The sequence below is a fragment of the Polypterus senegalus genome, chromosome 8 (genome assembly GCF_016835505.1).
Source record: "Polypterus senegalus isolate Bchr_013 chromosome 8, ASM1683550v1, whole genome shotgun sequence".
Classification (NCBI taxonomy): domain Eukaryota; kingdom Metazoa; phylum Chordata; class Cladistia; order Polypteriformes; family Polypteridae; genus Polypterus; species Polypterus senegalus.
Window position 1 is genome coordinate 12,571,339 of NC_053161.1, and position 72,089 is coordinate 12,643,427.

General features: G+C 37.2%; 2 protein-coding genes across 3 annotated transcripts; one reads left to right on the forward strand and one right to left on the reverse strand.

Annotated features, from left to right (window-relative positions):
- Window positions 1-3,882: 3,882 nt before the first annotated feature.
- Window positions 3,883-26,074, forward strand: LOC120533795 (bcl2-associated agonist of cell death-like). Its single transcript, XM_039760756.1, has 4 exons — window positions 3,883-4,020; window positions 14,397-14,546; window positions 16,588-16,763; window positions 25,043-26,074. Exons 2-4 carry the CDS (start codon window positions 14,405-14,407, stop codon window positions 25,154-25,156), a joined length of 432 nt encoding a protein of 143 aa, XP_039616690.1. The 5' UTR covers window positions 3,883-4,020; window positions 14,397-14,404; the 3' UTR covers window positions 25,157-26,074.
- Window positions 26,075-30,655: 4,581 nt separating this feature from the next.
- On the reverse strand, window positions 30,656-37,265 carry LOC120533794 (glyoxal reductase-like). Of its 2 annotated transcripts, none has more exons than XM_039760754.1 (2): window positions 37,169-37,265; window positions 30,656-31,721 (listed from the first exon to the last, which is right to left on the reverse strand). In XM_039760754.1, exons 1-2 carry the CDS (start codon window positions 37,259-37,261, stop codon window positions 30,852-30,854), a joined length of 963 nt encoding a protein of 320 aa, XP_039616688.1. In that variant the 5' UTR covers window positions 37,262-37,265; the 3' UTR covers window positions 30,656-30,851. The 2 variants fall into 2 exon arrangements, with proteins under 2 accessions (XP_039616688.1, XP_039616689.1); XM_039760755.1 differs by lacking the exon at window positions 37,169-37,265 and adding an exon at window positions 34,457-34,564.
- Window positions 37,266-72,089: the final 34,824 nt, after the last annotated feature.

Here is a 72,089-nt window from a genome sequence, read left to right on the forward strand (position 1 = left end):
TAAAATGTATAAAAAAATGCTTCACTTCAGAACACAATTGTATGTGTCTAATATGTACTATGATTGTGAAGAAATAACTTTGACTTGAAAAAGTACATAACATATCCTTTAAGATAGGTAAAGGAAAATACGGTTTACAAAGAAAGTACAATTGTCCTGTTTCCTTCATTTTAAGCAACTCACTTGTGAAGATCCTGTTACCTAAATTATTTATGATGTGACAAATGCACATGGAAAAAAAACAGAAAAAACAAAAACTCACACTGCTTGTTTTCCACATGTTAGTTATCCAGGCAGTTGTATAGTCACATTATAAAGAGGATACCTGAAGTCTTGTGGAAATTAATTTTTGAACTGAAGACAGAACTCTTAACCAAATAATTGGGGGGTGGGGTACATCTTCAGTTCAAAAAGTCATAACCATATTGTAAGGCTTTAGGGCTTTAAGTTTCTTGTTTATGATGTGTGCTGAAAATTCCAGAAGTACACAGTATACAGTATTTAACAATATTTTAGCAAAAAAAGCACACATTTGGCACGTTTTGAGCATACAACTGGAAAACAAACGTGAATTATATCAAGCAAGTAACATGAGATTTTTAATTCTTTTTTCCATGGACGCTTTTCATTTTAGTTATTATTGTACAGCATTGATGATTATTGGCTCCTATTATATTATAAATATTCAAAGATGAGATTAAAATTGCTTCATGGCCATTACTACAAACAACATGGAGTAACATATTAAAAACATATCATTTTTAAGTGGAGAGTTCCTTTAAGCAGCTGCCAGTTAACAACAGGCTATGGGTGCTTCAGTGTCTTCTTTAAATATTCAATTTGCATTTATAAGAAAATGGCAGAAAATTGTGCAGGTTATGGCAAAACTGTTAATTGCAAAGGACATTCTCTGCCATATGATAGACATTTTTGTGTATAATGTGAAAATCCTGAGAAACAGTTGTCTAGCTGTCATAGTAATATAACGTTTTTGAAATGCATTATGTGTTCAGTTTAAATTTAAAAGAAATTGGAACAGCAAAAACTTATCAGATTAGCACTGACATTACCAGAGCACTTGATATACAGTGTGAAAAACTATTTGCCCCCTTCCTGATTTCTTATTTATTTTGCATGTTTGTAACACAAAATGTTTCTGATCATCAAGCACATTTAACCATTAGTCAAATATAACACAAGTAAACACAAAATGCAGTTATTAAATGATGGTTTTTATTATTTAGGGAGAAAAAAAAAATCCAAACCTACATGGCCCTGTGTAATTGCCCCCTGAACCTAACAACTGGTTGGGCCACCCTTAGCAGCAATAAGTGCAATCAAGCGCTTGCGATAACTTGCAATGAGTCTTTTACAGCTCTGGAGGAATTTTGGCCCACTCATCTTTGCAGAATTGTTGTAATTCAGCTTTATTTGAGGGTTTTCTAGCATGAACCGCCTTTTTAAGGTCATGCCATAGCATCTCAATTGGATTCAGGTCAGGACTTTGACTAGGCCACTCCAAAGTCTTCATTTTGTTTTTCTTCAGCCATTCAGAGGTGGATCTGCTGGTGTGTTTTGGGTCATTGTCCTTTTGCAGCACCCAAGATCGCTTCAGCTTGAGTTGACGAACAGATGGCCGGACATTCTCATTCAGGATTTTTTGATAGACAATAGAATTCATGGTTCCATCTATCACAGCAAGCCTTCCAGGTCCTGAAGCAGCAAAACACCCCAGACCATCACACTACCACCACCATATTTTACTGTTCTGATGTTCTTTTTCTGAAATGCTGTGTTCCTTTTACGCCAGATGTAACGGGACATTTGCCTTCCAAAAAGTTCAACTTTTGTCTCATCAGTCCACAAGGTATTTTCCCAAAAGTCTTGGCAATCATTGAGATGTTTCTTAGCAAAATTGAGACGAGCCCTAATGTTCTTTTTGCTTAACAGTGGTTTCGCGTCTTGGAAATCTGCCATGCAGGCCGTTTTGCCCAGTCTCTTTCTTATGGTGGAGTCGTGAACACTGACCTTAATTGAGGCAAGTGAGGCCTGCAGTTCTTTAGACGTTGTCCTGGGGTCTTTTGTGACCTCTCGGATGAGTCGTCTCTGCGCTCTTGGGGTAATTTTGGTCAGCCGGCCACTCCTGGGAAGGTTCACCACTGTTCCATGTTTTTGCCATTTGTGGATAATGGCTCTCACTGTGGTTCGCTGGAGTCCCTAAGCTTTAGAAATGGCATTATAACCTTTACCAGACTGATAGATCTCAATTACTTCTGTTCTCATTTGTTCCTGAATTTCTTGGGGTCTTGGCATGATGTCTAGCTTTTGAGGTGATTTTGGTCTACTTCTCTGTGTCAGGCAGCTCCTATTTAAGTGATTTCTTGATTGAAACAGGTGTGGCAGTAATCAGGCCTGGGGGTGGCTACGGAAATTGAACTCAGGTGTGATACACCACAGTTAGGTTATTTTTTAACAAGGGGGCAATTACTTTTTCACACAGGGCCATGTAGGTTTGGATTTTTTTCTCCCTAAATAATAAAAACCATCATTTAAAAACTGCATTTTGTGTTTACTTGTGTTATATTTGACTAATGGTTAAATGTGTTTGATGATCAGAAACATTTTGTGTGACAAACATGCAAAAGAATAAGAAATCAGGAAGGGGGCAAATAGTTTTTCACACCACTGTATTATTAGAAATTTTGGGCATTATGGGTCTTCAAATGAACTGAAGGGCTTCATTTGTATATAAAAGAAAATGTTACAGTAAAATATTTCACAAAATTTAACTGGTAATACAAAGGACTGATCATTCCAAATAATATCAGACATTTTATTGGCATTATAGGAAAATTCACAGCAACAGCTCCCCAGAATTAGCCTATACTCTACTGTCATAGTTGTATAATTATTATTATATTGAAACTCTTTAGGGATTTAGATTGAATAGATTAAGAAAATTAATTACTTTAAAATAATTTAATAGACTGGCAAATTTTCACAAGCAATAATCAAATACTCAGTCTTTCTGATGGTATCAGGCGTTTTGGGGCATTACAGTGCAGTAACAATGATTTGTAGGAATTACAGCCCAACACGTCGTCACTTACTTTGTAGTAGACTTTGCAATGCTATATAGGCACATTCTAAGAAACACCACTGAAAGGTGTAGATGCACATAAGGACTTTTTAAAGTTTTTTAAACTTTTTTTTTAGACTTTTTAAAGGTCGTAGGAATTTAGGTATACAGTTTAAACCCGTTTATTTTACTTACTTGTTTGTTCCCAGTTCATGCAAAGTAACTTTGAACAAATTGCTCTTGACGTCAAAAGTAAGTCTGCACGATCGTGTACCTTAAATATAGTACAAACGCGCAATACAATTTCAAGTGCGGCTGTTTTGACTTCAAGCATTGATAACCTGACTGCAGTCTTCCATAAGAGTCTTTTGGCGATGATAAACAGACTTAAAACTAAGAGCAGTGTCACGAGCCTCGTAAATATTTCCAAACATAATCCTGAAATCAAATCGATAAAGCGTTGTAAAAGCAACAAAGAGTTTTTTCCCCAACTGTTTCAATTTTAAGAGTTTACAAAAGCAAAATATTATTTAAAAGTTGGGACAGGAAGAAAGACACTGTGATAGACATAAAACCACATCATTTATAAGTTGTCGTAAAGTTACTCCCATTTTAGGTGAACGATTTCCAAAGAGGATATTTTGCAAAATGTACAAATCGTGAATGCACATACACTGAAACAATTTCCAGCTTAATCGGACGCATCTGAAGTGCACCGCTATTAATTGTTAACGACTCTGAAAGTAAACAAGAATTGTGGACGGTATCGCCCCACCCAAGCAGCTATTGGATTGGACGTTCGTGTTACTATCACCAAGTGATTGGTTCGTATGGGACAGGGCAGCGGCTCTGTGATTGGATAATCAAAGTGAAACCAAATGTTGGACTGACAACAGTGAGAACGACCGAGGGTGCGGAGTTGGCTTGTTTAGGAATTTCAGGTAAGCGATACTTGGGGGATATAAGCAATATTAACGGTTGTTTTTTTCCCATCACATATTAGTAAGTTAAGTGGCAAGGTAAAGAGAAGAATTCGTATGACTCGCAGTTTTTACAGTAGCACAAAAGAGTGCTGCCTGCGAGCGTTTGACTGCTGATGAAAGACGTATTGCTTTCAAATTAACCTTCTTTTGTTATTAACTAAAAACATAATGCGCTGACATAGCGTCACTTTTCGTAATAACCTTGAAACTTGCTTTGTTGTTTGGTGTAAAACTGTCTGTTGCTAGGCTAAATTGATTTCCCTTTCCTTCACGACCAATTAGAACTGCTGTCGTAGAATAAGTACGTGTTAAGTAACGTAGCCTTACAAAAGGGCGAATCGCTGCTCTCGACTTTTAATGGGGCTTGTAGTGTGCGAGTGCAGGTTGAATTGCAGTGTATCTGTTTGTAATTGAACTTAAGAACGTGAACAAGTGTAAATGAGTTTTCAACAAAGACGAATTGCAGCGCAACACAGTGAAACTGCTCTTGCCAACACGTTACATTATTTTGGGATTAGTGACGAAGTGTGTTCGTGGCTTGATTTCGGGAGTGAAAATTATTGTTCTCGGACTTGCCTTGTGTCGTAATTTAGCCTAAGTCTATTTAGCAGGCAACATTACATCTGATGACTGATTTCTTCGTTTTTTTTTTGTTTTGGAGTTAAATCTCTGGAAATTCAGGAAGCAGTAAGGTCTCCGAAGTACAGCTTGTGGTTATTTTTTTTTGTTGTTTTCTGAAATCGGAAACGAATTTCTCAGTGTGTATTTATCGGAATAGCAAAGTACTCAGCTTGTTGTGTAATTTTACATCACACAAGACCTTCGCTTGTACAGTAGAATGACAATTACGTATCCCGCGATGTGTAAGGTACAAGTGGCTGTGTTACGGCGATACGAATTGAAGATATTAAATATGCTGGCATCATAATACCCTTTTTGTAAAACTGCCAAACTATTAAAAATCCAGTGGTATTAGTTTAGGATCACTTGAGAGAAGGGATAGAAAACCTAAAGTGTACAGCTTATTTCACTTCCGCTTTCTTGCATTAGTGGCCAAATCTTATAAAGTCACCCTATCACTAGCATGTCTATATGTTTGGTTTGAAAAGCCTGAGGGCGTCTCTTTTGCTAAATAAGAGATCAGTGGTAACGTGGTGGTTTAAGCCAGTTTGTCTACCACATTCAGATCTGACTTTAAGGGGTGCGCTGTTGGATAACTAAACTGTATTCTTTGAGCCCCTTAATATGAATAATTGACCAAAGTCAATGCAAATGTTTATCCAATGAGAAACTCTAGAATATTAAAAATACTGTTGGAGCCTTGTATAATGCACGCTGTGAAAGCAATATATGAACTGTGTACTAGTTAATGGATAAGGTGTCACTTCAACACTGTATGCAGAACCTCATAGAACTGAAACTTAGAGCTGTTACGTTTGCAACTGGATAGATACACCACACAGTCCAATTTATTTTTTTTTACCAGTTTTTAAAATGTTGGTAAGTCCCGATTTCAGACTGGGGAAAGGAAGTTGGATATACTAGATGGGTGATTATTATGTGTTAATGAATTAAGAGTTTCTGTTGATGCAGAGATGGAGAAAAAACACGGCAAATGTAACTTACAAATGAATATTACAATGGTGAATTCATTTGCAATAGAGCTTTGTAGTTCTACAAGACTGTGATTCTGCCCACTACCTTCCACCATTTTCATGATCAAATATTGTAATGTAGACTGTGTATGTTAGGTTAACTGCCATTCATATGTTTGCCTGTTGTGAAAGTTTGGGCAAGCAGGTGTTAATATGCCCTGCAGTGAACTTGCACTAAGTTGAGGGTTGGTTCCTATTCACATTTTAAGATAAGGGGCTTCCTGCTACCCTAAAATTGGGTTCAGTGGGTATTACAAATTGACGGATGGATAGATGGATTTTAGATGGATAGATGAAAGATAACATGTCATTGACTTGTAACTGACTACAAAATGAATGTCTTCAACCTATCCATCCATATTCTGCATCCAGTTGCCTAATTGAGGTCTGCAGGTCTATCCGAAGAGCTTCGGCCATAAGGGAGGACCAAATGTTTCAGTAAACTTTAGATGGCTTATACATACATCCATCCATTCATTCATTATCCAACCCGATATATCCTAACTACTGGGTCACGGGGGTCTGCTGGAGCCAATCTCAGCCAACACAGGGCACAAGGCAGGAAACAAACCCTGGGCAGGGTGCACACACAAACACAATAGGGACAATTTAGAATCTCCAAAGCACCTAACCTGCATGTCTTTGGACTGTGGGAGGAAACCGGAGTACCCGGAGGAAACCTACGCAGACACGGGGAGAACATGCAAAATCCATGCAGGGAGGACCTGGGAAGCGAACCCAGGTTTCCTAACTGCGAGGCAGTTGCACTACCCACTGTGTCACTATGGCTTATATAGTAGCAGTGTTTATTGGTAATTAACGAATAAAGGGTGTATAATGACACAACTCAAAGTTTCTGAAGTGCCTTGAAAGAAGTCTATGAAAGTGCAGGTAAAAAGTTGTTAAACACTTAGTTGACAAGCTGTTAATGCCGTTTGCTTCTTGAAAATTGATGAAAGTGTGAGTTTACTGTTTTTTTTTTGATACACTGATGAAATGTCTCATGTTCTTCTTTTCTTTGTGGTATTCTACATTTGTTTTGTTTATTACTGTGGTGGTGGACAGTGTATTGTGCCTCTGGTGTTATATAAAGCTGGTCGTATACTTCTATAGAAGGCCTTGTGCTTCACATTCTGCTGATTGTTTAATCTTTTTTCTAGACTTGCTCTATCTTGTACAGAGTTATATGACCTGGTACCCGTACTGAACCAGTTTTACACGCAGAAGCAATTTTACAATATATTTAAAATGTTAACATCAGTTATTTAGGTGGTATTGAAGTAGAAGAGATGTCTATCTGGTGTACAAAATCTTGCAATAAGCTGCATCCAATTACTAAGCTGATGTTTAGGTATACTGTGTCAGTCCCTAAATATGTTGTCCATCTAGTACTTTGAATGCAATTATCTTGATTATATACAAAATCTGTAGCTTCACATGGTAGCTGTCTAGATGGAAACCATCATCATCGTGTTGTGACCTTAAACAGGCCCAAGGAGTATTTCTCTGAACATTAGTCTGTCTTCACCTGCTGTTTTCATCTGTATCTACAGTACATTCTTCCTTGTTGAGTACCATAAAACACTGTCATTCTTTTACTTCCTGATGATCTTCCCACAAAGAATCTTTCCTAGATCAGTTCCTTCTAATCCAGCTTTTCTTCCTCTGTACCTGACTTAGTACCTTTTCATTTAAGTTATTTTTATCAGTCTTCACCAGACCTTTTGTAAAGCTTCCAGTCTTATTACATCCTTCGCTGTTAACATTTTCTACATCTCAGGCATAGGTAGCCACAATCCAAACATAAGATTTTTTTTCTTTTCTTTAAGCTTTTAAGTGCTTTGTTAATTGTTCATTTTTTTTAAATGCTTATTTGGCAGTTTAAATTTTGGTTTTGATTTCTTTGGAATGCCATCTGTCTGACTTGATAAGGATACAGAAGTAGTGAATATATTCCACCACTTCAGACATTCTGCTTTTCACAGTAATATTTAATTATCTGCCTTCTTCTTTTGATCCTGTTATTGCTTTAGTCAATTTCATATTTATTTTGAATCCAAAACATTTTCTACTTTGTTATTAAAACTTGTAGTCCTTCTTTCACACTAGAGAGTGTTGTCCTGTCATCAGCAAATCTGCAAGATCTCATTGTTTGTCCTGCAGTGAATACACCTTCAGTTAGATTTGTCCCTTGCTTTTTTAATGATTGCTTCAATGTAGACAATGAAAAATAGTTGGTGGCAGTGTGCATATTACTTAACATTGCCTATTAGTCTAATGCTTTTTATGACCCATTTATAAAACTAGAAAACTTTGTCTTTCAAACCATTTCCAATTAAGCACAGTGAATATAGTATTCAAATTTACTCTGTAAAACTACAAAGCTGTAGATGGTTTTTTTGGTATTGTTATCGGCACTGATTTCTTGATGTCTGCATTTTTCTGTCTTTTTCCTGTTTGTTGTGCTTGGGTGGTATTTATTGGATTAACTATTGATTTTCTTGTGATCTGTTTCAGTTTTATAAAGTAAGTTCTATCTAGTTTATCTTCCTTGCTTGTTTGATTTTTCAATTTTTAGTTCAGTGACCTTTTTTCCTATATTGTATTTTTTCCATTCTCCATGTTGACATTTGTACATTTTTAAATGTTTTTATTGTTATCTATAGTGAAGTCTCCTTTGTAGAAATTTATTTTTGTTGTAAGCATTGGTTCCTCAATTTGCTGTGGTAGTGCCACTTCATTCTGTACTTTTAGAGAGTCAAGATTCCATGTTTTTAAGATTTTGGTTGCTTAAATTTCTCCAGTTTCAACTTTGAACTTCACCTCATGCAGTTACTATCAGTCTGCATCTGACTATGGTATAATGAACTATGGATGCTATCTTCCACTGTTTTCTGCTTTTTTTTATGTATATGTCTACTTTTTTTTAATGTTGAAACCAGGGGCCTCATGTATAAACGGTGCGTATGCACAGAAATGTTGCGTACGAATGTTTCCACATTCAAATCGCGATGTATAAAACCTACACTTGGCATAAAGCTATGCACATTTCCATGGTACCTCGTACCCTGGCGTATGCAAGTTCTCCGCTCGGTTTTGCAGACTGGTGGCACCCAGCGTCAAAGCAGTGCTACTGTTCCAGTGTGGTTACCCTTTCTTTTTCAGATCCACATTACTGACACGGCTTTATAAATACACTGAAATTAACCACATATTTTTTATTAGTTTAATGCATCTGATTGTAATTAACCTGGAACAATATGATGGTCCACAGAATGGTCAAACTATTCCAAATACCATAGCTTCTTTAGCATTGTTACTCTCACTGCACCTTCTTTTTCTTCTTATAGCTGCTCCTGTTAGGGGTTGCCACAGCGGATCATCTTTTTCCATATTACTCTCACTACACCACTCAGAGTATTTATATTCCTGTATCTGATCTCTAAGCTGATCGGAAAGAGAAGTATCAGTATACAGCATCAAGCATATGCTGCCTCAGCCATGCTTCCCATTTGAACTGCTTCTCACATGGCAAACTCTTCAAAACCTTTCCTGTACGGACCTCACGGTTCAGAAACGGTTTCATCCCAAGAGCTCTAAACGCAATCAATCAGTCCATCAAGTGCTCTTTGTAGAACTGTTTGTACTTATAAGTACAATCGCCTCACTGTAAACTTGCGATACAGTTATAATATTGCAAAACCTGAACCACTTTATAAAGCGCATATTTACATATGATGACAATATCATTTTTAAGATGAAATGCAGCAAAATATGTTTATTATATTATACAGATAAAACTTTAGCTTCATTTGAATAATCTATATTGTTCATAATTAAAGGACATGGTGTTGCTACTGTATGCTAGCAAGGATCTGGCGCTCAGTTTACAGATTGTTCCTGCCTCACACTATATACTTCACAGGGACTGGTGTGAAGGATAGAGTAATTAAACATGTACTACAAAGATATTTCAATGTTCCTTAAAATTTTTGAAGAATCGGCGTTACAGTATAAGCTTACAGATGGCTTAACTTCTGTTACAGAGCTGATTGTGTGGTGATTGGGTATTTGGTGAAAGAAAAGGAAGGACAGGAATTGGGTGTTAATACGTTTGAAAGAGACAGTACTGCTGCAATAAATTATTTCATCGAAGGTTGCACACAATCACTGCGCCACAGTGTTCCCATGTTTAATAACATGCTTTAACTCCTATCATCATGAAAATTATATCAAGTATACATCTCAGTATTTGAATTATTCAGAGAGCTGTAATATTATGAATGTAATGGATTCTGTGTCCTGTTAGAGGAAGACAAACATGAAAGCACGTAGTGATTCACATACACAGAGCACATAGGAAATCAAATACAAAATGAAGCATTTAACATGCTACTTTAGTTCTGATGGGGTTTGAGAAACTAGTAAATCAAATGATTTTAAGATAAAGTTTATGATCTACTTTAATGACCAAATAAACTACGTGATTAAAGTGGAAATTTCGAGAATAAAGTTGACATTTCGTGCTTTTTTTCCCCACTGTGTGCCTATTTTGTTTTTTCTTCTGTACCCTAATAAGCTTTTGTATGAAACTTAAGATGGTGGGCTATGATTTGGCTTTTCACGGCGAATTTGATATCTGACAAATTCTTTTTTTATTTCGGGCACTGTGCGACTTTGTGAACTTGAGCTTTCGAGTTTCTCTGACAACCTATGTCACTCGATCAACTTCCTTTTCTTGTTCATACCACTGTTTAAACCAACAAATAGTACGTTTTTCCTTGTCTCCACTTGGTATTTGCTGAGAATTGTTCTATTTTTCCTCGTGCTTTTGCCATTGTCTTTTCACAGAATGCTGAGCCTAAGGGCTATTTATATTGATTTGCATATTCAAAGAGGCGTAATTCTGGGAGGAGTTGGGGTGGTTCAGCAGGCACGTGTGTTACTTTTCACACTGATCGGGAGTTGTATACAGTGAAGAAAAGTCTTTTCAAGATCTTCTGTAAATGTCATTCTACAAAAATGCCTATTCTAACTGAGGAAAAGATAGGACACCCTCACATGTATTCCCTCTTAAATTGGCTCAGATCTCACACAGGTATATCACACCAGGTGCACATAATTAGTAGATCGTTACTCTGCATGTTGAATGAGGCTTGCCCTATTTAAACCTCAGACATTTAGTTTGGTGTGCTCCTGACTGTTGAAGTGAGAGTGAGCACCATGGTGAGAACAAAGAGCTGTCAGAGGACTTCAGAAAAAGATTGTAGCAGCCTATGAGTCTGGGAAGGGATTTAAAAGATCTCAAAAGATTTTGAAATCAGCCATTCCACTGTCCGGAAGATAGTCTACAAGTGGAGGGCTTTCAAAACAACTGCCAACATGCCCAGGACTGGTCGCCCCAGCAAGTTCACCCCAAGAGCAGACCGCAAGATGCTAAAAGAGGTCTCCAAAACCCTAAAGTGTCATCTCGAGAACTACAGCAGGCTCTGGCTACTGTTGATGTAGAAGTACATGCCTCTACAATCAGAAAGAGACTGTACAAGTTTAACTTGCATGGGAGGTGTGCAAGGAGGAAACCTTTGCTTTCCAAGAGAAACATCGAGGCCAGACTGACATTTGCCAGAGATAAAGTTGACAAAGACCAGGACTTCTGGAATAATGTTCTTTGGACAGATGAGTCCAAAATTGAATTATTTGGACACAACAGCAGAGGACATGTTTGGTGTAAACCAAACACAGCATTCCAAGAAAAGAACCTCATACCAACTGTGAAGCATGGAGGTGGAAGTGTCATGGTTTGGGGCTGCTTTGCTGCAGCAGGACCTGGTCAGCTCACCATCATAGAATCCACGATGAATTCTACTGTGTATCAGAAGGTGCTTGAAGAACATGTGAGACCATCAGTTAGAAAATTAAAGCTGAAGCGGAACTGGACCATGCAACATGACAATGACCCAAAACATACTAGTAAATCAACCAAAGATTGGCTGAAAATGAAGAAATGGAGAGACCTGGAATGGCCAAGTCAAAGTCCAGATTTGAATCCCATTGAGATGCTGTGGGGTGACTTGAAAAGGGCTGTATGCGTGCAAGAAACCCCTCAAACATCTCACAGCTGAAAAAGTTCTGCATTGAGGAGTGGGGTAAAATTTCCTCAGACCGATGTCGAAGACTGGTAGATGGCTACAAGAACCGTCTCACTGCAGTTATTTCAGCCAAAGGAGGTAACACTCGCTATTAGGGGCAAGGGTGTCCTATCTTTTTCCTCAGTTAGAATAGGCATTTTTGTAGAATGACATTTACAGAAGATCTTGAAAAGACTTTTCCTCAGTTTTCTTTGTTTAGTTGGATTACTTTAATCTCTGTATTGTTGAAACGGAGATGAAATAACCATTTATTAAAAATGTTACAAAAACCACATGCTTTCAAAGGGTGTCCTAATGTTTTCACATGACTGTAACAGAAGAACGTGGAAGTTTGCGTACGCACAGACTCCTGCATCTGGATTTTTCTGTGCATACGCACAATTAAGCATTCTCTTGTTTTTCCTCCATGATGCAGCTTTTCAATATGCTTAACCACATTACTTTTTTTCATGATCAGATGTTGGCATGTAGACCTGAATGATGATGGTATCCACTGATTGGGCGTTTAGTTTCAACAATCTGTCACAGTATTTTAATGAAATTATTTGCTGTCTTTATATTGTTAATTTTGTATTACTGTTTAATCACATTTGTGCTAAACGTTTGTAATTGATGGCACTTAGTGGTGAGTGGCCCTGGCTGAATCTACCTGCTGCAATTAAGGACAGTCAAAGTTATGATAAAAGGAAGTCCCCTTACCCTCTGTTCACAGGTTTTCTCACATTGATGTCTTAGACAGTCGGGCTGCACATGCTTGTTAGAGTTGAGGTAGAGTTCAGTTTTTGGCTTTGCGGTGGTGTTCATTGATTAAGCTCTACATGACACAAGTGCAAAACAAACTTTTATTTGAACGCTGGTCACAAGAGATAATGAGGGACTATTACAATTTTAAGCATTACTACATGTTTCATTAAAGGATGAAGACAGAATTGCTACTTATACAGCACAGCATTTTCTACATGTGCAGTTTTGTTTATAAGATTTCACAAGTTGTATTTCTCATTTACCCTTGATAAATTCTTGCTAATTACTAACGGTTGAATATAAATATTTACATAAACTTTAAATATGATTTTCATTTTAGTATAGTGAAATAACCTTATTTGTTTTGGATAGTGTTTTTATTTTTATTTTTTTTTTATTTTTTAAATGTTAGTGATTGAAAAGTTCACATTTCTTTTTATAGATGGACTGGTAATGCTTTAGGCAGGGCTGCCATGTCACAGCCTGCATTCATGACTGGAATGTTTATAGCATTCATTATCTTCTGTTTTTATTGCCCATAGTCCAAAGACTTGCAGCCAGGTTGATTGTCAAAGGTTGTTTGGCCTGTGTGTGTGTGTGAGTGTGAGAGTGAGTGAGTATTAATGAACCCATGCAACCCTGTACAGGATGCACAGGTTTAGAATATTACTCTAGGAAAGTTTCTGTTTATGTCAAGTAGGTAACACCTACCATCCCCCCGTTTTTCTTGTGCTTTTTTGTAAACCTGTGTCTCCTCATACAGGACCATATTTAACATGTAATTACAGTAATTTATCAAGTTTCAAGATTCAAGTTTTATAAAGGGTACAAATGTACATATAGCAGGTTTTATATATCTTTATTTTTTTTGGATATACATATTTTGCTTTTGGCGTATACATATTTTCATGCTTGAATTCCTGCAAAGTTTTATAAATGAGCTAGGTCCTTTAAAAGTTTGAGGGTTAAATCAGGGGAGAGTTCATGCATGTTTCACTCATATTAACAAACTTTCCTTTATACCTTTTTTGTGTTATTTGGCAGTGTAAGCAACTTTTTTTAATATAAGCATCCCATCCTTCACTCGCCTTCAAGGCCTGGTGTGAGTCTGAATGAACAGAGCCATTAGAACAGTTTTGATGAGAAAATAACAGACCTTTCAGCCCAACAAAACTTGACAATCCAATTTGTATAATTTTTCCAAAATTACATCAAGTTTCGGGACTTACAAAACTCAAGTACCACTCCCTACCATATTATAATACTTGGTAATGTATTCCAGATGTCTGTGGATCTCTGTGTGAAGAAAAACTTTCTAATATTTGTGCGAAAAATGTAGCAGATATTTGCTCAAACAAATCAATGATCCATGACAACTAGAACAACTTCACTCCCTCCTCCTCTAGAATAAGACTTTTGAAATTGCCATGCAGTAGTTATGGTAGTGACACTTGGATGGACTTTTAATTATCTCACAAATGCAATGAGAGTACAGTTTAACTGCTGAGCAGAAAGTACATTCACAGCTGTATTTACCAGTAACCAGATCTGTGCAGTGATCACAATAATAGGAGATGCAGTTAATAACCGAATAGACATGCGCAGTGAGTTTAATTAGTTAAGCAGAACTGCAAATATCAGAAATAAACTTTCTGCAAATAACAAAAGACAGATTTTTGATAACAGAATTTATTAGTACAGTTTGATAAAAATGCAGTGTTGGGGGATATACAGTATATACAAATCCAATGTATCACTTCACAGTAATTGTCTTCTGTTTTAACAGATGCAGTGATGGCAAAGATGTTCAGTCTTTCAGATTCTGAATCCGATATTTCTGATGATGTCATTCAAGATGGTGACTCAAGTGGAAGAGAAGTACGAAATGCAAGTTCAGTGAAGCAAAGCAGAACAATGCCTTCAATCAAGATGTTGGGTATGAAATGGCAGAATTTACTACAGTGTTAAATAAGAGAAAAAGATTTGACATCTAATTCATTGAATGAGTTTTGTCCTAATTAAGCTATTTCATTTCATTGTCTTTATATTCTTGAATTTTTCCAGAACTAGGGTTTATTATAGGCTATTGTGTTATTCTAGAACTTTAAGATAGCAGATACAGAGTCTAGGTTTCATTATTAGTAAACTGGTATATTCATCTTCATAAACATTTTTTTGTTTGTCTTTTTGTTTTTCTTTCACTAGTTTGTGTCAGTCCTGGCTAGAAAGTTTGATAAAGCTAGTGGTAAGCTAATAAAAAAACTCAATCATCCTAAGCACTTTTATTTTTAGGTTTATTTACTGTACTGTTAAGATTTTTTTGTGTTTGTACTCAGTTGCTGTAAATGCATACATCACTGTCAAAAACTCTGAATTCCCATGACATTGCTGTATTTATCCTCTCATTATTGCTTGAATGAATGCACACATCATCAGAACTGTTGGAATGAATACCACTGTTCAAATTAAATTCAAATGTGTTTTTTTAAAAAAAAAAAAAGCCTAATATGATTACAAAAAATGCCAATTGAATGTAAAAAGGAGTTGCATTACCTGAATTTTTGGCATTGTATAATATTTAAGTATTTTACAGATCTTCTTTCACTACATCAATTCTAGGAGCAGCTTGTTCATATTTTTGAATAGTGGCTTTGTATCAATCAGTGTTAAATAAACAGCCCACTGCTCTGCTCTTGAATGTACTACGGAGATTCTTTACTTGCTACTATATTGTGCTTACACTTTTAAGCATCCAATGTAGCAAGTAAAAGTTACATTAGGTTCCTTTCACAGCAAAATACAATTGAAAATAACTGTCATATTTATAATGGCTTTAAAATATTTTAAATGTGCTTCTACCTTAGACAACCGTCAGTTTCACACGCACTATGCATATTTAATTAGCTGCTAACTTGACACTATACCTAACACAATAAAATGTAAAAAAAAAAATAAGTTCATTGTGTTTTTTGTTGCAAGTGTAAGAAAAACTAAACTTAGTTTAATTTCATACTTTATTCCTTGACAGCCTGTTAACACCTGCAGCACCCAACTGGCCTCCAGTGCACCCTACCTGTCATCCACTAGCTGCATTTTTTAAAATGAGATCTCCTTCCCCATGTGTTCTACTTTAAAAGTTTGTTCATTTTTGTTTAATTTAGTGGTTTACTGACAAGCCCTCAGACTCATTTTACAGATAAAGTGAGTAAATAACTCTGAATAAAAAACCCACTAAATCCGGGTACTCCAGTTTCCTCTCACAGTCCAAAGACATGCAGGTTAGTGTGTGCTTGGTGTCTGTGTGTGTGTGTGTGTGCCCTGCAGTGGGCTGGCACCCTGTCCGGGATTTGTTTCCTGCCTTGCGCCCTGTGTTGGCTGGGATTGGCTCCAGCAGACCCCCGTGACACTGTAGTTCGGATATAGCGGGTTGGATAATGGAAGGATTTATAGAACAGGCAGGTAGATAAACACTATGTGTGACCTGTGATGCTTTCTGTTATATCTGAAATGTGTATGAAATTACTCATCTGTAAATTGCTAGTTTTCAAATGCGCACACAGTCTCGGGAACAGAAGTGTCCCTATATTAACTTTTATTAAAACTAAGTATTCATGTAGGCATTAATGTAGATCTTATGTTTTTTTTTTTTTTTTAAAATGACCATCATTTCATTTTGACTTTTTACATGTTCCCCACAGTTCCCACATTCAATGCTAGTGTCTGCTGCAACCTGTTGCTTTAGATTTTTTTCACCATTGTAACTTGCTAACTATATTTTAGGGAATTAGAAAATGTGTAATTTTGGCAATAAGTGTTAAGTTAGCCTCTTAATTAAAAGTTAATTAAGAGATTTACTCAGTTATAAAATTTGAAATGTACCTGTGAACTAGTCTGTTTATTTACTTTTAAACTATTCTTTCTATTAAGCCTTAACCTATTGAATATTTTCACTGTTTCTGCTTTTCTCTTTAAATTAGATGCGGAAGGGCGAACTAGGGGGGCTTCAGAATCCCAGGCATCAGATGCAGAGATGGATGATGAATTAACCTCTTTCCGAAATCGGTCACATTCAGCACCACCAGCATTGTGGGCAGCTCGTCGGTATGGACGTGAATTGCGCAGAATGAGTGATGAATTTGGAATTTCTCATGGGGTGAGAATATTTTTTGTAACACTGCTTTTTAAAATAACTTTAAAACTCATGACCATTGTTCCTCATTTGTGGAGTAATATCTGTCACACAGTTATTAATGTATTGAAAATATTTTGGAAAATGAAAGGGTATCAATATAAATGACTTCTAACTGAAATTTTAATTTTTCTAGAAAAGCTTACAAACTGCCATTCTGACACATGTGTCCTTTAGCACATAAGTACAGAAAGTGTTAGTCAGAGTAGGCAATTGTTTTTCCAGTCAGTGATTTATGGTTAATTTCAAAATTCATCCTTGACCTGGTACTAAGCCAAAAGCTTTAGATGCAATCCAAAATGTACCAAACTGCATTTGTAACAACTGCAGAGATCTGGAAGGGTCGCACACCAAACATTTTGAGACAGACAAAGTAAGAATTGCGTTTAGAGCTGTTAGGTCAGCACATAGCTAAGTTAATTACAAGGGCATGTCAGTTCTCCTTTCATGCTCTTGTCTCTTTCTAAAGTTCAAGTCAAGTCTGGCTTTTACTTCATTTTGGGGTGGTTGCACTACGTGCATAGCTCCTTTGGCTCTGATAACATGTATTGTTTGAGTAGCAGTAGCTAATTTATTTAGCTATCCTAGGCTGGTCAAATAAAGTTTAAATGTGGAAAAGCTGTTTGGTGTAAGCGTGGTTTTGGAGCAGGTTATATACATACACGAGTTTCTGTTGGGTTTGGGGGTCTGAGGAAGGTAATATTTTGTATGTTCCTTCTACACATGTAAAATAGGAAAATTATTAATAGGTATTCTATGGCAACGCGACTCCAGAGTCTGTTGTTTACTAATGTAAAAGCAGAATTAGGATCTTTATGGGTTAGGTATACAGCATGCATTCAGATTCCAAATAATACTATCAAAACAAAAAATAAAACATTAAACGAAGAGAGATTTGCAAAAATGTCAGTTATTCTTTGATACACACTATTATTAACAGAAAAACACCTAAATATTAAAAGAAATTTATTCAGATAGGGCTCTTTTATCTGAGCAAATTATTATGTACAAGATGTGGATAAAATAATGAAAATGCAAAAAAAAAAGGAGTTTAACTTTGAAGTAACTAAATCAAAAATAACCTGCAGCTACAAAAGTAAGTCATATTAGGATAATTGTAAATCAGCAGTATGTGTTTGCCATATACGAGTTCCTACAATTGGAACATTGACATTTGAGTTCTCAATGAGAAATTAGGTGACAAATAGATGTTTTAAGAGGCCAAATAGTCATTGTCCAAATTGCAGCTGCATCAGCCACAATAACTGCAGAATAACTCCTCATTTCAAGGGAAGAGTCTCAAAAATAATGACCGTATAAGCAAACCATTGAAGAGAATGGGGCAGCGAAATAGATTTCATCCCTCAAACAACTGATTTTTTTTTTCTTCTTCTTGAAGGATGGTGCAGTATCCCAAAGCAAATGGTTTAGGACTAGTCCATCCATTATCCAACCCATCCATCATCCAACCCGCTATATCCTAACTACAGGGTCACAGGAGTCTGCAGGAGCAAATCCCAGCCAACACAGGGCGCAAGACAGGAAACAGGGCAGGGCACCAGCCCGCCTCAGGGCACACACACACACAAACACGCCAAGCACATACTAGGGACAATTTAGAATCGCCTGTCGTCCAGTCTTCTTTAGATTGTGGGAGGAAACCCACGCAGACACGCGAAGAACATGCAAACTCCACACAGGGAGAACTTGTATGATGGCATTTCAAAAAGCTGATCTGAAGAGAAAGAATGGCTGAAATCCTTTTGAAGCCCTTGATATTAATATATTGCTAGCAGTTTCCTTTATTTTGCCCAATCCAGTTTTATTCCCATTAATGAAATCTAAATTGAAATGTATTGTTAATGAGGGAAAAAATTATTTTGTAAACTTAAACAAAAAAACTGTCTGAAAACTAGAATCAAGCACAGTGAGTGTCTTGATGGACTTTGCATGTTCTCCCTATGTGTATGTGGACTGAGTATGTGTGTAACTACAGATATTTTTTAATAGCTGTAGATCAAAAATATGTCATTAAGCACTCTTAATTGCCAAAATCTGTTTATTCCTACATTTGTTGTTAAATTACATCCTCCCAGTTTAGGTTCACAGGGTGCTCCATGGGTTTTGCATGTTGCTTATTAAGACATGCAGGTTAGGTGTATTGGCGATTCTAAATTGTCCCTAGTGTGTGTGCGCACGCGCGTGTGTGTGCCCTGTGATGGGCTGGCGCCCTGCCCGGAGTTTCTTCCTGCCTTGCGCCCTGTACTGGCTGGGATTGGCTTCAGCAGACCCCTGTGACCCAGTAGTTAGGATATAGCGGGTTGGATAATGGATGGATGGATTGCAGATGTTGCTATAACAGGTGTTCAGTATTAAGAAGGAGGAGGTATCTTTGTAGAAATGCACTTTATACATGGGGGGGAAAAAAGTTCATCTCTTTTTCTGCTAATTTTTTTTTTTTAATACAGTTCATCTAGTGACTTCAATGATATTTTAAAAGATATGCTTTGAAATAGGTACATAACATATGGACAGCATCCTAAGATGTCAAATATAAATTTAAAATAAAGAGTATATGCATATATGGTGATCTTACTGCTTGGAAAGAGAATCTAAAAATTTGCTTAAACTTGTTGCAGGATAACGTAACAAATGATATCAGAGCACACTTTTTGAATTCTTATCTTTTTTTTATAATGCTAGATCTTTTGAACTGTCATTATCCGGAGAAAATTGAGCTCTATCACAGACTGTAATATTGTATGTGTTAGGTTTATATTTACAAATGAATGATGTATTTGATAACTATTAAGAAACTTGTGTTTTTCTCACTTGCAAAACTGTGTCTTTGTGGTAATACAAACTAATACATTTGCTGAAGGGTTAAAATGAGAAAAAAAAAAGAAAAAGAAAAACTAAATACTGGTATAAAAAACAAGGGGGGCAGGGAATAAACTAAAACTGAATAAAAACAAAAATTAGAAAAAGGTGAAAAACTCCTCCTCCTTCTTCTTATGGCTGCTCCCGTTAGGGGTCGCCACAGCGGATCATCTTATCCATATCTTTCTGTCCTCTGCATCTTGTTCTGTTACATCCATCACCTGCATGTCCTTTCTCACCACATCCATAAAACTTCACTTTGGCCTTCCTCTTTCTTTTGCCTGGCATCTCTATCTTTAGCGTCCTTCTCCCAATATACTCGGCATCTCTCCTCTGCACATGTCCAAACCAACGCAATCTCGCCTCTCTGAGTTTGTCTCCCAACCGTCCATCTTGAGCTGACCCTCTAATGTACTCCTTTCTAATCCTGTCCATCCTCATCACCCCATTTGGGGCAGGGCAATATGGCCAAAAATATTTATCACAATATATATTTGAACATTTGCAATAACGATATAACTGACAATATGATTGACGCGAGACAAAATACAACTCCACAACTTTATTAGTGCAAAAAAACCCCTTCAATTTATTTTCACTTAAACAAGCAGCTGTTTTTATGTGCATTAAAGCTATATAAAAATTTAACAGTGCAAATGCAAATTCCTTGCTGACAGTTTAACCAAAAGGCATTTCCAGTGGAAATGGGCTGACCTTTCCTGAGCATAACCATGTATAATATCCACAAAACTTAAAAAGAGTTGCTTTGTAACATAAAACATAACATAAAATTTAAGCCTAGAGTGTCCATAGTCTCAATCGGTGTGTTGGTTATAGTCTCCGTTATGGAGTCAATCATATTGCGGGTTGATACAAAACTAACTCTGACCTCTTTAGTGACCTGGCAAACATATTTAATGTAAATAATTGTTTTACATCTGAGATATCTGTGATTTCATCACACAGAATACTGAAAAACTTTTCTGTGTGTATATTTTTCAGTATGTTAGATTTTATTTCTGATGCTAAGACATCCAGCAGCTCTTGTATTATTCTTTCAGAGGTGTAATGTGCATTTTTACCAACATTAAGACTTTTAAGTGGTAAAGGGAGAGCCTGTTGGATATTCAATTCACACTTGCACTATGGCAGGTACGCATTCTTGACATTTCCACTTTAATCTCGAGACTTATGTCGAGAATAAAGTCGACATTTCCACTTTATTCTCGACATTTCTACATTATTCTCGCCGTTTATCTTGAGATTAAATTCGACATGTTGACTTTATTCTTGTAGTTTGTCATTAAAGTAGAACATTATAAACTAAACTTTATCTTAAAATGAATGTTGAATTTACTAGATTTTCTCAACCCCCCGTCATAAGTTATGTAGCAACATGTCGACTTTATTCTCGTCCTAAGCGTCAAGATTAAAGTGGAAAGCAATTCAGTGACAAAACTTTTTGCTCAGGACACCGAGTGTGCTACAAGGGTTTCTGCACACTTTTTACAATATGGACGCAGGTCCAAATATGAGCAAGTATAAGAACGGCAGATGGGGTCACTTTAAACAGGAACCACAGTGAGTGCTACAAGGATTTTTGCACACAGAACACACCTAATGCTTAAACAACTGTATGTGTATATATTGGTTTGCTATGTACTTTACAAGAAGAGAGCTGCTGTACGCTCAGCCGCACTATACAGACTGCGCTGACGCTGAGAACGGAGATAATCACTTCCTGACGCCTTTTTTCTGATATCTAACGGGCTGGTTTCACTAGACTTTTTTTTTTATTTTATCAGACCTGCTCTTGCCCGCCCACCTCCACATCCTCTTTGCTTGTAAACTCCCGATTCGCTACCGCTATTAGCATGTACAGCCCGCTCTCCTCTCCATACTCCTTGCAACTGTATTAAGCAGCTACACCCCCGCTAGTAACATGTACAGCCCACTCTCGAAACTCCACCTCCCTATAGTCTTTACTTGTGAACTCTGCTCTGCCTCGAAACCCGCTATTAGCTTTAGCAGTATTTGCCCACGCACCCGCTTGTCCCTTGCCATCTCTGCAGATCATTAGATCTGCCTGTGCCTGCAGATCTGCAGCTGTCATCTCATACTAAACTGAACTAAATTAGCCAGGCGGAGCGCCCGGCTAAAAGATGCTAGGGAGAACACTGCGTTATAATTAACTTGCCTATTGCAATGTGCAGGCGATGTCCGAAGCATGAAAGTCTGGTCCAGTTGTTGAGTGTGATGGCTTTCACAACGTTGGCTCCGTTGTCGGTCGTCACACACACCTGAAGATTCCACGAGCTTAGGAACTCTCTTAAGCCTTTGGCTTTATTTTCCCTTGTATGGTCCTCGGTGGGGTGGGGGAACTTGTTTCCAGGCACTTGTTTTGTAGCTTCCAGTCTTTGTCCACGTAGTGTATTGTGAGGCTCATGTAGGGGTCTGATGTTTGGCTTGACTACATGTCCGTGGTGGACGTAAAAAACTCCACCGAAGATAATGCATTTGATACCTCAGTACGGACCTCTTCATATAAAGCAGGTAAGGCGACTTTAGAGAAGTATTTCTTGGTGAGCAGCTTGTAGCGTGGATCGAACTTTTTAAGCATCTTTTTGAAACCTCCTCTTTCCACACTCTGAATGGGCATCATATCCCTGGCTGCTAAATGCGTCACTGCTTTAGTTAGTTCCCTCCAGCGTTTGCTACTTTTGTCATAAGACGTGCAGCTATTTAAAGCTACGCCAATTGTTTGTTGAGTCCGCTTCTTTGGTCTCACCACCACGCTAGTTGAAGCGGACGCCTCTTCAAGTGCTTTAACAGCTTTGTTGTACTCCAAGTTGTTCTGCTTTAAATGATGAAATAGGTTTGTGCTGTTTCCTCCCTTCGCCAAGACGGCCCACTTGCATGTTCTACAAAAAATTGTGCTTTGTTGGGTATCTGACGGGGCGAAAACCAAACCAGTTCCACACCACTGAAGCTGCACCATTTTTACAAACCAATTCTGGTTCATCTGTTTCATTCAACGATCTGCTTTCGCCCTTCTCATTCTCCATCGCCGCCATGCTTTTTCTGCCTTGTGCGTATGAAAACAAAGGCACTGCGCATGCGCGTTTTACCCATATTCTATCGCGATATTTCATTTTCTTATCATTGCCTAACATTGTACCAGTATTACCGTGAACGGTATAATATGGCCCAGCCCTACCCCCAATGCAAATCTTAGCATCTTTAACTCTGCCACCTCCAGCTCTGTCTCCTGCTTTCTGGTCAGTGCCACTGTCTCCATCCCATATAACATAGCTGGTCTCACTACCGTCCTGTAGACCCTCCCTTTCACTCTTGCTGATATCCGTCTGTCATAAATCACTCCTGACACTCTTCTCCACCCATTCCACCCTGCCTGCACTCTTTTTCACCTCTCTTCCACAATCTCCATTACTCTGTACTGTTGATCCCAAGTATTTAAACTCGGAACTCTACTCCTTGCATCCTCACCATTCCACTGACCTTCTCTCATTTACACACATGTATACTGTCTTGTTCCTACTGACCTTCATTCCTCTCCTCTCTAGAGCATATCTCAACCTCTCCAGGGTCTCCTCAAACCGCTCACTATTATCGCTACAGATCACAATGTCATCAACAAACATCATAGTCCACGGGGTCTCCTGTCTTATCTCATCTGTCAACCTGTCCATCACCATTGCAAATAAAGGGCTCAGAGCCAATCCCTGATGTAATCCCACTTCCACCTTGAATGCATCCATCGCTCCTACCGCAGACCTCACCACAGTCACACTTCCCTCGTACATATCCTGTACAACTCTTACGTACTTCTCAGCCACTCCCAACTTGCTCATACAATACCACAGCTCCTCTCGAGGCACCCTGTCATATGCTTTCTCCAGGTCCACAAAGACACAATGCAACTCCTTCTGGCCTTCTCTATACTTATCCATCAACATCCTCAGAGCAAACCTCGCATCTGTGGTGTTCTTTCCTGGCATGAAACCATACTGCTACTCACTAACCATCAGCTCTCTTCTTAACCTAGCTTCCACTACTCTTTCCCATAACTTCATGCTGTAGCTCACACATTTTATCCCCCTTTAGTTACTACAGTCCTGCACGTCCCCCTTATTCTTAAATATCAGCACCAGTACACTTCTCCACTCCTCAGGCATCCTCTCACTTTCCAAGATTCCATTAAACAATCTGGTTAAAAACTCCACTGCCATCTCTCCTAAACACCTCCATGCTTCCACAGGTATGTCATCTGGACCAGCAGCCTTTCCATTCTTCATCCTCTCCATAGCTGTCCTTACTTACTCCTTGGTAATCCGTTGTGCTTCCTGATTCACTATCTCCATATCATCCAACCTCTTTCTCTCTCTCTCTCTCTCTCTCTCGTTCTCTTCCTTCATAAGCCTTATAATGTACTCTTTCCATTTGCTCAAGACACTCTCCTCGCTTGTGAGTACGTTTCCATCTTTATCCTTTTATTACCCTAACCTGCTGCACATCTTTCCCAGCTCAGTCGCTCTGTCTAGCCAATCGGTACAGGTCCTTTTCTCCCTCTTTTAGTGTCCAACCTCTCATACAACTCATTATACGCTTCTTCTTTAGCCTTGGCCACCTCTCTCTTCACCTGGCGCCTTATCTCCTTGTTCTCTTGTCTACTTTCTGCATCTCTCCGACTATCCCACTTCTTCTTTGCCATCCTCTTCCTCTGTATACTGTCCTGTATTTCCTCATTCCACCACCAGGTTTCCTTTTCCTCCTTCCAGATGTCACGCCAAGCACCCTTCTTGCAGTCACCCTTACTACATCTGCTGTAGTCTCCTGACTGTTTGGTAACTCTTCACTGCCACCCAGTGCCTGTCTCACCTTCTCCCTAAACTCAACCTTGCTGTCTTCCTTTTTCAACTTCCACCATTTGATCCTTGGCTCTGCGCTCACTCTCTTCCTCTTTTTGATCTCCAACGTCATCCTACAGACCACCATCCTATGTTGCTTAACTACTCTTTCCCCTGCCACCACTTTGTAGTCTTCAGTCTCCTTCAGATTGACTCTTCTGCATAGTATGTAAAAATAAAATCAAAAACTAACCAAAAATTAAAGCTAAAAAAATCTTAAAACTAGAAAAACACTGGTCCACCCCATGTATTATATTTGACCTTTTAATGAAGTATTAAATTATAGGACTTGGCTTTCTTACAGTGTATTTGATAAATCAGCAAATTGTTATGCCAATAAGTCTAAGTATTACATCAGTTAGATTTGAAACATTGTATCAAACACGCTTCCTTTCCGTATTAGTTCTTACATTTGCATTTTCATTTTTCGTACAGGAATTTAAAAGAGCAAAGAGTGCTGGAACTGCTAAGCAAATGACTACCTCAACAAGCTGGTGGACTTTTTTGTGGAGCAAGAGACAACAGTCTGAATCTTCCAAGGCTAATTAACTTTAGCATCCAGTACTCTTGGATGTATGCATTTTCATCAAGGACCATATTGTTGCTGTCCCCACTATCCACAGAGGTGCATGGTGGGAGCCAGTGCCTTGTCTGATATAATGTGATGGAGGTATTGATTAACTGTTAACATGTACATTCTGTAAAAAAAAAAAAACTAGAATCATGTTTTACTGAAGGGCTTATTGGTGTTCATTTTTGCTATAAAATACATTTTATCTGAAAGATTTTAACTTTTAGTTTACATGTGAATTGCAGTTTTAGAAGTCCCATTTATGAGTCACTGTTCGTATGGGGAAAATGTCAATAAAGTATATGTCATAATTGAGTTTAAAAAGGCAGAGTCATAAAAGATGTGTATTTTATGCAATGGTGAAATGAATTTGACAGTTCATACAATAGTTAATCAAAACAGCTGCCAACCTAAGAAGCCTTTTAATTTTTCTCACAATTTTTAACTTGTCTCCTGAAAAACTGCTTGTTTGTATGAAGGTTATAATTTTAAAATGGCAGACCACTACCACATACAGTCAATACCAGTGTGCTGCTACAGAGTTCAGTAATTCTAGTGAAAATACTTTGAAACACTTTGGTTTTACCTTGATATGTATATTTTGTATATAATATCCTAATTGCTTTTTCTACTGTATATATCATTGTGGGCACCCGCCTAAGATTTATTGATTGAAAATATTTTGAACATGTTTCCAGGGATATACCGTGGCTGCAATGTTGAATTACTGACTTTTTAAGTAGAGTTAAATTAAATCTTTTTTTTTTTTTCTTCTTAAATTGCAACTGAGAACATTTTTGATATGTTCCTAGGAATTGAGTTCACTGGACTAGTGTGCTGCAATTAGTATTATCCTTATGTATCAAATAAATTATGCAGCTGTAAGCTAACCACAAGGTTATCCTTTGCTTTGCGATTTGTTGCAGTTGAGATATAAAGGATAAGTTAAGAATGAATAAAAATATATATATTGTTCCATTGAAACAAGAAACCACACTAAGTAAGCAGTATTACACAACTTTTTTTGTGTAAACCTTTGAATATAAGCATACCTTGGGATATACCAACTGCTTATAGTAGTTATTTGAAACTGTACTCCAGATAAACTTGACACTGATACCCTTTGTACAAGTCAAGTGTAAACCATGTCCTAAAATACTGATATTTTGCCCTGGATTATAATGAAGTGACTGGGGAAACAGAAAAAACAGGGAACTAAGCTAAGTAAATATACGTTTTACATGAAGTATAAATGCCAACAAAAACAAATTTAACAAATTAGAATGTACTTTTTGGGTAAATGTAGTAGTAATAGTAATTAGTAGTAATGTATAGCACATTGAAAAATTAGACAGTAAACTTGTTGAAAAGGGAAATCTAAATGATGTAAAAAGGTAAAGTAGACGAAAGGTAAAATGTAGATGTGCAAAAAGAAATGTACACAGTACAATAAAAAACCATGAACTTGTGTATTTCAGAATTTAAATGTAATAAACCTACACAATAAGGGAAATTCTACCTAAATAGTGTATTCCAATCACAACTAGAAAAAGATAAATGGGGCAAAACTAAATTAATATATAAAACAATATTAAGAGTATAATTGGCTGAAAAGATTGTAAAATAGCATATTCCATAAATAAAGATTATTTTATCAGCATTTTTTTTAGAAATTGTTCTTTATTGTTATTTAAAAATAATGTAATTGCAGTTTTCCCTTTTTATTTTAATTATCTTAGCTCCCTGTTTATTCTGTTTCCCCATTTGCTATAGATGTAAATAGGTCAGTTGCAGTGTACCTGAGAGAGTACCATACCAGCTGAATCTCCAGACCAGACTACATAGTACATACAGTACTAAGAGAAGACCATCCTTAAGTCTAAATGCTGTTGCAGTGAACAGCGGAACATGATCAGTAACTGGTTCATCTAATTTGCAGTAGTTGTTTTCTGTTTCCCCTTGGCTTGCTTATCTGGCTGTCTGATTGCCCCTTAATGGCAGTATGCCAACAGTTAGAACAAACTAGACAAGAACAGGGCATTCAACCCAATAAAGCTTGGCAGTCCTATCCACTTAATACTTCTAATAAAACATCAAGCCCCTAAAGTCTTGCTGTCTATGGCGCTACTTGGTAGCTTATTCCAATTGTCTTTGGGTCTCTGTGTAAAGAAATACTTCATGTTTTTTGCAAAATTTACCGTTAAGTTTCCAACTGTGTCCCAATGTTCTTGATGAGCTCATTTTAAAATAAGTCTTTCGATCCATAATAATGTCTTGTCCTCTGTCAATTATACATTCCTCTCAATTTAAAGGAACAGGACACAGGGAATGGCATGGGGGAATACATCCTCATGTAAACTTAATAAAAATAATGGCAATCATTAAGCTGCTTTAGATTAAAACTAGCGTCACTGTCATCATTGTAAATATTATTCAAATTGAACATCTAAAAAAGAACATGGATTCTATGTAAAGCATATAGAAAGTAATGACAATGAAATGTAAACATTTGTAAAATCGTATGTGAAGCATAATTGTGGATGATGATTTACCATCAGGATGACCTGGGTATGCGTGAAAAAGGGTAATGCAGGTGTTGTATTGGATTTATCACCCCTTCTTCACATATGTGTGCATCACTCAATCTGATAGGTATTTATCTTTCTTAAGGTAAAGATGTAAGTGCTATGGATTACTTCTGTCATACAGTTAGTAGAGCCTATAGCAACTGTCAGATCACATTTATTTTTATTTTGAGTGTTACCGCATTGACTTTTATGCAATATTATTCTACTCTAGTTACAACAGGATTTGAAGATGTTAATATCACCCAGGCCAAAATTTCTTCCCCCAAAGACTGGAAGGTCAGAATCACTTCAGATTTTGTTTCACCGACTGACATGTAGATTATGTCCAAGACATTTCACTCCTACCTAGAAATATTGCAACACAGCTACTTTTAACTTCTAACAAGAAATTTCTAATATCTTGTCCTCTCTCAACAGCCCAAGCATTTTTCTGTTTCAACGGTACTTTGTGCTCTTCCATGTAAAATACACATAACAATTACTTGTACATTATCTAATGTACGATTGACAACTCCCCTGGCTCGTTTTACTTTTATATGTGACATTTATAAGAGTGTAAAAAATATATGTGCAAGACACCCTGAAGCCTGTGTGGGTCTTAATCTGGCAATGCTATAACTCATTTTCTTAATTACTTAGATATTACAGAAGAGTTAATACTTGTCATTCATTATGTACTTCCTAATAACCAGATTAAACCAGTCACTAAAGTGTATAAATTTGCCTACTTGGGAGGCTGTACGATATTTGCAAAAAATTCCTCATCACAGCACAAACTTCACAGTAGAGCATAAGCACTATTAATATATAATGTGAGAGATCTCAGATCTTGAACATTTGCAATACCTACATGATACTCCATAGGAATACAGTATGGAGGATAGTAGCAGCATCTTTTAATGTGCACTGTCCAAAATGGAGGCCGACTCTTTTTACTGAACATTAATAGTTAAATGTATGTTTCATATTTTTCTGTTTCTTGTATTATGCGATAGAAATCTTGCATTGTTGCATTCATTTAAATATTTGATTTCACACTCACACTATACTTCAGTCCAAATACAAGTATAAATTACCGTTTCAATATTTTAAATGACATATTTGTGATTTTTCATGTCCATAACTGTCTGAAGCGTGCAGATTATTACCTACCATATTAAATCATTTAAATCTGCTCATAAGGTGGTCTGTGTAGGCACACAACTTTGTTCCCCATCTTCTACTTCAAAAAGAACACTGCAATTGCACTTAGTATTGATCTGCTGTCAGTCCACAGCTCTGAGGTACACTGCAACACACAGCAACTGACCCACTAGGTTTCATTTAGTTATTGATGGTTGTCTGAAAACAATTCATCATAATTCAATCTGCAGCATTTTCGTAAATGTGTTAAAAACATGTCAAGCTGTTAGTTCCCTTCAGTAGGTAATTACCATGATTTTGCTTTGTTTTTAAAAGCTGTATGTTAGTGCTTATACAACAACTATAAACAAGATTTTAATTATTAAAATGAGCTTTGCATAGAAACCTTTAATGTTTGCTAAGGCAAAGAATGTGAAGCAAAAAAATGTACTGTTGAATTTTTGTCTGGTTTGTATACTTGAAAAGGTTACAGTTAAATTCGGTGCTGTTACTTGACAAATACATCTCTATTTAATAGCCATTTTATTGTGATTGACATTACAATAATGTTACGAGTAATGTTACAAAAAAAAACATTCTGCCTAAGTTTAGCAGCAGTTGGTAAGGTGCATACTTAAGATTTATGTTTAAATTTGAATCAACTGTGCTCAGTTATCTGACATGTTTGTGCTACAACACTTTATTTTGAAATAAGTGCATCTCAGATAAACTGACCATAACTAGTTTTATTTGCCATTTCTGGAAAGCATTTTTTTTCACTGTTGTTAAAAGAATTATTGGTAAACCACTTGTGCTTATTGACCCAGGGCAATTCAGACTATATGATTAGACCAAAGGGAGAAAAGTGATGAGCCAAGCTCATTGTCATTGGCTTGAATTGTGGCCCAAATAGACAAATGGGTTTTGCATCTATAAAAACGATTTTAATCAACTTGTTTATCCATCTGTTTGCTAACCCTTGTCCAGTTAATATTTCTGCATTTCTAGACGAAAAAAGGGAGAACTGATTTTTTTTTTTTTAGTACTGTGTATTATTGGGGGGGGGGTTAACAATCCAAATTCCAGGGACAAATATGCAATAACGTTGTATTGAAAATAAATATTTAAAAATTTTATAAAGAGTTAACTAATTAAAAAGCTAATATTTTAGGATTAAAGTTTTTAAACATTGCATAACTTTTTATATAAAAACACTATTGCGACTAAATATTGTTAAATCAGTGCTTCACAAATAAAGCACAAATATTGTGTTAAATATTTTCTATGTCAGTTAAAAGCAAATATAAAAAAATTACATTTCTGTATTCTCTGTAGGTTATTAAACGACTGTGGTTAAGAATTTTTTGACACTTTTTTAATAAAGAAATTGTGGTTTCTCAAAAGGTAAAGTAAATGTGATGTGAAGTACTTTTTTCATTTATTGTGATGTGGATAGCTGCCTCTATCATCTGAAAGGAGGATTCTTTGGTAATGTTTACCATGCTTATTAAGATTTAAAAAGTAATTGTTTTTCAATGTAATGTAAAATTATTCTAATTACATAAGCCAATGGAAATTTTACTGTATGTTTGTAGATTGTAGTTACTTAATTTTATTACAAATGCAATACACACTCCCTATGCAGGAGACAAGGATACTTTTCAGCACTTTTTACTCATTTTGATACTTTTTACCTACCTCGCAAAAACAAGATTCACCATAAATTGTCTCCTAGGAGTAGAAAATAATTAAAATAAAAAAACACAGTATGCAACTAGTTCCATTTATTAGCCTTGCTGTTAAAAGTGGTTATTTTGATTTACAAAGCATCATTTTTATTTTGTTAATTGTTGAAAAAAGAATAATCAATCCCGATTCATTTTTACAAAGTAAAAGGCAACAATTCTTTGAAAAAATCTCAAGATTATGTGCTGGTCATAGTACAATTAAGCAACAGAAGACGTTATGCAATTCCCTGAGGATCCCAACAATAACGAGTCCCTGAATTTAAAGAATTTATTTCAGTGATATCTTGTGTAGATAAATGGAAGTCAAAGATATTTATGTTTTCTGCTATGCGATCAGGATTTACAGATTTGGGAATTACCCCAATGCCCTGTTGGGTGGCCCAACAGAGAAGAATTTGTGCTGGGGTTTTCTTATATTTTTTAGCAAGCTCTATTATTTTGGGCTCCAACACCAAGTTACCCACTCCCAAGGAGGAATATGCTTGAAGGTGAATATTATTGTGCTGGCAAAATTTTAGGAGGTCAGTTTGGACCAACTTTGGATGGTACTCCACTTGTAGGACTGCAGGTTTTATTTCACATTTATCAAGGAGTTCTTGAAGGTGGGAGATTGTGTAATTGGATACTCCTAAGGCACGAAATTTACCATTTTTGTACAGTTTCTCCATAGCTTTCCAGCTTTGTTTTCTGTAATCCTTATTTTTAGCATCTTCTGCCTTTAATCCTTGTTTTCCTGGCCAATGTATCAGGTACAGATCCACAAAGTCAAAGTCAAGTTGCTGTAGGCTGTGGTTGCAAGCTGACTCTGCTTCAAGTCCATGGTCTTTGGGTGCTAGCTTGCTGGTAATAAAGATGTCTTTCCTTAAGAGGCCATATTTGGGAAGCAATGTTTTCAAAGCACAGCCAATGGCATGTTCATTACGGTAGACAGTGGCTGTGTCAAAGGAACGGTATCCCATCTTCAATGCGATATCCAGTGTTTGGAATACAACATCATAGTCTCGTATTCTGAAGGTGCCCAGTCCAAAAATTGGCATCTGTACTCCATTGTTAAGCTCTATTGTTTGTGCCATTGCATCCACACACTGCAAGAGATAAAAGCATGCATTTTTGTGGTTTTAAGTTATAAAAGTCAAAAATCTGAATCCAACTGAAATAGAATAAGACCACCCCCCCTCCTCCCCCGTTTTTTAAGCAAAATGAACGTCTTGTACAGTATGGCAAATTTTTTGAGTGTTCTTTTAAAAGATACAGACTCTTCCTATTTGAATTTAAGCCAAAACGTCAAATTAATAATCTATAGTATCCAATAAAAATGGCCTTGTTAATACAAGGATACTGTGAAGTCTGATATGATTTCGGTTTTCCCAAAAAAAAAAAAGAATTGAAACTCCATTTAAGAATACCACTAAAAGTTCCAACATGGCAACTATGCCATGTAAAATGTTGCACCCTATTGGTTGTGTATAAATGTTCATTGTATTTAATGTCTATAGCACTGTGAAAAATGTATTTGCTCCTTCCTTGATATCCTGTTTTTTATGTTTGTCATAATGAATGGCTTCAGACCTTTAGATAAAATGTAATCATAGATTATGAGCCATTACCTCTAAATGAAATGCATCTGGAAGAGTGGTGAATCTTTCAAGAAAAAGCCAGGAGGCCAAAATTCCAGCAGTGCTTTTCTTGAACTTATTAATAAAACACCTTGATGAACTCCAAGCCTTTTGGAATCATGTTCTACAGAGAGGCAAGTCAAAAGTTGGAATTCTTTGGATGACACAGGTCCAAATGTTTGTGGCATAAAAACTAATACAGTGCTTAAAAGTAAGAAGAATCATGCCTACAATAGAGGTGCCGGTCATAAAATTAGAATATCATGACAAAGTTGATTTATTTCAGTAATTCCATTCAAAAAGTGCAACTTGTATATTGGATTCATTCATTACACACAGACTGATATATTTCAAGTGTTTATTTCTTTTAATTTTGATGATTATAACTGACAACTAATGAAAGTCTCAAATTCAGTATCTTGGAAAATTAGAATATTGTGAAAAGGTTCAATATTGAAGACGCCTGGTGCCACACTCTAATCAGCTACTTAACTCAGAACACCTGCAAAACCTTTAAATGGTCTTTCAGTCTAGTTCTGTAGGCTACACAATCATGGGGAAGACTGCTGACTTGACTGTTGTCCAAAAGATGACCATTGACACCTTGCACAAGGAGGGCAAGACACAAAAGGTCATTGCTAAAGAGGCTGGCTGTTCACAGAGCTCTGTGTCCAAGCACATTAATAGAGAGGCGAAGGGAAGGACAAGATGTGGTAGAAAAAGTGTACAAGCAGTAGGGATAACTGCACCCTGTAGAGGATTGTGAAACAAAACCTATTCAAAACTGTGGGGGAGATTCACAAAGAGTGGACTGCAGCTGGAGTCAGTGCTTCAAGAACCACCATGCACAGACGTATGCAAGACATGGGTTTCAGCTGTCACATTTCTTGTGTCAAGCCACGTTGCTTGAGGTCCAGTGTAAAGTTTCCACAGTCAATGATGGTTTGGGGTGCCATGTCATCTGCTGGTGTTGGTCCATTGTGTTTTCTGAGGTCCAAGGTCAACGCAGCCATCTACCAGGAAGTTTTAGAGCACTTCATGCTTCCTGCTGCTGACGAACTTTATGGAGATGCAGATTTCATTTACCAACAGGACCTGGCATATGCACACAGTGCCAAAGCTACCAGTACCTGGTTTAAGGACCATGGTATCCCTGTTCTTGATTGGCCAGCAAACTCGCCTGACCGTAACCCCATAGAAAATCTATGGGGTATTGTGAAGAGGAAGATGCAATACGCCAGACCCAACAATTCAGAAGAGCTGAAGGCCACTATCAGAGCAACATGGGCTCTCATAACACCTGAGCAGTGCCACAGACTGATCAACTACATGTCACGTCGCATTGCTGCATTAATCCAGGCCAAAGGAGCTCCAACTAAATATTGAGTGCTGTACATGCTCATACTTTTCATGTTCATACCTTTCAGCTGGCCAACATTTCTAAAAATCCTTTTTTTGCATTGGTCTTAATTGATATTCTAATTTTTTGAGATACTGAATTTGGGACTTTCATTAGTTGTCAGTTATAATCATCAAAATTAAAAGAAATAAACATTTGAAATACATCAGTCTGTGTGTAATGAATGAATCTAACATACAAGTTTCACTTTTTGAATGGAATTACTGAAATAAATCAACTTTGTCATGATATTCTAATTTTATGACCAGTACCTGTAAGAGATGCTTTGCTGCCTCAGAACCTTGAAGACTTGCCATTATTAAAGGAACCTTGAATTCTGCCCTTTAGCAAATTATTCAAAAGTGAGTGCTATTATGAACAATGCTGCACATCTGCTCTCTGACAAACTAACATGGAGTACTTTCAGCCAATGAATAATTCAGCAGAAGTGGGTCAGGAAATGTTATTAGGGCTCCTTTATACCAACAGCCTCACTGTAACTGCAAATTCAGAAGTTTTCTTTTTAAAACTTTCTTCCTTTTTTGTCATTCTGGTATGTGTTTGGACCATTTTGTGTGTGTGTGTATCTATCTGTTTATTTAACATGCTTCTGTAGCCAAATTTCTCCCTAGGGATAATTTTCCATCTATTCTTAAAAAAAGCCATCCGGTTATCTGTCTCTGAAGCTATGCTTAAGTAAAGGGTGGTTCAGATCTAATTATGCAACTTTTAATGCAATGCAGGAAAACAATACAAGACAAAAGAATTGTTCGAAATATCTTGTAATAAATGAAAATTAACTTACGTTGAATTAATTCACTGATTTTCCATGTAATGTCCCACTTGTCCTCCATTCAGTTGGATACAGGCTCTGAGTCTTCTGGCTACAGCATCACAAGCGTCTTGGCACATTTGCAGAGGAACTTTCCCAAACTCCTCAACAATCGCCAGACACAGATTCTCCAAACTGTCAATAGGATGCATGTGGACCTTGTCCATAAGATATCCCCAAAGAAAAAAACCTGGTGGGGTAAGGTCAGGTGACCGTGGAGGCCATTCAACAGGCCCTTGACGTCCTATCCACCGGTTTGGAAACTGTTGGTCAAGGAAGTTACTCACATTTATCGCTAAGTGAGGTGGACCCACGTTCTGTTGCCACCACATATGGTCGAAGTTCTGTCTGTTCTGCAGTTCTGGGATGACATCATTCATAAGCAGGTTGAGGTACGTGTCCCCTGTGACATTTCCTTCAAGGAAATACGGGCCAACGATACCATCATAAGACACACCAGCCCATATTATCACTCCCGGGGACTTGTGTTCGACTTCAATGGTAACGTGGGGGTTGTCTGCACACCAAAAGACGCAGTTGTGTCTGTTGACTGAGCCAGATGTGTGGAAAATGGCCTCATCAGTCCAAACCACATTTCGAGCCAGTTCTGGATCTCCCTCCAGTCTTGCCAGCCACGTTTCCGAAAACTCAATCCTCCTGTCAAAGTCTTCCTCGTTGAGAGCATGAAGAAGTCGTGGATGGTAGGGCGTATGTTTCATTTCATGCAACATCCTCAGCACACTGGTTTTACCAACTTTCAGCTTTGCAGACAATCGTCTGGATGACTTTGATTTATGCGGGGACGATTCCAGTTCGGCTCGAAGACGATTCTTCATGTCGTCAGTTCGCACACTTCTCGATGGTCCGGGATTTTTCGGGTGATTGGTGCTACCAGTCTGGTCAAACAGTTTGTTGATTTGGGAGATCGTGTTTCTATGCACTGCAGGCGGTCCAAATTCCTCCAACATCCTGCGTTGCACCTCGGAAACATTGCCCGTTATCGAGAAAAGGTGAACACATCGTACCCGCTGTTCAACTGACAACCGTCTCCCTGCCATTTTGGAATGCAGGGCAGGTGCTGCCATCTATTGGCAACAAAAATAATTTTTTGTGAATTCTCTATGTAATAAACTTAAGTTATAGCGTAATGAAAATTGCATAATTAGATCTGGACCACTCTGTAGGTTATGCAGTAGGACAATGAAACAAAACACAAAGGTGAGTCTACAACTGAATGGTTCAGAAGAAACAAAACTGAAGTGTAGGAATGGCCTTGTCAAAGTCCCAACTTCAACCTAATACAGATTTTGAGTCAGGACATTTAATAAGCAGGTTCCAACGTTTTTGAATTAAAGGAGTTCTGCAAAGACAAATTATTTAACAGTGAAGTGAAAGATAACATCAAATTACTGGATGCATATAGTTATGAACATTGCTTCTACAGGTGCTGTAAATAAGTAAGGCATCTTTTGGAGCAATTACTTTTTGACATGAGAGTTGGATAATTGAATTCTTTCTATAAAGAAGTGTTATTTAAAAAACTTGTGTGTTCATTCAGGTTCCCTTGCTCTAGTATTGCATTTTGTCTAAAGGTCTTAGACCATTCACTGTAAAAAATATGAAAAAAAAGGACACAAGGAGGCGGGCAAAGACTTTTCTCACAATGATGTAGGTGCACACAGTACCTGGGTGTGCGGACTATGATCGCCTGAAGCTAGGTTATGAAGGTAATCACTAGTAAGATTTGCACTTTTAAGATCTACTCCTGTTATCTTAGCTTGAACTCCTGGGGTGGCCTGAAATATAGACTGATGCTTAATAACACCGTGGTTTTTACTGTACAAAGGTCTTCAAATGTTTTTTATTTAATTTTTTTAGTCAAGATTTTATAGCTTATTATTCAGATAGGAATTAACAATGTTACAAATAACGAAGTAAACTAAAATGGTGCTATTTTTCAATTACATGTGTGTTCAATATTAAATAGCTACATTTAATAAAACACTCTTGAATTGTCTGAAAAGAAAAAAAAAGAAGAAACTCGGATGAAATTAGTTTTAATTTTCACCAGTCCTTTTTGTCGATTTTCCTGGAAAATTTAAATATAGACAGGATGGTCTTTCTGCGGACTATCTAATTAAATGACATGCATTATAAAAGACAAACCAAAAAGGCATCAGATTCTGGGGCTTATAAGAAATTGTTCAGAACGAAAAATCTGCACCCACTACGTTTTTACAAGACGGGGCTGCTCACCCGTGCCTTAACTCCCTCATGCAGACTCCAAATCATTTAAAGAATTGTAGCTACACTTTCTCATAAATCGAATTTCTTTAAAGTATTACGAAAACGCAATTTGGTGACGTTTGAAAAAGTTAACGTACTTAGGAAAACACTATTAATAAAACTGATGGCAGAACACGCGTCAGTATAACATCCCTCGTTCACTGACCTGGCATGCAGTTTAACCCACGAAAAAATTAAAGCAATTAGCGCCAAACCCTTTTTTTTTAAACTGCAGTAGTGAGACTTCTTGTGCAAGAATTCTTGTCATATGACCATTTTTGTTCATAAAAACATGGGCAATAAGAACATATAACAGATCGCACATAACAGTTTTTACTCGAAACATAATAACCGTAAATAAAAGAAAAAGGCCAAAATGTAACTATGATATGATCTTACCCCAAGGGCCACAATTAAAAGCGATTCTGTGCGACTCAATAATGCGTTTCCTCCATTTCCGTTTTTTGTCACATGACCAACACTACCAACCATAGACTACTGCGTTTAGCGAAAAGGCGCATGCGCTACAAAACAGAGTTTATCTTGCGGAACACCTACGGTTGTCTATTACTGCCCCCTAGCAGATCGGATGAATTAGGTATTTTTTTGAAAGCATTTACACAGACACTCATTGTCCAACCCGCTGCATCACTGGTTTGCAATCCCAGTCCTGGCTGCAGGTTTTTTCTTCCAATCAGTTTCACAAAAAGTGAGTCATTTTACCTCTGCTTGATCTCATTGTTTTATTAGCTGGTCTTTTTCTCTTCTTTTACTCTGCATTTAGAAAGGAACAGAAGAGTAATAATGTATGTAGAAAGTTAAATGTAATGGATGGAAATCAAACTCAGGTTCATGGTTGAATGACAAGCAATGCTAACCATCACATCATCATTGCAACTTACAGGGTGTTGTTTCTCTGTTATTAGATCACATTGTAGAATTTACCATACAAACCTGAATCTCCCCTGCCAGAGAAGCAATGCCAAAATTGTATGTCAAGTACCTGGCTTATGCTGGGAAGTACATACATACCGTATATATACACAGTAAAGGAGGAGGCAGACAGACAGGCATCCCGGCCAGGGTTGGTTAGTGGTATCTTTCCTTCCCAGGAGGCCAGGGCTGTTTCTAATCTATTTGGTATCACAGGGAAGAAAATATGCAAACCATCCCTTCCTTTAACACCTCAACACGCAGGCACACACACACACAATATTATACTAACACAGGTTAATAATTTATTTAATTAAAAACAAATAAATGGAAATAGAATAATACAATAATAATAATATAACTCTTCTGAATGTAAATTGTGTATGTACCAAAACAAATAAACAACTTATTTAACAGACTCTACAAACTTTAAGAAAAAGGACGTATAACAAATAAACAATATTACAAACACATCGTAAATGGAGGGACTTAAAACTGCAAATAAAAAACATCATATGCTATATTCCTAGGCACAACTATGTTAATGCTCATCACAAAAAGGCCATTGAGACGGTCTTGTGACATTGTATGCAGATGTCAATTAAATTTTATGAGCTACAGTTTTAAGAAGCTTCTCTCTGCAGAAGCTTCAGTTATGGGAGTAGTGGCTGCAATTCTGAGGATTATCCACACTTTTGGATGTACAGTATTCAATTTAGTTTCTTGCAATAAAAATAATACTTCCAGTTTGACCAGCTGAAGGTGGAGTGAAGTGGAGTGCCGAGGTGTACAACATAAACATTTCTTTGCGCTCTGGCCTAGTCTGGACAAATAATTCTAAACAAAATAAAGATAGGAACCTCTACAGAGGGCTGCAGTAATGTGCCTTGACCACTAGACAGCCTATGCCCAGAAATGGCTCTGCAGGAGGCCATGTGCTTCCTCCAATACACTGGGTGGCAGCATCTCTCTAGTATGGCTCCCATTTGGATATCCACATGGGTGCAGGGGAATTGTATTTTGGTTTGCCACCCTTTTGGGGTCTTTGGGTGCTGCTAGCGGGAGCTGCTGGGGGAAGGCTCCCCTGTCAGTTGGAAGTTCTGCCTGACCCAGACGTTTTACAGGTTACAATGCTGGAAGTACTCCTGGTTTTATGATTAAAAAGGAGCTCTCCCTCTTCCACAAGTGTCAGAAGTGGAGTCAGGTAAAGCTCGCCTGGGAGGAGAAGAGGATAAAGACAAAGAAGAGGATCTAATAAAGAATATTTAAAGAAATAGAACTGTTAAAGGAGAAACATTGTAAGAAGGTATTTAATTAAATAAAATAATTTATTTAAACCTGGGACTATGTTTGGAATAGTTGTGTCCAGGCTTTTGGGCTCACTGACGGCCACTATAGGCCACTATATATTGTGAGATTTTTGAGCTCTTTTGAGACCCTTCCCAATGGTGATTCGTACTGAAACGCGATTAATGTATCTATTGAGGGTTGCTTGTCCATTGCCGAGTTGACCGCAGGATCTCAATACCACCAAGACCACTGCAAGTGCACAGCCTCCCCATATAACACGTCTGTCACCCAACTGGTGATGCATAGGTACATTATAATCTGGCCACTGACCTAGCCCCATCCCTGCTTGTTTGCTGTGTAAATGTGTATTGAAGTGGTAGCTTCCATTTGAATAAATACCCTGACTATTCCTGTTTTGATTGGAGTAAAATTGTTTTTCTTGAAGCCTGACTCACTGTCTTCTCTCGGGTGTAAGACAGTAACTCACACATCACATGGTACCAGAAATGGGGACCTGCACAGATGGATCCTCAGCAACTGGCCATTTCCAGAGATGTGCGGGTGAAGATGGATCTATTGGACCATCTAGTGTGTTTCCTATTCCGCACTGGGACAAGTGATGCTGGGCAGCTATTTTGCCCCCCCTACAGATCATGTGGAACCTTCCTCGAGAAAGGCTTGATGATTATGACTTGGCCAAGGAATATCAGTTTCAGCTGTAGCAGATAGGTCTGGATTGCCGTATCTGAGGACAGGTCCAGGACTTAGTTGATCTGATCCAAAGCTGGTTTTATGGAGACACCTTCGAGCGCATTGTGGAAAAGCTTGCTATTGATGACAACAACAACAACAACATTTATTTATATAGCACATTTTCATACAGTAATGCTGTAGTCTTGTCAGGGATAAACAAAGACCTTTGTGAGGAGATGCTCCGGAATGATGTCCACTCCCTGCCACACCCACAGACTGGAGGGCACCCAAGCCACCTGGTAACAGAGGGGCTATCCTAACTTGGCACTGACTTTGATCCAGTCATTGTGTCTTCACCTGGTGTCAAACCATCACAGCTATGGGTCGCAGCCTCTGCCTCCACCTCATCTTCACCGTTCTTCAGACCCAGGCTCCTAGAGTTACAGACACCATTGCTGGGGCACACGAACTGACGCCACAGACAGAAGACACTATTATAGGAACTCCACAGCTGGGATCGAATGCAGCTGCTTTTGCTGTGATCAACCGGAACATTGGGTTCGAGAGTGCCATCTACCACCTACAGAATCAATAAACTTTGGTTTGGCCCAGGTATGTGGGTTGCAGGTTCCCCCAGGGTGTTGAAGAAAAAGATCTCTATTAAGTTGGCTGGATGTGAAATTCCAACTCTGGTAGTGACCTTGACATAGTCTGCTGTGAATTGCTCTGGCCAACTCCCAACACAAGGATGGACCAGGTGAACATTTGCTGTGTTTATGGAGACGTTAAAGAATATGATACTATTTTACTCCCTCTGAAATTTAAAGGGAGAAACTTTAAAGTTTGGGCTGCCATATCAAATACTTCACCCTGACCTATTTTAATTGAGAAGAGGAATGCCTTTTTCTCACATGTTATAGTCACCTGCAGAGCACCCCCTGTGTGTAGTAGATGGAGAAGGACTTGCCAATGACAAGGTCAAAAAGCTGGCTTAGGGATTGAATCTGATTTGTTCAGTGAGGTAGGGGATGACCCTCTCACCTGAGAGAGTCTGGAACAACTGGAGGGCTGTTTGCATCAGGCACTCGCACTTTCATCCTCTACAAGTCAGCCAGCAGCTATGGACCTGGAGAAAGAATGGCTGGTGAGAGAGAGTAGGGTTTTGTGTTGGGCCCTGTGGAAGTGGGGACTGAAACTCCAACAGAGTCTGCATGCCTGCAGTGGGCTGACAGCAGTCTAGACGACTTTGCATTTAAACAAGCATATGTATAGGGAGCGTGAGGGCCAGAATTTCAAAACACAACACTTTTTGATTAAGGATGGATTCTTATATTGAGCGATTTCTGATTGCATAGGATAAAGGCAGATTGAACAGTTGGTAGTACTGAGTAGGCTTTGGGGAGATATTGGGTCGGAGAAGACAAGGGATTGCATTTCAAAACACTTTTATTGGCTGAATATAGGCCGAGATGTGGAACAGTTTTGAAGAGCCTGACCCGACTGTCAAGTTGTTTCTGCTCATAGACCTGCTACGACTTCCCTCTCACCAATACTGATTTTGGATGTCTCCTTTCAGAGGGTTAGGTTAGATATTATTGGCCCACTTCTCAAGAGTAAGAATGGTTATCAGTCCATGATTGTGTTGGTTGATTATGCAACAAGGTACCTGAGGTGGCCACTCTGTGGAAGGCCAAAGGCCAAGCTGTTGCTAAGGCTTTATCAGAAATATTTAAACATACTGACATTCGTTGCAAGATTTTAACTGAACAGGGATAACCCTTCATGTCCTACGTCATGAAGCAGCTATGTAAAAACCTTGCAATTAAACAACAGAGCATCACTGTTTTTGTCTTCCGCAGACAAATGGCCTTGACTGAATGCTTTAACAAGACTAAAACATGATTCGGCAGGTGACTCATGACCATGAGGGATGTTGGATATTTTTCAGGAGGAATGGACGAGGATCACAGTACAACTCACGGGATGAGATTTGATGATCGGGTAATTTTGCTCAAAGAACAGATTTTTAAATTGCCCTCAATCATGATCGAGCATCAGCAGCACGAACAGGAGACGCAAAAATGTAATTATGACAAGAAAAACAAACTTCTTGAATTCAAAAGGGCAATCAGGTATTGGTTTTGACCCTGTCTGACCAACATAAAGTTCAGATGATGTGGCCGGGTCCAGCAGTTGTGGAAGAATGTATTTCTCCTTTAAATTATAAGGTGTACAAATCTTACATGTGAATATTTTGAATGAGTGGCACAAGCCCCAGGAGGTGTTGGACACATCAGTGGTAGTCTCTCAAACAGAAATTACGACTGGTGAGGATTTGATGGACACCCAGAGGGCTGGGTTGCTGTCACTGATAGGAAGGAACTCGGATGTTTTTTCAGCAGTACCTGGACCTGGTCGGAAATTGTGGAACGCAAGATCAAAACTTGGCATTAAAATATAGCTATGCCCATATCTTCCAGAAGCAACAATAAAGGTGATAGGTGAGGAGGTGAAGCAAATGCTCAAACTTGGTGTAAAGTACTATAAATGAGCATGGCAAAGCCCAATTGTTCGGGTCCCAAAACTGAATGACTTGGTTCGGTTCTGTATAGATTTCAGATGCTTGAATAAAATCTCCAAGTTTGATGTCTACCTGATGCTGCATATTGACGACTTTTTGGTGAAACTCCAAAAAGCCTTGTATGTTTCCACCTTTGATCTCATGAAGAGGTATGGCAGGTGCTCCTTGAGGAATCCATTTGTGAGAAGACTGTATTTGCCAGTCTGGATGGGTTGAATTGATCGGACTTCCATTTGGTCTCCATGGTACGCCGGTGAGTTTTCAGCGGATGATGGATCAGATCCTGTGACCCCATTCCACGTATGCTGGAGCAGGGGTGCCCACACTTTTTCGGTTTGCAGGCTACTTTTAAAATAACCAGGTCGAAATGATCTACCTACATTAAAAATTATATATATATAATATGAGAAGGCACCCCTGGCAGATGTTAGCCGACTTGCAGACCAACCATATATATATATATATTTATATATATATATATATATATATATATATCTATATATATATTGTCAGGGATGCCAGGGGCAATGACCCGGCCGGGACGCCGTGAGGGACTGGATGTGGGTCTGCGTCCACCCTGGATCACGTGTGGGCCGTCTTCCTTGTTGCTCTGGGGACCACAGGTTGAGGGCATGGAAGCCAGGAAGTGCTGGGGGGAAGAATTAAGAGGACACCCGGGGAGCTGCTGGGAGAGCAGCCGACACTTCCGCCACACGTAGGCGTGGCCAACGGGGGTGTGTCAGAAGCACCTGGAGCTCATCCGGGGAGTGTATAAAAGGGGCCGTCTCCCTTCATTCGAGGCTGGAGTCGGGTGGAAACAGGACGAGGCACGAGAGAGGTGTGGAGGCGGCCCGGAGAAGAGGCATTTGTGGCCAGGACTGTGTGTTTGGGGTATTGTGCACGAACTGGGTCTGAGTGACCATTTATAATTGTTGTAAATAGTTGTAAATAAACGTGTGGTGGTTGAAAAACAACATGTCCACCTGTCTGTGTCCGGGTCGGCTCCACAGTATATATATATATATATATATATAGAGAGAGAGAGAGCTTTTAAAGTCTGGATCACAATCTGATTGTATGGGTGGTTACCTACCAGGTAACGCGTGTGGTTGGTCTGCAAGTCGGCTAACATCTGCCAGGGGTGCCTTCTCAGTTGCGAGAAGCAGATCATAGAATGATACATTGTTAACTGTCAAATAATGCAAAGAGTATGCTACATGTGTTTCGCCCTATTTTGGGCTCATCAAGAGTACAGACTCCACTGCATCCCTCATCGTGGATCGAACCTCAGACGTCAGACAAAAGCACTTCGATTGTGATATTGTGAGAAAAAAAATCCTCTTCCAGTTCCACATTCAGCCCATACCCTCCTCAAACATTTTTTTAAATCCCTTCTTTAGTCGATATAAATTGGAAGGCTGACTAGATCACAGCCGGAGTTTTGCAGAAGCTTGCGCATTTGATCGTGCGTGTGGGATGACCAGTATGTTTAAAGAAAAGAGATCTCAGACTGGCCATCCTGTATGTCAATCAAATGGCAAATGCCATAGGGAGGATATATGATAGACTAATGTTTAAAAAATGTTTTTTTTTCAATGCAACGCGATGTACCTGCACTCCCTTTGCAATCTTCCGGTCGATCGACGCATTGGGCACCCCTGTGCTAGAGTGTATCTCAATTATGTGGTTATTTTTAGTAATGATTGGAGGTCACATCTTGACTGGCTGCAAGAGGTTCTTGACAGCTTGAGGCTGGTTGGATAGACAGTGAACCCTAAGAAGTATAAATTTGGGATGTCGGAAATGCATTATTTGGGATAGTCTATGGGGAAAAGTTTGACTAAACCTTGGTTAGACAAGGTGGGTGAGGTGCTTGCATATACACATCCAGAAACAAGCAGGTTTAAGCTTTCCTCAGCCTAGCTGATTATTACAGACAATTCATTCTGAACTTTTAACACAGAGTGGTTTCTCTCACGGACCTGACAAACAGCAGAAAAAGCCACACCACTGGACTGATGATTGTGAGAGGGCCTTCTTTGACTTAAAATGCTAGGATGCTAGGAGAACAGTACCTTCCAGACTGCATAGTGCGTATGGTAAAGTTTAGCAGAAGAGGAATAATGGTCTGAGGCTGCATTATAGGGTTTGGGCTAGGCCCGTTTGTTCCAGTGAAGCATACTCTTAATACTACATCATACAAAGGCATTTTATACAGTCGTGAGCTTCCATCATTGTGGCAACAGTTTGAGGAAGGCTCTGTTCTGTTTCAGCATGATTGTGCCCATTTGCACATGTTCATAAAGACATTTTTTGATAAGTCTGGTGTGGAGGAACTTGACTGGCTTACACAGATACTTGAACTCAATCCTTTTGAACAGCTTTTGGATGAACTGGAATGCTGTTGTGAGTTAGGTCTTCTCATCTAACATAGCTGATTTCACAAATGCTATTTTTGCTGAATGGACACCAATTAGACACACTACACAATCGTGAGGGAAAGCCTTCCCAGAAGAGGGAAAATTACAGCTGTAAAGGGGGAACCATCTTCATATTAATAGCCATTGTTTTGGAATGAAGTATCCAACAAGCTCATATGGATGTGATGGTCCAGTGTCCACAAACGTTTAGCTATAGAGTGTATAATATCTTGAAAGATTAACATATGTCTTTAATGATATCTACTGGTGCTCTTCCCGTTTGTACCTAATTATTTCAAAATATATAACACAGTAAACTGTCAAGATCTGGAAAATATAATCACACTAGGAAAAACTCATCTCAAATTCTTGAAGAAAGGTAGTTCATGTACTTCTTATAAAACACAGCACCATATTTTGTGCTCAGTGTTTAAGACTTTCATCTTGCAATGAAAATGATCAGTTGTCACCAGATGTCAAAATGGTTCTTTTGCATGCACGTGCCATTGCTTTCAGTGAGTAGGACCGGAAGCTCAATAATGTAGCATAGGACACCGAAGCCTCCAATTCTTTGGTTGTGTATGACTTTTTGTTGGTTTCGGAGTATCCCACTTGTTCCTTTCCTCTAATATATATACTATATACTATCTATATATATAATTCACTAAGACAAGATGACCATGGAAAGCACGCCGGACGGGGCGTGGATTCACTAAGCCGCCGACAAATGAGACAACTATGGCGATCACAAGACGCACTCACACACTGCCACATTCCCTCATTCGTGGGCCAATTTAAAGTCACCAATTAACCTAACATGGATGTTTTTGGGATGAAAACCCATGTGGACACATTTATGTACACAAACAGAGACCAGACCAGCATCTGAACCTGATGATTACACAATATTAACATAAGAAATAGAAACTGTATCACTTTTAAATGTCAGTCAGTCATTTTCCAACCCGCTATATCCTAACACAGGGTCATGGGGGTCTGCTGGAGCCAATCCCAGCCAGCACAGGGCACAAGGCAGGAACAAATCCCAGGCAGGGCACCAGTCCACTGCAGGGCACACACACACACACCAAGCACACACTAGGGACAATTTAGGATCGCCAATACCTGCATGTCTTTGGACGGTGGGAGGAAACTGGAGCACCCAGAAGAAACCAATGCAGACACGGGGAGAACATGCAAACTTCACACAGGGAGGACCCGGGAAGCGAACCCAGCGCCATCATGTGATGTTTGAAATGTGTAGAATGTGCTAATGGAAACATGCATCCATTTACCAAACACACTAACACTGCAGTAGCGCACACTGAGAACATACAGACTCCTCAGAGACTGTGATTAGCCTCAGAAATAGGTTCAGGTCTCTGAAATCATGAGGAAGCAGGGCTAACTATTTCACCAATAAATCATCCATCTACTGAACCCACTTCTTCTAATTCTAATTTCTCAGGAGGCAGATCTTATCCTGGCATAATAAGATGGAAGGTAGGTATTAAATAGGGTGCCAATTATAATGTGAACATTTCATAAATCAATGTAAACAGTTTATTTTCAAATCCATGCATTTTAATACTAAATAAAATGCTAACTTGAAATTTCAAGGTACTGTAAAATGTTCATAACTTAGCTTGTTTACAAATCCTAACAGGCTTCCGCTGAAATTGGTGTTTGTACTTCTATTGCTTCCTGTCCCCTGTAATGGCAGAAGTGGATTCAGAAAAAAGTATGGATTTATAATATAATGGTAACATGTTACCATGTTGTGGGATCTTTAGCAGCTGAATAATAATATCTAGCAGAAAAAAGAGCAGAAATAAAAACATAACATGATTTCATGAAAATTAGGTTCTTTATGATGAGTTTATTGATTTTACAGCATGCCTATAATCCTTCACAGCACTTCTCTAAAAATCCGTCTGTTTTAACAGTTCTGAAGGTCAGGTTAATAATGAGCAATAAAGGACAACAAAATACTTGGACATGCAATTATTAGCCTACTACTGACCATGTTTTCATCCCAGACTACTGCAGGAACAGCTTATTAGGCAAAATATTGGAAAGTATTATACATGCTGTTTGAAAATCATCTTTTGGTGTACTAGAGACAAGACAGAACATGCCAGGATGATATATATATATGTGTGTGTCTGTGTATATATATATATATATACACACAAAAAGTACATGTGTGTGTACATATACTGTACACACATACACACTTCACATATATATTGCCAACAGTAGTCTGAGATTTTACCTATTTAATGGTGATATCCTAAACCAACCACGTCCCCCCTCCCCATTTCAAACTACTTTTTCACTTCCTAACTAGAGCTCTCTTTTCTGTCCCCAACCACATTTTATTTGCACCTTTATTTGCACCTTTAAGCAACTTTTTATCTTAAGTCATATTGAAAAATAAAGGCAAAAAATGTGAAAAGAATACCATTAGACTAATATGTACTCACACTCGATAAAACAAAAATGTATTGAACAGAGACTGTGCAACTGAGAGACTGAGGTAAGTGTCAATATCTAGCTGGGGGAAAGGGGGTGTCAAACAGCCTGGCGACTTTTTTACTAATTTGAACACTTAATAATCAATGCTAATGAAAGTTTCTTTTTTTTGTCTTCTTTTTCTCCCACTTTCTGAGGTGTACCATTTCATTCAGTCAAACTCGTTGGACTGGCTGCACGCTCTTCTCCCATTTGTCAAACCTCTCAAGTTCTTGGCTGACAGATATTTTTTAACACTTAACATTCTGAAACCTGTTTAATTCAATTCAGCCTATCCTGACAGCAACCAATGGTGGACAGGGCACCAATTCATGAGGGCCACTCACAATTGAATGGCCATTTACTGTACATTCATGTCTTTGGGACGAAAGGGTAAAAAAAACAAAACCATACAGACAAAGAATGAAACCAGTACCACTGTACCACCTTCGGGTCTGTATCTATCTATAATTTCTTCTAGGTATCCCTATAGACAATTTTGTAGGCAACAATGCTTATTCACACAGGTTATACCTATAGAGCAAGCTATCGGAATATTAGTTCCCAATTTGTATACAAATTATTTCTAGTACAGAAAAGTTAACCAAATCCCATTACTAATCTCATCAGCAATTTAAACAATTAACTGATTGATTTAAAAAAACATAAGAAAAAAAAAACATACACTGAAATAACATCTGATTTCTTCCTCACCAACTGACAATAAGACAAACTGCTTGTCACCCCCTAAAATCCCCCACCAAAGTAAAATAACTGAAGTCCAGGTGGGAGCAAAATCAAATAATGTGGTATGAATCGCCATGCATCCTGTGAAACAGAATGACGATCCCAAACATTTTTGTGAGCTCCCTAAAAACTGTAGATTTGTGAGGTATAGTGAATTGTATTATTTCATTGTCCAGTAAACCTGAGGTATGTGGTACATTTTTGTCTTTTCAGAATGTGATCAAGAAACAAGAGTAACATGCTATTAGAACAAACTACACATTGGCTTTTTTTTCCAGTCTATCTAAGCACTATTTTTGTATGGTTTTCTAACCATCAACTTCAGAATTTTGAATTTTTTTTATGCAGTACAATAATTACATTATACAAATGTTTATAAAATAGCAGCACACTCAGTGAAACATTACAGCTAAGTACTGTTAATGTGTATAAGAATGAACAAATCATAGCTTCTTAGCAGCGCAAAAAAATAATAATAATAATATTAAAAATATACAGAACTTTATCCATTTTCTAACTTCATCCACTCTGTTTACTTTGGAATATCTAATTCCAAACCATCCCCATTATTGTCACATGTCTTTGAGTATAAAATAATAATAAACAAATAAACCAACAAAAAAGGTACAGGCTGCTCATTGAATTGTTTGTTTTTTTTATAGTAACTTCTGAACAGCTTCACTTTGAAGAAAAAACAAATTAATTGGTTTTTTAAAATTGTGCAAAAATAAACTAAACAAATTGCCACAACCTTTTTTCATTTTAACCAGCTAAATGCCATGATAATGGATCAAACAAAAACAATTCAAGTAAAACAAACACAAATTTTCTAACAAAACAATAAAAAAATAATTAAATCAAGTTGCGAACCATAATGATAACACTTAAAATTTGCATTGGCATTAACTTAGCATCCTTTTACACAGCCATTTTGATGGGGTTTTCTTGAAAGTGACCAACACATAGAATTCTTGAAAATGTTATGTCATTTTTGGAATGTTGTAAATGGAATGTTTTCTGCAGCAGAGGTGCTAAACTAAATCCCAGAGCTGCTACAATTTCAGCATCGGACATGTGGGGAGCCAGCCCAGCTCCATTCTCCTAAACAAAATAATCCAAAACACTTACCTAAATAACAACTAATGATTATTCTATTCCAATCTTTCCCTCAGGGAATTTTTACAAACCATTCCGCTTACCCCTGGGAATGACGGGCTGGGATTATGAGGGATAATCAGTTCAAAGTGCTTGTCTAACAAAATGGCTTACAAGAACTAAATATGAAGTGCCGTTATTGAGCAAGATTATTTCTGTTGAGGCTTTCAGCATTTTCACCTTCTGGGCAAATTTTTAATTTAATGAGGGGGTCTGCTAGGCATGAAAAATGAAAAACAGGACAGAGGGAACCAAAAAAATAAATTAAAACCCTGACTGTACCAGCAGTGCAGGGAAAATCGATTTCTCTTTGACACACTATGATGCAGCGGTAAGAGGCCTACAACTGTAAATAAAACAGGGCATTTACTGAGGTCAAATCAAAGTACTGGCAGTGCAGTATCCCTGTTCGTGACTTACACATTTGATAGTCTTTTTAGGTTTTAAGCGGAGAAAAAGAAATAAGAAAACAAGCAGTGCCCAGCATATACTAACCCGCAGGGCTCAAAGAACCCTGGATTGATGGACACTGCCCCAAAGAAAATTTTAATAATCCTACAGTGCCTCGTGTATTGTCATAACAATAATAATAAAATAATATAATAGTAGTAGTAAGCAATACTAATAATAATGATGGCAGCATCTGTAATATTCCTTAACATCCCGGGCAAGATAAGGCTGAACACGATCCACTGTGTTATCCTTTTTCTTACATATGAGAAGACACAACACACACAAAACGTTTTCTGCTTTGGTTAGGAAAATGAGTCAAAGCAGCAATAAATGATGTCTACAGCCTATTTCACTGATAATGACATTTTACTCTCCCTCTGTAAGGGAAGTGCTAAAAAATGTAGCTTACTGTACCGTCAACTAACCAATATTTCAACCATCCTATGGATCATGAAAGCCATTTATTGCAACAAAACTTTACCATCATACAATGGGTTAAGCCAGCATCACACTACATGTTTCCAAAGATTATCAATCATCGCTTTCGTTTACATAACCACAGCGAGTTGTAGGCAATCGCATTATATGCCCTTCATTGCCAGTTGTGTAGTGTGACACTTCCAATGACTCAGTCATAGTGCTCTCTGACTTGCCACCACAAAATGATACAGATGGTGGCGAGTTGCTACACATAGGAGTATGCTCTTGCGACTACGAGAAACAATGGCCAGTCAGCGCTTAATCAGAGGTACAATACATACAATGCCTACAAAACATTAAGGTACACTGCAACCGCAAGGAAAGAAGCAAAGCAGATATACGCAAACCGAGAAGAGGAGCATCTAACTTTAGAGCTAGCATAGACGTTTGTTTGATGTTGTCGTACCAAAAACAAAATGGAAAAAATATGGGCCGAGATTACGGTTTATTCTCGTGTGTTCCATGTTGAGTGGCTGTCAAAAGAAGACAACACTGCTGTACTCTTATGACATAACAAGAGATATGGAACCTTGACGAAAAGTCATGCGCAAGCTGAGAAATCAGTTACCCCTTGTGATATCTAGTCACATAATTTGACACCAACAGAAGCAACGAGATTCAGCAACTGCAGTCAATAAATCTGACATTTTTACCAATTACAGTGTGACGCCAGCCTTACCAAAAGTGTGAGCTGTTATTTGGTCAAGCAGGATCACTGTCCCCAAGTGCTGCCCATAGGTTTTCAAAAATAGAGTATGTAGAGGAAAAAAACACACCACATACTGCTTGCTAAGTGGGTTTAAACTCCTTTAAAATGTTACAAGAAGTTAATTATGCTATCTTGTGAGAGCCACATAAACAAAAAATGAAACGCACAAAGCATGCAAAAAAAGAAAAGAAGAAAGAATCACACTTCACTTCCTCCTTACAAATTCAGTTATTTATCGCTGAAGATAAAGAGGTAAGGAGAAAATGTGAAAAACATTGTCATGAGGAATATGTTCGCAATGATGGTAGTTTCTATCTGAAAAAATAATTAAAATAATATATTTATGACAATAAATTTAATAATAGTAATAAAAATAATAAAATATAGCTCATTAATTGCATTTCAAATGCACCAAGCCTCCCCCTCTCTCTTTCTCTCTCTTGCTCTGCCTTGCACTCCTTTTATATGACGTTCATAACCTACATTTACCTCGTGAAGCTGTGAGCCAAACGCGTGCAGACACACTGGGCACACTGCGGACCTTCACGTACGTACAGACACTAACTCCTTTAGACTGCGCTAGTGAAATGTGGACAAAAAATGCGCAAATGCATGCCTGTCAGTGTGCACGACTTTACAGGCACCATGGAGCTACAAAGATTTTCATTCAGCTCGAACTACATATGGGACCTCATGGCATTTGATTTCTCTAGTCTTATCTATCAAACCTAAAAACACCTTTTGCTTATTCGACCAACTTCCTTTTTGCCCACCATATAGTTTTTAATTTATAGATAAACTGTATATGAGTCAGAAGAATTAGAAGAACATTGCAAGTTTAACAAAATATGCACATTGGGGTTCCCTTCTGTAAACTGCATTATGCACCAAAAAGCTTTTTTTTTCTTTTTCTTTGAAAGTATATTTTTTTATTAATTTAATACTATATGGAAGCTGTTGTTTTCAGTTAAAATTATAGAAAAAAAGAGCAGCAAGCAAATGTTTTGGAATCGCCTTTTTTTTTTCTTTCAGAGATTCACGTCTCGGACATCTGTTGGGGTGCTGGACTGATCCACTTCCTTCACTGCCTTGCTTCGGCCATTTTGCTCTTCCAGCTGTTGTTGGCGCACCTGTCTAAGGTTGTCAACCAGCACAGTTTCAATCAGCTCTTGGCAAGCCTTCAAGCAATCCTATAAGAATAAAAACAAGTAAAAGTAAGTGTACCACACTTCAGAAATGCCATGTAGCAAACAACTAGACCTTTGAACTTACTAATGAGTAAAAAATACTGGCAGTGTTATCTGGTCAAGCTTGCTGGACTTTAAACCACAAGACTTCTGTTTCAATTCACTCACCTGATTTGCTGTGGGACTCTGAACAACTCACTTGACCTGCCTGTGCTCTAGTTGTAAAAATCATTTAATATAAAAATGTTACGATTGTCCTGTATTGTAAAGTGTCTTGTTATGGGATTCACTATAGAGGCTTGCCTTAAAAAATAGAGGGTTGTAAGCTTGTTACTCTATGCAAAATATCTCAAAGTGCTCTATACAATGAACAAAAAAAAAAGATTATAGTATAAAGTTATATAGAGCATGTGTATGTATACCATATACTGTATGTAAACCATATAATTAGAATGCATGAAGCACATCAGCCTAGAAAGAGACATAAATAAAGACTATAGCATAATGTTACTAAAAGTCCAAAAAAACATCTTAGGAATTTGTAAGAGAGCTCCCTGATTGAGCATTAAATGTCCACTTATATTGGAGAATACATTTTCAAAGAACAAAACTCATATGGCAACACAACCACATCTATTACCAAGTAGCTGCAAATGTCTGACAAAAACACAAAACATCTTCTTGATTTTTTTTAATTCAGTAAGCCCTGATTGATAAGACCTTGATGTCAACAATTTCAAAGTAACGGGGATTGTGGAAGAAAGGCAAAAAAGAGAGTGCAGGCAGGGTGGAATGGGTGAAGAAGAGTGTCAGGAGTGATTTGTGACAGATAGGTATCAGCAAGAGTGAAAGGGAAGGTCTATGGGACGGTAGTGAGACCAGCTATGTTATATGGGTTGGAGATGGTGGCACTGACCAGAAAGCAGGAGGCAGAGCTAGAGGTGGCAGAGTTAAAAATGCTAAGATATGCATTGGGTGTGACAAGGATGAACAGGATTATAAATGAGTGCATTAGAGGGTCAGCTCAAGTTGGACAGTTGGGAGACAAAGTCAGAGAGGCGAGATTGCGTTGGTTTGGGCATGTACAGAGGAGAGATATTGGGCATATTGGGAGAAGGATGCTAAGGATAGAGCTGCCAGGGAAGCGGAAAAGAGGAAGGCCTAAAAGAAGGTTTATGGATGTGGTGAGAGAGGACCTGCAGATGATGGGGGTAACAGAACAAGATACAGAGGACAGAAAGATATGGAAGAAGATGATCTGCTGGGGCGACCCCTAATGGGAGCAGCTGAAAGAAGAAGAAGAAGAAGTAAGCCCTGACTGTAGAACAGTTTTACATATTACATTAGGACAGTGGCTCACTGACAACTTTTCCAAAGACTACAAGCCATTAATATGTAATTATTTCTTGTGTCTGTGTGTTGTGTGTGACAAAGACACATTGACACACAAAGGGGAATGTGACAAGTCAATAAACATAAACTGTGGACTAAACCTTCTCTAACAATATACACAACTAACAATTACTACCTGACTTCCTAAATTGGTGCGTTTTCCTCCAGAATCCAGACTGAAAATGTGCACTGAGATGATAACTTCAATGTCTCCCTAATGCACTAACACAAAACAGACAGGGTAAACAAATAGGCTATGCTGCCCTCTGGTGGAATCCCTACCACATTAAAGTCTGAAAAGTGTTCATACACTAGGACAGGGGTGCTCAAGTTCAGTCCTGGATGTCAGCAGTAACTGCAGCTTTTTGTTCCAATCCAACTGCTTAATTAGAAGCCAATTCATGCCGATAACAGAACCTTGTTATTAAATTTTATAGCTAGTTAGTATTTTTATTCTGCCACATCCAGTTATTCTTATATTGTAGGCTTTTCTCTTCTGAGGATATCTTCCAAATGACTTGTGGTCCAGACCAGATTAGCAATTCTCAGGACATTTGTTCTTTTCTCTTCCATTTTATTCCAAATATTTCAATAAAAGAGATACTGAACACTCAAAGGTACAAAAAGGACCAAGTGGTACAGTGAACTGCTGTTTTTTTTTCATTTGAACCTCACTGTTAATTGGTTACTAGTTAGGAAAGAAAGAAGCAATCAAAACAGAGAATAGTACTGTTTAAGACTAAAAGACTAAAAGTAACAAAAGTTGAGAATTGTAACAAGCAAACCAACCAAAATGAAGTATAAAAATGTTGATTCTAATTAAGAAATTGAGTTGGAACAAAGACTTGCAGCCATTGCAGTCCTCTAGGAATAAACTTGGGAACCCCTGCTGTAGCCGAATCTCATAATGCATAATAATATAATATTCTTAAACTTGCTTAATCTAGTTTATGGTGAAGGAGGCAGGAGCAGCACTGGCCACAAAGCAGGAACCAAATTCTGGGCAGCATGGCAATCCATCACAGGGCCTACTCACATGCGTACACAGGGCCAGTTTATAATCAACTTGTCTCTGGACCTTGTACATGGAAGCTTTATAATGTCAGATGTATACCTAGGGTCCAAAGGCTCAGAGCCACTGGCACCACCCAACTTGACATCCAGGGCTGAAATATACAAAAGGTGTGCCAAGCCAGCATACAATAGGACCACTTTTTGTTTCATGCATCAATTACTCCTAAACTTGTCACTCCAGTATTTTACGTTTGTCACTGAATTTGGAAAATGTTACCCAACATTCAATTTCAAATGTATGACTGTAGCAAGCATGCTGCTTTGACCCTGTATTCTAGGTCATGATGATTACTACATTCTTTTACGAGAGCAAGCAAAACACATTTTAAAAACAGGTTGTATGTAGAATAATTACTGCAATTTCATTTTGCATTATGATTAAAATGGTAAAAAGCAATGCAGGAAATTCTGGCTACTTATAGAAAAATGACTAGATAGTTGACCAATATAGAGAAGGATTATTTAGCTTTTTACAATCTATTCAAATACAGCTAGAACAAAAAAAAAACACTACTAAACTTGTTGTTTCTGCAGAAAATGAAGGCAAAACGCTGATACACTGTGATGAAAGAGTACTTCCATTCACTCAACTTAAATCTATCTATCTAAATTGAAATGTATGTGAGTTTCCTCATACTGTTAGTTAATATCAGCCTTGGCACCAAATACATGAAGTGTGCAAGTCCTCCTTGTGTTTCTGTGGGGTTTTCGTCAAATACTCCACATTCCAAAGGTGGGCATGTAAGACTAATTGGTGACTTTTAATTGGCCACATGTGATTCAGGGTTGGATATGTGTTTGTGTGTTTGCTCTGTGATGAACTGGTGACCCATTCAGGGCTGGTTTCCTCCTAATCCTGCTCTGTTAGGCTCCCTTAAAGTGCCAAATTGAAGGATGGATTAATTCAGTATAAATATGTTCTTAATCAGCACTGCATTTCATGGGCAAAACTTTGAAGAAATTCAAAGAGGTGCCAAAAATGTGTAACTCAAACAGTTTTATTTGCTAGATAAACCTTTGAGGGAGGCAAAAAGGTAAAAGCAAATCTTAAGCAATTAAAATCTGTTTGATATGCAGACCTGCAAACATGAAAGTAATAAGATTAGGCAATGCAAATAATATAATACACGTCTCTGTATCAGGATGGTGCTGGGTCAACAAAGCACTTTAGATGACTATGTTTTTTAATTAAAAGAGGCTTTGTTGGAATTTAATTTTAGTTTTGCCCATAATGGTAGAATTCTTATCATTTTAAGGCTGGCAGCAACAGCAGCATTGGGCATTCATGCAGGCAGGCTCCCAAAACACCTCAGGGAGTAACAATCACAACTCTCCACTCCCTTTCCTTGGTACTTAATCATCTTGGAAAGAATGCTAAGAATGTATTAGGTTGTGACTTTGGTGAAAAACACAACTTTGCAAAGGGCCAAAAAGAACAGGCCGTTCAGTGGCACCTGATTGTACGGACTCAGTCACTAGTCTAATAGTTAGCTAGCATCAAGTAGAAATTACACAAAAAATCTCCATGTCTTCATGCAAAATAGTGTGAAGACATCTACATAAGGTATGGATTAGCCCAGCAAAATCATTGTGTGCCTGGGAAAGGAAGAAAGCTTTAACATGAATACAATAAAAATCCAGAATACCTTACAAATAAAAAATGTATGGTATTAGTTGTTCTGAGAAAAACTGTAAACATTATCCTCCCTCCTTTTCCAAAGGCATAAAAACATAAGATTCTCAGAAGTACTTAATCCAGTTCAGTGTTACAGACGACTGGAACCTATCATTGCGGCACTGGATGCAAGGCAGGAAACAGCCCTGGACAGGCCGCCAGTTCATCATAGGGACCACGCACTGCCACATTCGTTCTCAGTACATATTTATAAAAACTATTTCATTAATTCATAATAAGCAATAATGAGACTACTGAAAGAAACTCTACCCACAGTAAAATTGTTTTTACTTTCTGCACGACCAAAATTTAACAAGGGTCCTCCAAAAGAGTATGATTTATAACATAAGGTATTTTGAATTTGAAAAGGTACAGAAACAGGGAAAACAGACAACTATCAATCTTAAAAGTTTTATTTTTCCTGGTAGTTGCTTGTCATTCTAAGAAATAATAAAAACTGCTAGATGACTGTACCATAATTATAGAACAAATCAAAAACAGGACTTAAGTACTGGCTGAAATCTGTTGTGATCTACAGCTATTTATTATTTTTTAGTTTTGGCATATTCTTGAAATTAATTTGAATTAATATTTTACATTATTTTCTGTTGTATTCCTATGTGAACACTGGTGTTGAACCTGCTTCTATGGTTACTAGTCTGCTGAGGCAATTCATCTGTGTTTACGCAAAATTCTGATGTGGTATTATATACCAATTAGAATATTCTCAGTCAGCAGCATAATGTAAATACACATGTGAATACCCAAAAAAAAGCTGTGCCAGCTATTATATAAATTCAAAATGCTGGAGGTTTTTCTCCACAAATAACCTTCTAACTGAGGTCTATGATCGGTTGTGCACTTCTTCAATAATCAAGTCACATTCCATCAATAAACATGGAATCAGAAGTACACCATAATAAACTCTTCCATATTATTTCATAGATGTCTGCTCAATATCTCCTCATATTCTGCAACTATACAACTTATGTCTCCATCATACCCGATCCTGCATTGACAAATAACTGATTAGTTGTATCAGGTGTGTTTCTGCAGGGTAGTGTGTCCTGTGGACTGGGCTTAAGAAACCCTGGTCTATGTGATAAGAGGGCCTGTATCTTCTCAGACAGCACTAAGTATAGTTCACTTGTTGAAACCTGAAATAAAACTTTTGAAGCATATCATTTTAATTTTTGCTTTGCACTCTCCTCCACCATAACCTATCGTCTATGAGGGAGGAGCAAAAACTTTAGATTTGTCAAAGATTTCGATCTCCGTTTTTTGGCAGAACTTGACATTTAGGGTCTCCTGATACCAAAAACATCTATATCTTGATGATGGGTGTGTGTGTCTGTGTGTCACAGTTTCTTGAGGATGGTCTAGAGCAGGGGTCCTCAATCCCAGTCCTGGAGAGCCGCAGTGGCTGCAGGTTTTTGTTCTGACCTGGTTGCTTAATTAGAAAGCAATTCTTGCCAATAAAGCACTAACAAGCTATGAAATTAAATTAACTCTGCTATGTCAGGTCATTCTCATATCCTAGATTTTCTTTCCCTTTCTATCATGCAAATGATTTGAAGACTAAAATGGACGAGTAATTCTCAGTCCTTCACTTTTTTCTATTCATTTTTCTTCCAAGTATTTAATTAAACCCAGTAGTGCAGATAAATACACACAGGTGTAAATGTAAATAAGCTAAATGGAGAAATGCTGCTCTCTCTTGTCATTTGCAGGTTATTGATAATAAGGAGCAATTAAAAAAGCTGTTTAAGACAAAATTAAGCAATAAGGGCTCAAAATCACTAAAGTGAAGCAGAAGTGTTACTTTAGCAATAAGTGCTTTTTATTAAGCAACTGGGTTGGAGCAAAAACCTGCAGCCACTGCGGCTCTCCAGGACCGTGATTGAGGACCCCTGGACTAGAGCATAAAAGGGCTGGATGTAAAAATACCAAACTCGAAAATTAAGCCTGTTATGAGATGGCAGTGTGCTGATTAGTTTTTGAGCCAAATCATGCAAGAGAAAGAAGCACTCTAGAGCAAGCGTTCCCAAAGTGGTCAATATCGATGTCCTGGGGTCGATTTGAACTTTCTAGGGGTCAATAGTTTCAATAAAAAAATTTGGGGGTTGAAGGCAGCAAAAATAGACCCCCTTACTACAGCTATTTGTTTGTTACTTCAAAATATCTATAATTCCAATATGTACCTAATTAAGAAGTAAAATAATTCAAAAAAACACTTTTTTGATAAAAACACATTACTGTACTGTACATACCACACAAACGAAAATGTAAATTGTGTCATTAAAAGAGTCACACGTAAGAATGCATGAACATACATGTAGCAGAAACATGTCTGTGCATTGTCTTATCGAACATATCAAAGCAAGTGCGGACATGAAAAACCGTTGCATGTCTGCACTTGCTCATGGTGGGACGAGATGACAGATATTCAATATTATCAGAATCTATCAGTCTTGTACGGTCATGCTTTCATAAAACACTATAATTTGGTTTATTTGATGTGACATGTACTTATTTGTGATTTGAACTTTGAATATAACTATTTATTTAGGAGCAGTACTGCGAAAAAGAAAATCAGAGGAGTTTGAATAAAAATCTTGTTTCAAGTAAGTACATACTTTATTGTTTTTTGTTATCATAGGGGCTGTCAAAATTATTCAGATAATAATATGACTGAACCAAAAAAGAAATGCAGACAGTACAGCTTGGACAATTTGTACTTATTTTATATTTATATATTTATTTCATAAATGTCAAAAATGTAAAAAAAACTCTGCTTGTATTTTTTCGCTTTAATTTTCGTCAGTGCAGGTTTCAATATTAAATGTTGCACAAGATAATTCCATATTCCGTAGTCCTTTTATCTTTTTCAATCATTAATTACAAGTGATTAAAATGAAAAGTTTGATATCTAGTGAAATATTTAAAATCGAGTACTGTACAAATTTATTAATTTGAGTAAGTAAAGTAAATGACTAGGGAGTCGACTGTTTTAAAAGTTTTTGGTAAAGAGGTCTGCAGCCGAAAAACGTTTCGGAACTCTTGCTCTAGAGGAATCCTCAAATACCATAACTCTGCAATTAATTATGAATTCTTCTTGTCAATAGCTATAGCAATGACATATGTTATGATCAGAAAGATCAGCATCAGAGCGGTAAATAATTACTGAAATGTTATAGAATAGTTCGGGTAACTTGGTTCCTAGGGCACAAAGCCTACTGACATTCATGTCCGAATTTTTTAATGAAATATTGGTAGAATTTTTGCTAACATAACCTGAATATAAAGAATGATACAAAATAATAATTGAACTCTGTACAATTAACATAATGAAAACATGTAGCTGAAAACAATACCATAATACTAATATTACATAACTAATTCATGTAACTTAATCAAAATGTATACAATGTTTTACTTGAATAAATTATACTGAATGAGCTTAAAGTTTAGTTGAAAAAAACTATTCAAAAAGTACCCAGCATTTCCACAGTGATAATATATTAATATAGGGCTGTCAATCTGGACTTAGGTTTGGCAATAACACAATGTCAGTAATGACTTAATATTTTAAATAGTTTGACAACGATAAACATTTTGTAGGTAATTTCCAGTTAGGTCTTGTACAGATGTTCTCACCTGCCCACTTTCTATCAAGTTTCCAGACCACTCCCACACAGCACCAACATCAATCCTATCTATTTCTTTTCATACTACAAAAATTTCATTCCATGAGTTCAACTTTAATTAGAAACAAAAGGCCTGTAGGTGTCACTCAGTTGTCATATAAATTAAATAAAAACTTGGCCAGTAACTATATCCTATGGTTAAACATACAGTACTGACAAAAAATCCCACATTTTAAAAATAATTTTGGGACAAAAGCAGTGCATGATGAATGATGACTCAAACCTAAAGTCCACAACTTATTGCTATTTTATACATACACTGCAGCAAACAAATCACATAAAATTTCTTCTTTCATTATCAACAATAGGAAATACATACCATATGTTTAGTTCTCCTTAGTTTTTAAATGGGTTTAAAATCAAGTCTAAATGGTCTCCTTATTTGCCTCTACCAACACACATCTTCTCATTAATCTAGACAATTAATCTAACAATTTATAAAACAGTAATAATAATCATCTTAATAGTTCAATGATACTTTTAAAATGTTATAGAGTATGTAGAATGCAATACAGTTGTTACACAGAGCTTGATTGTTGGGAGACAAATGATGGTCGAGCAGCACACACATCCTCTTCTTTCCTAAGTAGCAGTTCTGGTGGATCCCCATAAAATGTCTGCCCCCTCTCAATCTCACCGTCTCAAATGGATCATTATTTTTCCTAGAGAAAAATTTAACATGTCCTTTTTTGTTTGTCATAAAATGTGTTCAGAAAATAGGAAACAAATTTTGATACAATCAATAGTTAAAGAGTTATTGAGTGGCAAATGTAAAAATCTTGTTCTTTTTCAAGAAAATACAATATTTTAAAATTCCTTAAAATTATTGTGGTCGACATATCATAAGCAGCTGAAATTTGTGTTGGTTTGTTACACAATCATTTCTAATTATTTTAAAGTAAAAATTATGTTGATGTCATGTTGTGTTCTGGACATTGAGGTAAAAAGATGCAAAGGACCAGAGGAAATTGCAACTTTTAGTAAGGTTGTCTCAGTTTCTATTTTATTCTATACAATTAAGGACATAAGTCTGACTTTTTTGACATTGATCAATAAAAAAAAAATGAAAACACATCTCAAATTAATTACAAGTATAAAACACAAAATAACTGGTTACCTATCTATTCACCTGCAGTTGTAATTTTACTTTAGAATTCTTTTTTAATGCCAAAATTGGTCTCATCAGACCAGAGAATCTTATTTCTCACCATCTCAGAGTCCTTCAGGTGTCTTTTAGCAAACTCCAAGATAGAACTATTTGGCCTTAATTCTAAGCGGTATGTGTGGAGACAACCAGGCACTGCTCATCACTTGTCCAATACAGTCCCCACAGTGAAGCATGGCGGTGGCAGCATCATGCTGTGGGGGTGTTTTTCAGCTGCAGGGACAGGACGACTGGTTGCAATCGAGGGAAAGATGAATGCGGCCAAGTACAGGGATATCCTGGACAAAAACCTTCTCCAGAGTGCTAAGGACCTCAGACTGGGCCGAAGGTTTACCTTCCAACAAGACAATGACCCTAAGCACACAGCTAAAATAACGAACAACAACTCTGTGACTGTTCTTGAATGGCCCAGCCAGAGCCCTGACTTAAATCCAATTGAGCATCTCTGGAGAGACCTAAAAATGGCTGTCCACCAACATTTACCATCCAACCTGACAGAACTGGAGAGGATCTGCAAGGAGGAATGGCAGAAGATCCCCAAATCCAGGTGTGAAAAACATCTTTCCCAAGAAGACTTATGGCTGTATTAGCTCAAAAGGGTGCTTCTACTAAATACTGAGGAAAGTGTCTGAATACTTAGGACCATGTGATATTTCAGTTTTTCTTTTTTAATAAATCTGCAACAATTTCAAAAATTCTTTTTTTGTCTGTCAATATGGGGTGCTGTGTGTACATTAATGAGGGAAAAAATGTATTTAAATCATTTTAGCAAATGGCTGCAATATAACAAAGAGTGAAAAATTGAAGGGGGTCTGAATACTTTCCGTACCCACTGTATATAATATATATAGTATATATAATATATATGTACAGGTATATATATAATATATCATATATATACAGTATATATATACTGTATATAAAATTTAGTGACTGTGTTATTTTTCAGCTGTAAATTTAGAACAAAACCTTTCTGTTTAGTTTTATGTTTGTACCATGAGACTCTATCAATTTATATTCTGTAATAAAATTTTACTAATTTTCTTTATTGCTGAAACAAACATTCTCTAATAGTTTAAAGCATAAAATGTTCCTGTGTTTATTTTGCTGCAAGTGCAAGTATTCTGGGGTAAAATAAGACTAAGTCAAAAATCTGATATGACTTACACCTGACTTTTTCCATATTTCCAACAAATTTCCACAAATAAATGCAAGATGTAATATCCCTACTGCTCAAAGACTGAGCTTTGGATTCAACACGAAAGGCCCTTCTTCCAAAATCCTAAATGCTTAGAGTAAATTTTATGAAGTCTGAGTACTGGTGTGGCTGTTGCTAGCACTGGACTTAAAAGTTTGAAGTGTAAAAGCAGAATACCTGAAATTTACCCAAAGTGCAATTAGCTCTTCAAACTAACAAGTTGTCCACAAAATATTATAAGAACCAGTCCATTCCTTTCTCGATGTACAGCATCTGTAACATTTTAACCACAGATACACAAACACACAAGAACACAGACATGCGTCCCTCTAAAATGCTTAAGGCATGTTTTTGGGATTCCAAATTGATTTTATCCTTCAAAAAACTGAAGTTAATTTTTCCATGAAAACAACATTTATTCACTACAAAAAATGGAAAAACATTTAAGTGCATGTGCAACTGACACTCTTTGAAATATTTTATGAAGTATTACTGGCATAATCAGTGAAAATAACTAACTTTACAGATTTGCACAAGACAAGAATGTCTGAAATTCTCCATTAGTAATCCCATTACCAGAGATGTTTATGTGATGATTCTTATGAAATTTAGATACATAAATACAATACTAACACAACATGTTAAAAGCAATGTGGTAAGATTATAACAGCAAACAGCTACTATGAAATAATTTTAGTACTAAATTATTTCTGAGGTTGTTTCACTACTAGCATTGCCAAAAGAATAGCATTAATGTTTGTTAATGTGCATCTCATTTTATTGTGTTTTGATTCAACAACAATTGGCTAAAAATGTGAACAGACTTGCTTTGTATGCCAAACAAAGACACAGTAGGGCACTGATGAACATGGTCGAATTCTATCAAATGGGACACCCTTTGAAAATATGTCAATTGTTAAATGCTAGGGTTGAAATTACAAAAATTTCAAGACAGTGGGATCATTTTATGAGAACTGCTTTTGAGGCATGGGACTGTTGCTCTTGATGGTAAATATTAGAAAACTTGGGAAATTCAGGAATTGTAACTAGGATATCCAATCATTTTCCATAATTTAAACAGAAAGTTGGGACATGCACTTGAAAACCTTTACAAGAATGCTGGTACAATGTTTTATATTCTAACTCAACAGCAAGCTGTTAAATTGGAACAGAAAAGTTTTTATAGGCTGAATTAAAACATTAGTTATCAAAATTGGAGCAAAGCTCCAATGAAATGAATTTTGTTTTATAGAAATTATTCTGCTTCAAAATACCCTATTATGGAATTTGGTTAAAAAAATGTTAAACCCCTCTTGTTTCAGCTATTCCCATTATCTCAAGGCATGAACTGCAGTTAACATTAGTAGTCTTGGTGGCATTTGCGTAGGATGCTGGTCAAACCCTTTTCAAGTATACATTTAGGCCAAAGCTTAAACCAACAGGAAAACCAAAATCTGAGCCTAAATTATACCAGAGCTTCCTACTTCCCAACAATATGTGGTCGATTTGTCATAAAACAAATTCTTCAGAGAAAGTTAACTAAAGCATAAAACATGTAAAGGAACTGCCTGTGTCTTACCACAAGAATGTCAGCTCTTATTTCTTGAAAGACATTCCCTTGGCCATCCTTTACTGAAATAATTTGCATCTTATGCCAAAACCCAGAGGTCTAATTCAAAAAAAAAAAAGTTAAATGTTTCAATGTGTGACTACTGGAAACATTAAAAAAGACAGAAGGGGAAGAAACAGAGACAGATTTCATTCTAATATGCTGATTATGAGCTGAAGAAACATGGTGTTTCATCCTGTGACTCGTGATTGCACAGAGACTTAGCAAATTCATGCCCTGAATCATCAGGGTGGGTAACACCGCAAAACCAAGTCTTTTTTTTGCTCATTCATATGTCACACCCCAAATGGAAAGTTCACAACTTTCTGGAAGATATTAAAGAAGAAGGAAGCAGGTTGCTTTTTCCGACAGTATGATTTTCAATCTTTGAATCCTAATGTAGGAATGGCTCTCTATTTTCTAATACCAATGTTAGGCAGCACAAAAATTATTAGATTTATTCTAAGCAGCACTAAGAAACATAGTTATGATTAAAAATCTTACAGATTAGCTCACTCCAGTAAGAGCTACGGCAAACACAAAAACTGGCTACTTACCACAGTACTAACAATAAACTGCCCACTCTAACTGTATCTGACTCCTTGATCCTTTGGGATTTTAGCTCCTTGGAGAGGATTGGTATCATATCAATTCTAAGACTCTCACACTACCTAACCTTAGGTCTAGAATTAGGAATGCTCATGTTGTATTTCTGTCTGAAATGATCTGCAATGTAGTGAAGCAAAGGTCAATCTGCCTGGAGCCCCTTTATCAATCTGTATCCACATGGGATGTGACTCTTACTTGTGGCCGCAACCTTAAAAAATATATCTGGGAGGATATCTCAAATTAGGAATTTACTCTATGAGATCATGAACCAGAGACCTTTGGGTTAACGAAGATGCACTCTCATCTTTCTGTGCAATAGAAGGAGACTCTCCTCTCTCTGCAGATGGGACAGCTTCTTAGGCTGCAATGGCACACTTTCACATGTATGATGTCAGGCTGGCTCTCGCCCAGTCTGATGCTACTATACACACCTGGACTTTTACAGTGGAGAAGTTGTAGATACCGGTTTGGAAAGGGATGAAGGGGTGCATATCTCTCATGCAACATGAATGTGAGAAAGGCATTTTCATTCATCAAAGACATAAATAAGAACAACCTTTTGTCAGAATGAAGTCTCCTTTTCAGCAAATTGTGCAAAAAAATGGTGGGGCCAATAAGATAACCAAAAATTAACACCCTTTTGCAGAAGTGGTGGCATCAGCAGTTTAGCAGCAGCATCCAGCCACAACAGAATACATATGTGGAAAACTAAAGTACTGTATACCAGATAATCAATCAAACAACTCTAATATAGTTGAGCAATGTGTCACAATTCACTTCAGTGTTTTAATACAAACAACTTGGGCAATGGGGTCTGACAGAACCAATTTTGTTGTATCTAAGTACAGTGACAATAAAGGCATTCTTATTCTTCTTATTCAAATGATTCAGGAGAAATAGGTAACACTATAATAGTTTTTTTTTAAATACTGGAGTGGCAAAGCTGTTCTTATAACAAGGTTTTAAACTATGTGATCACTCATAAAAGACATGCACACTCAATCCATTGATCCATTTTCAAACACAGCATTCTAGGGGAGGAACAGAGAAAATAAGAACACATCATAGAAAGGCAAGGCAATGCTGTAGGCAATAACCAATTTCTCACATGGAATGCACATCCATTGCAAGGCACACACAAGCTAAATTTAGAGTAATCATTCAACTTAACAATTATGTATTTAGCCTGTGGGATGAAATCCAAAATATGCTGATGGCACAAAAACAGCAAACTCTGCTAAACTAAGCTATACATGGCATAACATTTGGGTGATTTTTAGACTTAGTTAATTGTTTTGAAAGTTTGAGCATTTACATTTTTCTTCATTTACTTTATCAAAGACAGAGAGATCATATTGTTTTCTAAATATTTCGTAACAATGAGTAAAACAGAAAATTAACAGTAATAGTAGAATGTAATTACATTTATAGCTCAAATTTTAAACAAAATCTGACATTAAAGGTGTAAGGCAAAATTAGACAAAAATCAATATCACAGGGTAGAAGGCTAAATGTTGAGAAAATCTCCTAGAATGTATTATTTATTTTTACCCACTAGATGGCAGCAAAGACTATGAGATAATCTAAGTTGCATGTATTTCAGCCAATACTTTTCCTTACAGCACAGCATCAAATACCTACAGAAGGGTATTAGGGCCAGAAAAAGAAGAAGGAAAAAAAATACAGACACAGTGAAGAAAAAAAAACTAAATGTCAAGAATAAAGTCGACATGTTGATTTTACTCTCGACATTTCCACTTTATTCTCACCGTTCCCATTTCTGAGAAATGATTCTTGGAAGTCATGTGTCATCACTAGTGTGATGTTTTAAAAAGCCAGAACCACACATACCTAATCATCTAAGATTTAGATTTGTGCTATAAAAAAAATAAAGAATAACCTATATTGTTGAATTGACTGGTGACGACAATTATTTTTCCTGCCCTATTATTTAATTATTGTCTTCCTGGTTATAACTTTTACTTCTCTTTGACATTTTACCTGCTAATTCTTTTTCTCTGAACTGCTGTTATTTTGAGTAAGCAGTACACACAGATTCTCCTCTTTCACATGAGCATTTTGAGAGTGTTGCTGAAAAACAGTGCAACATGTATTGCAGGCAATATGCAATTGGCTGCTTTGAGCAGTATCATAAGTTTTAAAATCACCATGTATAGAGGATGTGATTTGCGAGAGTACAAAAGAAGAGGCTAAAGGCAGAGCAGTAAGAGAAGATTTACAACAGTAAGTGTATTTCAGTAGCAGGTAACTGTCATGCTTCTACCTGGGCCTCACCCATAGAGTTTATTTACTTGTTTTTTCGTGTTCTTTCTTTCTTTATTTCTTTCAATTTGATTTCATTTTGTTATTTCTTTGTGAATTCCTTTACATTAGTGGATTATCTTTTGTTGATCTCTTTCATTAGTTTATCTGTTTAACTCGCTTGAGTTCTGTTGATTGTATAATTAAGTAATATAATGTTTATTATGGAGTGGGATGAGGGATTTTAAAAGTATGATGCCATTCAGTACTGTTGTTTCAGTGGTACTGAAAAAGACTTTGCTTATTGACCTACTCGCTTTTCTGGCCTAGCACTGTTTTGTAGCCTTTTGACTATTTAGTTTTGTCTCCTCAGTATTATTGCATTTTTGGCCATTTCTTGGCTTTTCATTTTGGTTCTGGTCACTGATTTAATAACCTCTTTTTTTTCTAAGTTCTTTTATTTTTCTTATTCTTACATTTTTTTATTTACCTTTTCAAAGTTTTTTTCTCAAATTTGCTTTCTTTTGGTTTTTTTTGTAGTTTTGACTTTTTTGCACCAATTCCTTTAATTAATACATTTAATTGATTAATTTGACCAGGTCTGTAAGGTCTTTTTTCTCTTTTGTCATTGACTCTAAGGATAAACTGTAAATCAGGAAGATTTAAAAATTTCAGGCAAACCAATAAATTTGCTGTCAATAATGAGTGTAGTGAAACAGATTTAAAATGTTAAGTCACGTGTCCAACTTTGTAAAGATGTAAGACAATCATAAAGGCATATTGATGGATTTTGTTAATTTTCCTTAAGTATCCCATCTTGTGTTCATATGTATTTAGCAGTTATCTGAATTACTGTTTCTTCATATAGTACATTAAAGAAGTTTGGCATACTTTATTTTCAGAAGCTTGAGTAGTAAATAATTTGTATTCTTGCTTTTTTAGATTTCTATTTATGTTATTAATGGATTTGTATTCTATTTTATATCTCCAGTGGTGCAGCTTGCTAAAGAAAGTCTTTCATAACAAAATATCACTTATTAAAACGATTTCAGATCCTTTAATTTTCTTTTTTATTTTACAAGTGACATCATTTCCTTTTCTATTTTTTAATTGTTTAGCTGTTTGACTTGATTTATACAAAATAAAGGGTACCAGTTTTATACAAAAACTAATGTGTTCCACCTAAACTGTTGGCACTAGTTTATGCCAACGTTAATAGTTGCCAACCCAATGCAAACAACCAAAGACAGTATCCATTTTATTGCAAACTACTGTCTAGACTCTCAATAGGATACTTTTTGACTCAGGCTATGTACTGTAATGTCTTCTACTATTTATGGAGTAAAGGCTAATAAAGAAATATTGTGGCAGTTACACTTTTGAAGTGTGCAACACAATAAAATAAACGGTACCGTCTATCTATCTATCTATCTATCTATCTATCTATCTATCTATCTATCTATCTATCTATCTATCTATCTATCTATCTATTCAGAAACATAAACAAGCTTGAGTTGATAGATCTAGTGGATTTTTATAATAAGGCTAACCAGAATCTTTAGTCTAAAGTGCCAAATCTGTAACCTGAAATTTTACCAAGCCAGACATTTACATTCTTTTTGTTAGAAACTCTCTCATTTACTAACTCTTGGCTCTTAACTAAGCCAGACTATGATACATCATCTTCTGACTCATGAGAGGCAACAAGCCACAATGAGAAATAGCCTTTGGGTGTGAAATGCAATATGAAGCACAAAATAATCTCATCAGAATGATGGTAAACAACACAATGGAAACAGCACATAACATTTGAGTACTTTAATACATCATTTATGCTATATTCTATAGAATATGTCCTAAGGAGTTGCATTTCACTGAAATGCTGATTTAATGTGACATACAGACATAAAATCTTTTGTGGATCTGGTTATCAGAAGACAAGTCTCAATCTCAGTCATTGCACAGGAGCGATGGGTGGCACAAAGGGTTCCACAGCATCTGGGCAGAGATGCCTAGCATATCCATTTCCAGCAGAGTACCATTGAAAACTGCTGGACACCATGGATGTAACAGTTAAATGTCATTCTACTGGTAAAAAAAATGGAAATGGGACCCTTTCTAAAAATATTTTGAGCAAACAAAATATACTATTATAAACAGCTTCATGTTAAGCACGTGCCAGCTTTAATCTCATGCATCCTATAATTGTTATTTGTTTGTGAAGAACTTCAATATAATGTCCCTTTATCATTTTCAGGAAACTGATCTGTCAACTGCACCATGCAGATTCAAAAACAAAAGCTACAGTGAATGTACAGCAATTAAAACATGCTCAGGGTGTTATCAATAATAAGTTGCTTATTTGATTGCATACAATGAGATACAGATAAAGAGCACTGCATTGAAACTGTCTGCATGAGTCAGCTTAGCCGAAGACTAAGAAAAAAGTTTTACTGTGGCGCTTTCTGTGTGGAATTATTCATATTTCTATGCATTTCCTTTGTGGACTCAACATTCCAACGGCATGAAGTGAGGCCAAATGGTGACTCTAAGCTGGATTGTTGTAAGTATATGGTGTGTATTTATGTCTTGTCTAGGTCTAGTTCTAGCCTTTATGCAGGTTACTGCTAAGAAAGGCTTAAACTCTCCACCATCCTGTACTGAAAAACTATCCATCCATCCATCCATCCAGTATCCAACCCGCTATATCCTAACTATAGGGTCATGGGGGTCTGCTGGAGCCAATCCCAGCCAACACAGGGCACCAGCCCACCGGAGCTGAAAAACTATCTTTGGAAAATTAATGTATTATTCAGCCTACCAAACAATGTCTTAGCAGGAAATTGGAGTACCTTGACAAAATCCACATAAACATGGGAAGAATGTGTAAAGGCTACACAGGACAGAATTTTGGTCACTAAAGCTGAGTCAGCAGTACAAAACACTGAACCTCTGTGCAAACACCACATAAATAATAATAAGCAAAATATAAAGCAGGAAATGCATGTTTCAAACCAACTCAAAACAAATGATGTGCTATGAAGCCATGCTGCTAACAAGTAATCACACTACAATAACCAGAAGTACATTAACAAATTGCACACAACTTGCGTTCAGCATAAAAGCATGACATCAGAACTAAGCAATTATATTTTCTCATCGGTACCTAAAAATGTTCACAGCCTTTATGATTAAAGCAAATTTAACTTAGTTTTGCAGTTGATTTGGATAGAACACCCATTGTGCACTATTCTTTTTAAATGTACAAGGTTTTACGTTACATCTTATAAAGGTTATACTACCAACAGACAGAAATGTTCACATATCCATTTTGGATCGATGACATTGTTTTTTGGAATGATACAAATTAAAACACATAGATAGCCTTTGACATATTCTCCAAATGACAAGATGACCAATGTTTTCAGAAATGTGCTCTGCTAATCTGACAAAAAAATCCCTTCATGCATTTTCAAAACTGTTTCATCCAACTCAGGTTTGCATTTAATTGGAAAAAAATAACATTATGTTAAAACAGTTTGTGATTCTGCAATGGGCAGCTCTGTTCAATGTCATTAATTACTCTGCTACATGTACCACTTTTAAAATTTTAGTGTGAAATGGGCAGGTTGGCAACAGTAAAACAAATATGGATTTAAGAGCAAATTTAAGATATTTTTATATTTTTCATTTCTATACATTTAACTGAAAAGCAATAAAAAGATGATAAATTAAAATATAGTTCTCTTTCTTATATCTATATTCCAGCAAAAAGCATTAAATTATATCAATTCATACAGCATTAAGCAACAGCAGTAGTTGTTTCAATGCAAACATTTTTATATATTATTTATTTCTTGGTAATACGTGAACTGTGCTGCCCATAACTTGTATATAATGTGACATATAAAAGTCTGGAGGTATCTTATGAGGGATACATACCACTTCAATGTTGGTGATCTTGGCCAAGAGATCTGTAAGGTTATCCCCCCAAAGCGACCTGTCACCATCATCTAGCTGAAGTCCGCATATGGCTGCTGCTACACTTCCAGTTGCTATCATTGATGGAGTGTACATTGCAAAGCTGTAGTCTGAAAAGAACAAGAACAAATTCAAGAACATTTATAACAGGAAATGTTGTGCTCATGATTAAGAAAAGCAGTAAGAATATAGTACTCCTAGTTACCTCAAATATAATCTTTCATCAAAACATTTCTTTTACTGGATGTAAATTAGAGAATTTGATTAAAGAACCCTGACCGACTTTCCTAAAATTTCTTTAATATATACGATGGAAACTGAATGCCATGGAGTTATAGGTAATATCTTTCAGTTTTTTCAAAAGAGGGCTCAAAAGGGCAATCTGAGTAAGCACAGGGACCTGGACATTTCAATTTAAATCTCAGATTATAAACAGAAGTCACTTTAATTAAATACAGTCCTCATCATAGTCTAATTCTGCTTAAAAGTGAGTAATGCACAGATTTAATTTTGCTCAGACTATCCAATATTGAGTGTAGAGACCTTTACTATGACCAGAAAATATAAATTTAACCTCAGAATCGCCAGTTTTAATCCCAGATATTTCCCCTCAGCCCTCACACATAGTAATATCTCTTAAGCTCTGCTCTGGATGAGGAATGTCAAATTCAAACCTTATTTTAGGAAAAGTCCATTAGTGGAAAAGAATAACTGTGTGCTGGGTGGACTTACTGCAATGCCATCATTCACCCTCCTCAGTGGGTTATGTTCCAGGAATGTCCTTGGAACTTATTGGAATAAAATTTTCACTTATCTTCTAGACTGTATTGGATTTAAACCTCTAACAGCACCATTTTGGGTAACCCTGATGGAATGTTATAGCCAGTTGTGGTCACTTACACTAAGCTGCTTGCAAGCCACCTTAGCCTACTGAACCGGAATAATCCTAAATACCTACTATAACACAGTGGGAGAAGTATTTCCTATTTCACTTAAAAATTGAACAAATGTCAAATTTACATTATAAGGAACTGTCCAGAATATCTAATCCATCCATCCATCCATTATCCAACCCGCTATATCCTAACTACAGGGTCACGGGGGTCTGCTGGAGCCAATCCCAGCCAACACAGGGCGCAATGCAGGAAACAAACTCTGACCAGGGCGTAAGCCCACTGCAGAAAATATCTAATATTTTCCATAATTTATGAAACATTTTAACCTATTTAAACCGTTCGGATACCCTGATATCTTTCAGTGATTACTTCTTATAAGTCCTAGGATTTCTCCTGACAATCTCAATCCAACTCAATGTTACATGTGTTCAGAGCACATCGTGACTAAACTGCCCAGGGCACCAGCCCAATTCAGAACCACCTAGTAACCTAACACCCTCACTCTATCTTGGGGATCAAGGGGAAAGACACATGAAGACACAGAGGGAGATGTGCAAACTCTACCCAGACACTTTAAAATACAAGATTGC

Bases quoted from the DNA above. Each gene is read 5' to 3' on its own strand.
- LOC120533794 (XM_039760754.1), bottom strand. From the start codon at position 37,261: ATGGTTGGTAGTGTTGGTCATGTGACAAAAAACGGAAATGGAGGAAAC. The intron at 31,722-37,168 runs GTAAGATCATAT...TATCTCTTGCAG, and splicing joins TTTTAATTGTGGCCCTTGGG to TGTGTGGATGCAATGGCACA.
- LOC120533795 (XM_039760756.1), top strand. From the start codon at position 14,405: ATGGCAAAGATGTTCAGTCTTTCAGATTCTGAATCCGATATTTCTGAT. The intron at 14,547-16,587 runs GTATGAAATGGC...TCTTTAAATTAG, and splicing joins GCCTTCAATCAAGATGTTGG to ATGCGGAAGGGCGAACTAGG. The intron at 16,764-25,042 runs GTGAGAATATTT...TTTTTCGTACAG, and splicing joins AATTTGGAATTTCTCATGGG to GAATTTAAAAGAGCAAAGAG.